Source organism: Varanus komodoensis, unplaced genomic scaffold, assembly GCF_004798865.1.
Source record: "Varanus komodoensis strain SLA01 unplaced genomic scaffold, ASM479886v1 scaffold6_1, whole genome shotgun sequence".
NCBI lineage: Eukaryota > Metazoa > Chordata > Lepidosauria > Squamata > Varanidae > Varanus > Varanus komodoensis.
Window position 1 is genome coordinate 6,008,041 of NW_025336345.1, and position 72,089 is coordinate 6,080,129.

Genomic DNA, 72,089 nt, shown 5'->3' on the forward strand with positions numbered 1-72,089 from the left:
CTCTCTGGGGAGCATATTCCATAGATGGGACTTTAACATCGTTCAGTGAGCATTTTCCATCAAAACGTAAGTGTTGTTAGTACATACCAATGTACTGCCAATCAAACCATACACAGAGTTATCGGGGTATGGGTGTGGAGTGGGAAACAGCAAACACAGTATTTGTAGTTGTATTCATTTGTATTTGCATTTCCCTAGCAGCTGATTTCCCAACAGCTAATACAGGCAAAAGAAAATATTTTGAAGCCAGAGAAGAGAAGTTGCCCATAAGAAGAAGAAATCATTTATTCAAGTATTCAGGAAAATAACCAGCTCAGGCTGGTGTCAAGAAGGAGTTGCAAGTCTCTCAGAGAGGTTTCCAAAGCATCTTCCACATGACAATTGTTGCAGGAGAGTTTTACAGGAACTACATTGCATAGGTAGATTTTTGCAGCCCTTCCCTACATTAGAAGCTGGTGAGCAAAAATAGTACGGCAATCCTCTACAAGGCAGTTGTAATCAGATACAAGATCTTGCCTTTTAGATCAAGTCAAAGGCACCCTAAAGCCCTTATTGCACTTACATCACTTAATTTGGTAATGCATATTTACACATTTGTTAAAAACAAAACAGAAAACTATCCTCAGGCTCCAGCAGAAGCCAGGCAACCAGCACCAGGCCATCTCTACATGGGCCAGAGTTCACTCCATCACAATAACAGAGTATTTGGGGGAAGTAAGCCTTTATGGCATACACAAGAGTTTCCCCACACTTCTTCTGCAGTGAATTCTAGTTTCAGCCAAATGACCCCCAAGTGGTATTAAACAAGGAAGATTTCAGCCCCAGCTATAAAACCTGGAGTCCCCTCTTCCACATATGCCACCCTATAAGCCCTGGCCACCAAAGCCCTTTGGAGAGCTCCCTCCCAAATGCATCCTAACAAGTCATGTCACACGTGTGGATGCTCCCACGGTCCTCTGCTGGTGATACAGGCTGCAGCTGCCTTCCAATCTTATGTTTGTTCAGGCACTGGTGGCATTCGATGAAGACCAAATTCAGAGGTTGCGCTCATAAGCAGTGGTCATTTTTGCTAGTGGAAGGCAAGTGGGTGGTGTAGCAGTGTGTACAAACGCGAACTGGGTTCAGTTGCCTGAAATGGGGCAGAGGCGCCAAGTGTGATGAGCAGCGAGAGCAGAAGATCTGGAGAAAAATAAAATCATGTATCAGGCAGGGTCAAGAGCCACCTGGTATTACAATATTCCCAATTACAATATTGCGTGGGAGAAGCAAAGCCACCATTGGGGTCTGGTCAAGATTCAGGTACAGCTAATCAGGACCTAGTAGAGATCCAACCATGGACACATGCAATAAGATTCAGTGGTGTCTCTTCCTTGCACCAGATATGCTGTCTGGACTCTCTTTTGCTCTGTTCCCTCAACACTTGCTAACTTAATGGTCTGTACTTGCGGCTGCCATTTTCCCACTTTGTCCTACCCGGAGATGCTACCTCTTCAGCTCTCCTTTGGGCACACTCCTTGCTCACGGAGTTTAAAAGGGGGTCCTCCAAGGGGATAATCTACTCCAGGGATTGGGAATCTCAGATCTGGGGGCCACATCTACTCTTCCTGGAATTCCAATTTGGCTCCCCCAGAGAGGCACTCCCTCTTCTCCACAACCACTCATCACTTGGAGCTGTTCTGGTGTGTGTGTGTGTGTGTGTGTGTGTGTGTGTGTGTGTGTCACTTATTCTGATAAGTTGTTATTAAGGCTTACTTATTAGCAGTAAGACATTAAACTAAAATATCCTGGTATTAGGTCCAAAAGGGTCCTGTCCCTTTTGCCTTTGGTCTCACCCACCACTGCAATGCAAGCTCTTCCCCTGCTCAGGAGCTTTTCCTTAACTGGGTTTGGTCTTGGGCCAAAGTAGGTTCTGTATCCCTGATCTTATCCAACCGTTGCTCTATGCTCAAAACCTATATAGAGAATGACTGTCCAGTCTCTTTGCTGCTCTTCACCCAGATGAAGGCTCTGGCAGGTCCATGCACTGCTCTATTCTCCTACCTTTCCACAACTCCGGCAATGATGCCGTCGACGAAGAAAAGTGAACGGTGCTTGGCAAGCCATACAGTGGCTGCAAGTGCTGTCTGGCACCCAGTCTGGTGGCATCAACCCATCTGAAAAGGAGCAGAGGGGCACTTGGTGACATGTCTATGCAGCTTTCTTCTGACAACTGAACTATATAATTTTTCCCAGGAAAAAAGTGTCAAAAGAACTTATTTTCAGGATAAATGCAAGAGGCCCTTCTGACCACTGTACATAATATTGGACACAGAAATATATTAAATGGCAAAGCAAGTGTATAGGGAGTGTCTGCAGTTTGCAAGGAACTGCAAACTAAAAGTCATTGCTCATGCACAAATACTTCATCAAAGTCAGGAGGCCCAAAACTTAAGAAAACACATCACCATAAGTGAGAAAAGCCATTGCAAGGCAAGAAGTGGACAATGATCAGGATCTCTGTTTGGCTACAAATCAAAGACCAAATTTTCAGTTTGTCACAAAGCCAAAGTGTCCCCAGCTGTGCATAACAGAATCTAGAGCATGGGATGAACTTTTTCTGAACGCTAGGAGGAGAGAGGCGGGGGGGGGGGGCAGAAAAAGACAGCAGGAAAAAAAGGAGGGGTACACAAGCCACATCCCCCAAGAAAGAAAAAATGCTCCAACAGGAGCACGTAAGTGGCACACTTCATACTGTGGGCTCTCACCTTCTCTCCCAGTGTCTTCCCTACTACTGGAACAGAGAGCACAGTCTGCCTGATGAGGTGCTGTTGGAGCCAAACAGACTTCCACTTCTGAAAAGGAAAAGAAAGAAAGAGATTAATGTCCAGGCTGCTACCACTCAGTGCAAACACATCTGCCCCAAAGTCTTGACCCCTTGTGGACTGGAGTGGCCTTGTAACTTGTATTGCCCTCTAAACTTGCCTGGTGTCCCAGTGAGGGAGTTGTGACATAACAAATTATTATTATTATTATTATTATTATTATTATTATTATTATTATTATTATTAGAACATTTCTATGCCGCCCCTTGCCAAAGCCTCGGGGCGGCTTACAACACAATAAAATACAATACAATACAAAAATAACAATATAAAATTAAAATTAATAATATAAAATAAATAAAAAATATAAACGATATAAAAGAAGTTAGAAAAGTTATAAAAGAAAAGAAAAGAAGTCACCCTGGGTCTTAATGGGCTGCCTGCATAACAGTGGAAGACCCCACCAGTGCAATAGGGATCCAGTGGTTCTTAAAGCAACCCAAAGTGAGTGAAAATACTTATTTCAGGGATAGGATAGGTCAAGTGAAGCTTGTAGAAGACATTTTCAGTGCTGACCTGCCCTAATATAGAAACAAGCCTTTTGCTCATCCCCAGAATTTCTATACAGAGTGCTAACTTCTCATTGCGGCAGGCGTTGTTCCTACTGAGCAACACAGTCAGTGGGAGTGCAACGGCTCCATTCACTCCTGCCCTATGTTTTCTTCCATGCGAGATGGGAAAATGGGGCAGGGGAGAAACAATACTTCCTTTTCCATAACTGCTGCACTTTATTCAGTTCAGGAAGCAGAGGGTACATGCCTGCTTTTTAAGTGAAAATCAAAATATATTTTGCATAAGGCTTCAAATGGGAAAGATGTAAAGCCTCTCGGCAAATGGGAAGCCACCCCAAGGCCAGGGACCAACCACACAGTCCACCTGAGTCTCTCCTCCTCCAAAAAACACTTGCTATGAAGACATACCAAATGCTCTATGTTCATCACTTCAACAGGTGCCCCTTATGCTAAACTGCCAATGGTCAGGAAACTGAACTGAGCGAAGTCACATACCAATGATCAGGGATGTTTTCAGAGCAAGAATGTCGACAACCATCTTGCTCTGAGCACAATAAAGACTTCCAGGTGGAGGACTCTGAGTGCCTCCACCACTCATATTCCATCTTTCTTTGATAGATTTTTTTGGAGCAACTCAAGGGGAAACAGACATATTGGGAACCTTGGGAGAATTACAAAAGGAAGATATGGTTATCTGGTCACACACGTGTGTGTAAAACGAGACAGAGTAATGGCAAAATAAAAGCCCATTGTTGAAGGAGCCTGTGTCCCTGCAACTCTCAGTTCTAGGGACCACTAGGATGTGCTGCCCTAGAGCCTACACAGAAGAGCACCGCACCTTCTGGGGCCACTTCACACACCACGTTCCTGCTGGGCAGAGACGTATTCTCCATGAAATTGCAGGATGGGCAGAATGGAGAATAGTAGGCCAACTCCAGTTCATGGGTTTTCACAGTGTATTCCCGGCATAGTTTAATGTGCTGCATTTGTCCCCAGTCGCCTGCGACTAGCATTGCTCTACAATCAGTTCCTTCAACATGATCAAGAGTTATGCAGAGGCCCCCTCATTAGTTTGTAGGAAGGAGGAACACCTTAATAATGTTCACTTGGAGCACCTTAATAATGGACTAGCCTCCCAAGGCAGGCCTGTCAGGCCCTCCTCACTTTGCCTTGAAATGAACTCTAAAGACTTATTTATCCTGGCAGGCACTTTTTAACTTAGAGCCTCTGATAAAGACTTTGGTTTTAGTCTTTAGTTCCCAAATGATTTTTATGATATGGTTTATCTTACAGTTTCTTAATGTTGCTGTTAGGATTGTTTTTGTATGTGTGCGCTTCATTTTTTGTGAGCTACCTTGAATCTGATTTTATCATTGAAAGGCAGGGTATAAATGTTGCAATAAATAATATGCATTCATGCCTTGCATTTGGATTACTCAGAGAATCTTACACCATTCCAAATGCCACAATCCATTATAAAAAACCAACTTAAAAGCCAAACAATAGAGAAACTGGCTCAGCCGGTACAAAGCCCTGAACAGGGTTCAACCATATAAACCTCTTCTGTCTGGCAAGACAGAAACTTGTCAGAACAGGAACGTTTTCACCAAGCAGCCACACACAGCAAAGCGGGGTGGGTAGGAATGAACCTCTTGGGGCAAGCTATTCTATAACTGGGAACAGCCCCAGAGTGCTGGAAATTGAATATCCAAGCATTACAACATAATGACACCAGATGTGTCACTGACATCACTGCCTGGGAGTTTTGGCAGAACAACACAGGGAGCTGTCTTAGCTGAGTCAGGCCCTTGGGCCATCCAGCCCAGTATTGCCAACACCAGTGGGCCATGCAGGGTTTCAGGGAGGATTTTTTTCCAGTGCTGCCTGGAGATGCCAGGGATTGAAACTTGGACCTGCTGCACACAAAGCAGGTGCTCCAGCACTGCGACGGGGCCCTTTCCCGAGCGCTGCCCGTGTGCACTGCACCTGTCTCTCATGCTGCCTTTCATGGAAATACTAAAGGAAGGGCTACAAAGCCTCGCCCCATAAAGAAGAATCACTTACGGCTGGAGTCGGTCACCTCCACTTCCTCCATCTGGGTTGTCACAATCTTAAACACGCTCTTCAGAATCGCACGCAGGTCACTAGCAAAGTTGGTTTGGAGCTGGTCTGCCACTCCTGCCCACACACAGCACAACAGTTTCAGTATATTCTTTGTACAGTGACAGAAAGGCTAAGACAAGTGGAGGATTTCAATCAACACACAGAAAATCCCTCCTTCCTTAGCTGGAAGCAAGCAAATGGTCTCATCACAAATGCTAATGAAGCACTTCTTTCAGTTAAAATTTGGGACCAACAAGGATGGTCCATACCCAACAGGACAGGGATGCTTAGAATTCATTTCCTGAAGGTATGAATAAGGGCCTTTCTTGTCTGTCTCCTGTAATTTTCATGTTTTCTGAGCTCAGCAACAGTTTCCTAAATTAAATAACTTGAAAATGAAAAAAGCCTCCTCCAAAAAGTTCTGGACTTTGTGCAGGGGAGGGAAGGAAATAGAAATGGCACATGACAAAGGGTTTGTGGTGAGAACAAAGCATGAGTCGCTTCATATAGTGCTTTCATCAGAGGAAAGACTTTACTGACCTCCCTGACTGATACCTGTTTGGAGCCAAGAGAATATTCCAGACGAGTTTAATAAGAGTTTCCGGCTCTATGAGGGCAAGTGCAAAGCCCTTGGTCTTTTGTAGTCATTGTGCATTTGGAGGAGAGAATTTAGAAGCTCTCCTTTTCACTAATCTCTCCCACTTATTTATTTATTCATATCCCACCTTTCTCCCATTGCAGAACTCAAGGTGGCTACATGCAACTCCCCTTCAAGGGAGCCAGCCCCAGGTCTTCAACATGGCCATCCTTACCTGCCTTCAGATCATACTCTGGGACTGAGTATGGTACCTGAACAAACTAGCCATTGAAACTAATAATTAGATCAAATTATCTAATTTTTATTTACCTATATTTATTTACCTTACTTCAGAGAATTTCTACAGCAATTTTCATTTTAAAAATCCAAAGCAATTTACAAGATAAAATAATAAAATATCGGGGCTGAAACACAGTATAAAATGCTTCTGTAAATAATAAATAAATGAAAAACCACTGTGTAAGAAGCCAACAGCTGCCACCTTCAGAGCTACAGGAATTTAATGAGAGTGCAGGACAAAGAACACTATGCTCTAACATGCCACATCTGCTACCTCCATTTTAAACCTGGCTATACTTAACCTATGATTTAAGCCCTTTGCTCTCTGGAAGCAGCACTTCTTGCCAGAATCTCTTCCCTAAAAGTTTACCCAGTTGCTTGGGGGTATTATTATCCGATGTGCCACCCTGCCATTGGAATATATCTGCTCCTGTTCAAAATCTGGAGAAAAGGAGACTTTCCACCTCTTTCATATGCCTGAAATGTGGAGGATCGTATCTTGTTTGAGCCAACTAGCTGAATGTAGGGTGAAGGGAAAGGTGGATTATTTTCCCTGGCAAATGTACAGCACTCACCAGAGATGCAGACAAACAACGTGTGGATCATGTCCTCTGTACTGCTGTAACGGGCTCGTAATTCCAGCCACCGGGCACTCCGTGGGGAGTCTGTAATTGCTGCTACTTTGGTACTGTTAAAATCTTGCCCCAGATGCCTGTTAAGATAGACAATAAACAGAACAGGTGAAAAGTACTCATTCTCTTGCCCCCTACAACCTGCTTTCTCAAAGGGAGGGTTCTGCCAGGCCATTATCAGCCCTAGGTATCTGAACACCATCAAGGAACTGCCAGAGAGAGGCCATTTCTGCCACTGAAGATAAGCACGCCGTGTGTGCCCACATGGGGGCTGCAGCAGGCAGGATGGATGCCTTCCTTTTACTGTTTCCAAGAGACAGGGCCACCAAGTCTGCCAGCACTGATAGAGGTACAATCACTGCGCAAACAGGCCTCAGGGGCAGTATTTTACCACACCCAGCTGCTACTACCCCTCCAACTCTTCAGTGCTTCACACTGCTCAAAAACTACCAGCCTCCTGCTGAAGAACCTCTAGGTTTTGAACCTCTGATCAGAGTCTTCTGGTGCTGCCTTGGAGAACAGCTTTGTTACTGGCAATACCCAGATATTTCGGAGACAAAAGAGTCACATGCCTTGGGTGGGATTCCATTTCCTCTCTGCTCCCAGCATTCAAACTGCCAACTGGGAGGATCAATACTTAAAGAGAAGCAAGTGATCTACTGGAAAGTGGGGGTGGGAAGACAGGTAAGAGGTTCTTGGTCATACCTTGAGACAGACAGGCAGCCACATGGAGTTGCAAAGCCCCCCAAATCAGGAGAGTCTACAGCACCGGAGGGCTGTGAATCCACAGCACTCTGATTCAGCACCCGCTTCTCCAACTTGTACAGTTCGTCCTTGGTCAGCACCCGCAGCAAATCCCTGCAAAGGAAAGAAGGCTCATAAAGGAGGCATCTAGGAAAACAGGACAAGTCATCTCCTAAGCAAGAGAGTGAACAGCACAGCTCACATGACAACCTAGAAGGACAGGCAACTCCTAGCTGCACTTATAACAGAGCCTTAAGTGTGGTGTGAAAGCCAAGCTGGTAAGACATGGCTCCCAGCAGAAATACCACGTGCAAGCATGTGCAGTGGCTTACCCCCATGTGCCAGGCTGGCTGGGTATGATGGAAGTTGTAGTCTCACACATCTGAAGGACACCAGGCTGCTATATACCAGTGAGGCAACACATGGGAGAAGTAGCCCACTACGCCCTCTAGCATGCACAACCTATAACCTGTCAGCTTATTACAATATCCCTTAATATTTCGCCCTCTGTTAAATACATGTCTGCCTGTAGCAGATACACATCTCCACTGTCATTTCTGCAGTGCCTCCCATGCTAAACATTTAACTTACAGCTGATAAATCATCTTCAGCAGAATCATATAATGAAATAATTCTAGGAGTGTAGGATGTCAGGCACTACATTTTTGTAAATTAAATACTCTGCCATATTAAAAATTCCCACATATGTATTTAATCTACAACAGGGAGAAGTACTGGGCCGGAACTTCTCTGTCTGATGCAGGGAATTTTATAATATATGGAGACACTCAGACTGCAATTAGAAGTGATTCAGTCTGGGAGAGGCACTCCCATGTGATTTTGCAAAACATGCCGTTTGGCATTCAGCTCACCCCCTTCTACAAAGGGCCCAATTCTCGATGACTTTTAGGCAGGTTTCTATGCAGCATGCCTGATTTTTGTCACTCACCTGATTTTTCTAAGCAAGACATAGAAGGGGCTGAAAACTCGGGAAATCTCCTCAGGCCTCCGCTCCAAGTTGAGGGGTCCATCAGGATAGATCAGAAGACCACTGTGCAGAGAGCAAATGTTAAAAAGACATGATGAAGCACATTGGAAAAGAACAGGAAAGAGGTTCGATATGGAGCTGCTTTCAACAGCCTAACTGCAGTGGCCCTTTTCTTACTTCCTTTGAGCACTGAATACTGAACGTTACTATGAAGGATCCCTGAACAAGAAAAGCAACAGCACACAATTCATGACCCCTATTCAACCCTTAAAAGTACATTTCATGTACCCTAACCAGACAAAAAAACTTATTTTAATAACTTTCCTGAATCACTTTCATAGCCCTCTGTTGCCCTTATACTGGTTACATATCTGATTAGATGCAACTTTCTCTTTGCGTGCTCTGTATTCTGCCTATCCTTAGCCAAAATCATGATAGCACCCATGTTGTCCAAGAATTAGAAATCACAGGTAGAGCTCTTGGATTGTCACCTGCATCAAAAATGACAGCAGTGGACAAAACCAAATGTAGTATGACCACATTCCTGCAAGGACAGGAGTTTGAAGAACCAACAAGAACAGATTTGGGCAAGGGAAGAAATGATAGGGAAGTGTTATCTGCAAATAACTGGATCCCAGGTTTGGTCTCTCATGCAGCAGCTGGCCCAAACCAGGTCCAGTGGGGAACATGACTGACTTTTGGAAAAAAGTGAAATATGTATCAATCAATCATCCCTTTTTCCTTCTAACCAGGGGCAGGATGAATGGCCATTTGGACAGTACAAAAGTTCTCAGCAATAGACCAACCAGCAATCGCAGCTCACCAGCTGCACCGGCATATAGACTATAGAGTAGGGCCACTGTGGTGCCATGATTAGACAGGGACTGAAGAGATCTGGGTTCTGGTCCCCATGTGGCCATGAAGTTCCCTGGGTGACTTTGGGCCAGCCAGACTCTCAGTCCAACCTACCTCACAAGGCTGTTGTGGGAATAAGACTGAGAGCAGAAGGAGAATGATGTATGCTACTTTGAGTTCTTTGTAAGAAAAAAGGTGGTGGTGGTGGTGGAGGAAGAGGAGGAGTCGGAGTCTAAGAGCGTCTGGATAGCCATGCATATCCCCTATCCCAGTTGCAGAGAAAACCAGAAACATAGGCTCCTGCACACCCAGATCAGAAAGAAATATGTAGGAAGCGTCTAAAGACAGAAGCAAGTGCTACACATGAAAAAGAATACAAAAGCAGCACTTTTAATCAAAAGCTATAAAGAAGAATAACATGGTAAAAAGGTTATCAAAAGGGCAACAAGTCACAAGAGAACTTGGCTTGAAATTAAAAGAGGATACTAGATTCCAGGAAAGGAAGTGTCACAACCCCACAGCATAAACTATGACTTGGAACAGATTCTCAAGAATCTGTATAGGGGATTGTTCTCACAGTCCATCAAGAGAGAAGATGTTTAAGTTACAAAGCAAAGTAATACACTGAGAAGATGGATATTTGGCTTTCCTTTTTTGAAGTTTATGCATAATTGTTTCTATTGATAGCTGTAGTACTACACACATATATACTTAAAATAAACACTGTATATACAACTACTGTATGTTATGAATTTTAATCACTGTAAGAAATGTGTATTTTCCCCATTTAAATAGTGAGATCCATATTAAAAACATTTAAATATATTAAAAAATGAAGACGATCACAGTGGTTTGGTGTACAAGGAGAAGAATTTATCCACATTGTAGTGCACTCTTTGGTGGAGGAACAAACTTCCCTGAGGAACTTCAGCGTGGCAGGGAGCTCCAGATGGCACCCAAAGAAGTCACGAGAACTCTACTTACTCAATGCAAGTTGTCCTATAGTATTCTGCTAAAAGGACATGTCTGTGTTGTCAGCTTTGGCACAGCCACGTCAAATAATTCAGAGGTTTGGGTCTCTGCAGCTCTATGCTATTACATGGTTCTGTACCCAACCACAAGTTGACTGGTAACACCACATACCTAATAATGGCCAGGCGTGGAATGGTGAACATCAGCTGTGGCTCATAACCATCAATCATCTCCTGAGTCAAGTAGCCACATTTCAGAGCTCTAGATGAGTGAGGGAGAGAGGGTCAGAGGATGAGATAAAGGGGCATGAGAAGCTGTCAAACACCCCAGTTCAAGCCATCAATTATCACAGAAGGAAGCTGGGCCGAGTTTCCCACATCAGAAAGCATTTTGACCAGCTTGCGTTTCAAGATGCAGTTTTAGTCTGTCACAGACATTGGTGGCACTGTTCCAAGCCACGGAGGAAACTGCTGAGCAGTTGCTGGCAAAATCCTCACCTGGCTACAGTTTCACAGAAGAGCACAATAATCTCCTGCTGCCTATAGATCTCTTCAGGTGACTTCACTGAGACAAGTGACGACACGTAGCTGAAAAAGAGAGAGGCTTTGAAAAACTAAATCATCACTCCACCCCACTCTGTATTCAAAGTTTGAGACACTGCCCCATCACCTGCTTTCTTATTCTAACTAGATTATGGGAGCTTACATCCCAGCACCCAGCTTGCTCAGAGATTCCTGCTGCCACCCCACAGCCAGTTGGACTGGATCCAGCCAGCATGCTTTTTAGAAACTTTTTGTTTATATCCAAAGAGTAGCAGTAAGACTTATTCACTTCTGTTCCCACTTTCTGCTCTATACTTTAGTTCTGAATATTATCTAAAAGCCAGCCTGCCTACACTGTTGTTCTCACACCTTATGTTGCAACAATAAAACAGATGAACAGATCAAAGGCCTCCCAGGTTCCACAAGTGCCAGCCAGATGACTCTGGGAAGCCCATAGGTGGGGCAATGCTAATCAATACCGAAGGAGATCATCACATACCTCAGCTCAAACTCAGCAAAGAGCACATCAAAACGGATCAATGCCCTATGGACCGGCTCTGAAAAGGGGCCAGGTTGGTTCAGGCTTTGCTCCCGGAGTACCGTCCGCACCAGCTCCAAGCTGCATAGCAGATCCTTTGCCAGAGGTCGTAGCCGTACTCCATCTGCCTCATCCACATCAATATAGGTGCGTGCCATGAGACACTGAAGAGAGAAATTCCGACAGCTCAGAAATACGCCCTGCTCCTTGGCTCCACCTCACTATACCATTGACATCAATAAAGCTATATAGGTAAAGAGCTAGGATAAGCATTCCAGTCAACTACTGAAGCTGAATAGCACAAGATGACCTCCTGGAAAAGAAGCAAGCAACGCTTCCCAAAGGTTCAGCCCTCATCTTCACAGAAAAAGCCAGTGGCAGCATAGCAAAAGGAGAGCAAAAAGAGAAACCAAGCATCAGAAAGACCCCTATTCTAATTCTTCATGTTGGAGTTGAGTTCTATTTAAAATACAAGCAGAACATAGAGGTATCATATTTCACTCCAGCAAAGCATATGCAGTGGACCATGGAAGCCGCTATGTTCTCCCATGGCTCACCTCAGCAGCAAACAGCAGGTGGTTCCGGAGGTTGTCCACAAGCAGGTCTTCGGGGAATTTGATGACATAGTCACGGCCGTGACGTTCCTTGGGGATGCACTCATCCATGATCCGCTCTATGATAGACAGCAGTTCGGCCTGGCAGATGTGGAAGAGGCATTACTACTTTTACACACAAGTATGTTCCAGGCAGAGCCATTAAGCTGGCAGACAGGAGCTCTCTTCTTCCCTGGATGGCACTGAAGGGCAGAGTAGACTGGGAATCTTTGTAGCCAACCATCTCAGCCAGAAGTGGGACTGAGCAACAAGGATATGACAAGTCATAAGAGGAAAGCATGGTTCTGCATCTTGTGTTGACAAGATGGGGAGAAAGGAGAGGAAAGACCCCAAGACTGGTCCACAATTTATTTCTTCCTCTGCCTGAGCTGGGACATTGCACTGACACCATCTCTTCTCTCACCCACAACCATGACCATGTGCCCCCAACAATAACAAGGATGCCAACACACTGTGCATACACCTCCACCTTCTCCCTCCGATTGCTGCCTTCTCTACTCCCCCTGAACACCAAGATGGGGGGACAGCTACTGCCTGCCTTTCTCCTCCTCCCTCCCTTAATGCTGATGGCCACATGCCCTCTTCCTGTTCTCATCTCTATCCCGCCCCCAGCCATTGCAATGGTGGTGGCAGTCCTCACCCCTCCTCTTGCCCCACCATCAAGGATGATGGAGGCAGCTGCTGCCCAGCCACCTGCCTTCCCGGCTGCTGCTCTCTCTCCTCTTCCACCCCAGCTATCGTGGCCTGCCACCCTCCTCCTCCAGTCCTCCAACTTTCCTGGTGCTGGATGTTGGCCTCCTCTTCCTCCTCCTGATGGAAGTGGTGGCAAGCCTTTCTCCTCATCGGCTCTTTGCTTGGCAGGAGGTGGCCCTGAAGATTGCCTGAGCTGTGACAGCACAGGTGATCCCCAGGCCACCTTCCCACCAATGACTCACTTTGAGGAAGGACTCCTTTGGGAACTGCCACCAGAGGTGTGCAACTTACCCCACCTCATGGAAGGGACAGCCCTTACATGTGATTGAAGGTGCAGCCTGGGTGGGATGAAATAGCAAAGCCCATCGCACCGGAAACCTCTTGCTTTTAGCTTGCATTTCTTTCCCAGCACAACAGTTCCTCCAGTCATGGAGCTTCACCAAGAGAAGGTCTCCAGAAAACCTTTGGGCAAAGTGCCTCAGCTCAGCAGCTCCTGCCCATCAACGCTGCATTTTAAAATCTCTCCCCACCTGCTTGCTGGTCTACCACATCATCGAGTTTGTCCTAAAGCAGAATGCCTTACCTGGCTGAGATGTAATTGGTTTAGCAGCACCAGATATTGCTGGGGATCTGTCTCTACATCCAGGCAGTTGATTTCGGTTACCACTCGAGTCACTCGCTCATCAGCATAGAAAAACTGTGATAGTAGTCTGGGATCAGAACGCTGAATAAAGAATGGAAAACAGAGAAACGGAAAAGAGATCATTCTCAGCCGCATTCTGTGAAGGCTTAGTGCTCTTAAAGAACAGATGAGGTAGGAGCCCTGTTTCCGGACTGTGCCAATTCAGGTTGAACGTGTCCAATCCAAAGAATTCCTTCTATACAGAAAACTAGATGTCAGAAAGAAAAGTTCTGGCCCATTCATCTCCTTGATGTACTGCTCTTTAGGCAGGAATATATTTGCATGAAAGAGCTTCCAGTTTTGTGAGTCCCCATGCAGTCTAACTAAAATGGTATGGCCCAGAAATAGTGTTTCATCTGTTTATGGGAACTACATGAATTACAGCATCCAATTATTCCTTGCATAAACTGCTCTGGATATTTTAATAGGGGAAAAAACAATTCTGCAGGTGAAGGGTGCTAGCAACAGAATGTACAGTAGCAGAGCATTGGTCCTCAGGCATATTGCCTCAAGATAGGGAGGTTTCATCTCACTATCATGGTTAGTGCCCACTAAGAGACTTGTCCTCCGCAGGCTCATCTAAACCTGTTTGAAAGCCATCTAAATCTGTGGGCATCTTCACATCTCACGGCAAAAAAAATGGTAAGTAAATGAAGTGTTGTACAGGCACCCATCAGGACTGCCCCAAGACATTTTGCTGCCTTGGGCAAAGGAAGAGTTGCCATCCTCCCCATTCCACGTATGAGACTGGCCCAATGCAGGATGGAGGAAATATGCCCCCTCCAGAACAGATGTTGCTGGATTACAGTGCCCAGACTTAACCAAAATAGTCAACGGTTAGGGTTGATGGGAGCTGCAATCCAAGAGTATCTAGAGGGCCACCTATTCCCCACTCCTTGCCTAAAGAGAAGGCCGACTCTAACAGCTATTTCAAGTTTCCAGATACCACCAGAACTATGTTTTAGGAGAACCACTTCATGTATGTATGTATGTATGTATGTATGTATGTATGTATGTATTTAAAACATTTTTATGCCACCCCCATCTCAACAAAGCCTCGGGGCGGCTCACAACCAAAACAAATACATAAATACACAAATAATAACAATATAACACTAAAAAAATGTAGTCAGACATTATACACATACTTTCACACATGCACTTTTAAGTAACAAACTTTACACAGATTTAACACAGAAGATGTTTCTGCAATTGTCATTAGCACTTAGGTTAATGATAAGCAACACAAAACATTTAAGCCAACCCAGCACACCAAAATATACACTGACACACATTCCTGGCCAATTCTGTGCTATTTGTTTTTGAGAAAGAATAATAAAAATCCAGCAGAACAAAAGTGTTGGTGTGACTCTCGGGGCATAAGTTGTCTATGCCAGCCTGATGGAGCAGGCTTTCCAGAGCATGCACTTCTAAACCAATTTATAGCAAGTAACAGATAAGAAGAATTGGGGAGGGGTGAGAGAAAGGAGGTAAGACTAAAGATTTAAGAGTCTACAGTGGGCTCAAAAGATATTTTGAGACATGAAGACACACAAACATCAAGACTTTAAAATTCCCATGTCAACCAATGGTCACAAAAGCACAAAACCTGAAAAATCTTCACCGTGGAAAGCAGAAGCAAGGCAAGCAGAGAAGGAGAGGCAGTGGAAGGTAGCATCTAATGCCAAAGTTGCCTTTTCACTAAATATCAGTGCTTGGTTTAGGCTGCCAGGCAGCTTTTGGGTTCCCCCCAATATTTGTTTATTATAATGATTTTATGGAGTCGATACCAATATAAAATACAACCAGAAGCAATGAATCAATATGAATTAAGGTATTATATCCAGTTATTATGACAAAAACACAACAGTATGATGGACCAAAGGAATGAGCAGGTTGCTTACCTGTAACATGTTCTTCGAGTGGCCATCTGTGCATTCACACATATGGGTGCTGCACCTGCACAGTGCCTCGGCCGGAAGAATAGAAAGCTAACGGTTTTTGGCGGGAAAATGCTCTGCTCCCCTTCCCCCTGCAGTATAAATAGAGCAGAGCGTCCGCCATTTTACTCAGTCATGAAGACCGACATTCGCCCCCTAACATTCAAAAAACAGCATCACAACAAGGAAAAAATCGGTACCGTAGGAATAACACAGAACCAACAGTAAGAAAAAAACAGTCCACTCACCGACACCATGCGGGGCCAGCGGGTGGGTTGTGTGAATGCACAGATGGCCACTCGAAGAACATCAGTTACAGGTAAGCAACCTGCTCTTCTTCGTCGTGGCCTCTGTGCATCACACATATGGGTGATTAGCAAGCTTATCAGACTTGGAGAAGGGAAGGTGTCGTCAGCGAAGAATGGCAGAGAGCACAGCTCTACCAAAGGAACAATCCCTTCTGGCGCGTACATCAAGCCGATAATGCTTGGCGAACGTACATGGAGCAGCCCAAGTTGCAGCCTTGCAAATATCCTGAATTGGAACCCCTGCTGCAAAGGCTGACGAAGTCGCTACTGCTCGCATAGAATGCCCTCTCGGAAGTGAGGGCAAGTCAAGCTTTGCCAATTGATATGCTAGGACTATGGTCTGCACAATCCATTTGGACAGTCGCTGAGATGAGACTGGAGAGCCCTTGTCATGATCAGCATACTTGACAAAAGGTCTGTTGGAATTCCTGAACGCTTCTGTGCGAGACCTGTAAAAGGCTAGACAGCGCCTAACATCCAGCGTATGGAGAGAGCGCTCAATCGGAGTCAACGGAGATGGAAAAAACGCCAGGAGGACGATGTCTTGGTTCAAATGAAACGGTATAGCCACTTTGGGAAGAAACTCGGAGTCCATTCGGAGGATGACCTTTTCCTTGTGAAAGTTCAAGAACGGTGGATCTATGCGTAGAGCACACAGTTCACTGGCTCTCCTGGCTGAATTAACTGCAAGGAGGAAGGCAGTTTTCCATGAAACTAGGCGTAAATCTATTGTTGCCAAAGATTCAAATGGAGGTTTTGTAAGGGCCTGAAGCACAACAGAAAGACTCCACGTCGGCATAACAGGTCGAACTGACAGGTGCAAATTTTGTAGCGCTTTAAGGAAACGGCGAATCAGGGGTTGAGAAAAAACAGATGACCCCTGGATGCTGCCACGAAAATGCGAAATAGCAGCCATATAGACCTTTATAGATGAAGGCTTGAGTCCCGAGCGATGAAGGTCGAATAAAAATTGTAAAATATTCTCGATCAAAGCCGACTCTGGAGAGAAGGAACGGGTATTGGCAAAGGAAGAGAACCTTCTCCACTTTGCTGAATACGATTTGCATGTGGAAGGTCGTAGTGCAGATTCAAGAATTGCCTGGATATCCAAGGATAATACTATCGGTTCCAAAGCAGACCTTGACAGTTCCGAGGGAGGAGTTGGTTGCGTCGATCAGGGCAGCAACGGAGTCGATGGAAAATTTAGAACTATCGGAAGCACCACGCTGTGAGTTTCAGCGAGAGTAGGTCCGGGTGTCGGACTGTTCCGTTGTGTTGAGTTAACAGATGAGGAACAAGTGGAAGTCGTCGAAAAACTCCTCTGGACTGAGTGAGGAGAGTGGTGAACCAGGGTTGCCTTGGCCACCATGGGGTTATCAGGATTCCTGTGGCGTTGTCGTGCACGATCTTCGACACTACCCGCATGAGGAGTGGAATTGGAGGGAATGCGTAGAAGAACAGGTTGTTCCAGTCGATCATTAGGGCATCTCCCCTCGAGTCCAACCCCAGCTCTGGAGCAGAACGGTCCACACACCCTGTTCAACCGGGTTGCAAACAAGTCTATATCTGGTTGTCCCCATAACTGGAACAGCTGGTTGCAAACCATTCGATCCAACTCCCATTTGTGGGTAGTTGACATCTGTCGGCTCAGTGCGTCGGCTTCTACGTTGTCGGATCCCGCAAGATGAACCACCAGCATCATGATGCCCTGAGGAATGCACCAGTCCCAGATTTGCATTGACAAACGGGCCAGGAGAGGTGACCTTGTCCCGCACTGTTTGTTGACATAGAAAACAGCAGCTGTACTGTCAGACGCAATCTGTACAACTTGGCGGTGTAAGACGGTTTCGAAAGATTTGAGAGCGTTGAAAATCGCTAGAAGCTCAAGGAAGTTGATATGCCTCGCCGCTTCTCATTGGGTCCATGCCCCTTGGACCCAAAGTCCTGCACATGTCGCACCCCACCCGATGAGAAACGCATCGGTGTACACTGTCACTGTCGGTTGGGGTGGGTGGAACGGAACGCCTACAGACATGTTGCATGAAACAGTCCACCATGTCAGGGTGTGAAGGATTGAAGATGGAATCAGCAGAAGCTTGGTTTGTAGATCCCGCTGCGGACGGAACAAGTCATTGAAAAATAACTGGAGCAGGCGGAGCCTGAGCCTTGCGTGTGGCACAATGGCCACTGAGGCTGCCATGTGTCCCAACAATCTTTGTATAGTGATGGCTTGAACTGTCCTTTGTCGTCAAATCCAATGAATGTGTGTACACAGAGTGGCCCTGCGGGACGGAGGAAGGAACGCTCTTTGCAGGGTGGAGTCGATACGTGCTCCGATGAAATCGATGACCTGCGTGGGAACAAGTGACGATTTCTTAAGGTTAATACAGAGTCCGAGGTCATCAAGCAAAGCACAAGTCACACGGACAGTCACTAAAAGGTTGTCTTTAGTCCGTGACACAATTAGCCAATCATCTAAATAGGGGCAGACCTGTATACCCCGGAGCTGCAGGTGGGCACAAACCGGGGCCATGCACTTTGTAAAGACTCTCGGTGCCGTAGCCAGTCCGAATGGTAGAACATTGAATTCGAAAATGTCGGATCCGACAGCAAAACGAAGGAAGCATCTATGGGAAGGATGGATAGAAATATGAAAATATGCATCCTTCAAGTCCAATGAGGCGAACCAATCCCCTTCCCTCAGCAACAGAAGAATATTCTGTAAAGTGGACATCCGGAACTTTCTCGGTTTGATATATCTATTGACTCCTCTTAGATCCAGGATAGGTCGAAGACCATCGTCCCGTTTGGGGACTGTAAAATATCTAGAATAGAATCCGTGTAGCCCATCAGTGCGAGAGAGTTGTCAAATCACTCCCTTATGAAGAAGGTGAAGGACTTCATCGCACAGAACCAAAGATGCTGGTGTAAATCGGATAGGGCTTGACGGTGGAACGATGTTGAATTCTATTCTACATCCGAGCTGAATGATGGACAACACCCACCTATCAGATGTAATGGCCTCCCAAATGGGAAGTCAGCTTTGGAGCCGACTCCCAAAGGGGAGAGGGGAAGGTGGGAGTTGGAGAGATGAATTGGTCCACTGGGACCATCAATGGGGACATTTCTTGGTGTCGAACCGCTTGCAGCCCTGGGAGAAGCGCTGTGGAGGCTGTTGCCTCCTACGTTTCTGGCACTGGTGGAATTGTTGGCGAGGCTGATATTGCTGGCGCCCATAGGGTCTGGACCATGGCCACTTACGTCTCGCTTGTGGGAGTTCCATTCGATGCGCCGTCATACGGGACTCATGGATGGCTTTGAGTTTCCGATCGGTCTTCGCATGGAAGAGGCCGGAGCCATCGAATGGCATTTCTTCTATTCTCCTCTTCATTTCCTCAGGGAAATTGCAGTTCCTGAGCCACGTGTGTCGTCGGAAGGAGATAGTGTTGACCATGGCCTGAGAATCAGTGTCTATGTGATGTCTCGCGGTAGACAACTGTTGAATGGCCACCTGCTTCACTTCATTCAAGAAGACCTTAGCTAGGTCTGCCTCCTGGTCCGGAAGGGAGGAGACTACATTGTCCAGCTTCTGCATAATGAGGTACTGGTAATGTGCCAGTGTAGCCTCATAATTTGAAATACGCAAACCGAGTCCTGCAGCCGCATAGACCCAGCGCGCAATCATGTCGACCTTCCTCCCTTCCTTATCTCAGGGTGTTGTATGTCCCCGAGCCTCCCTGCCCTGGGACGACTCGACCACCACCAAATTAGGCTTCGGGTGGCGCAGCAGGAACGGGATGTCGTCTTCTCGGACTCGTTACATAGATTCATACTGGCAAGACGTCGCTTGCGGCTGAGCCGGTTGGTCTCAGGGCTGAACCATTGCCTGTCGAAGCATGGTAATGAATGGTAAGGCAACGGTGGCAGATTGCTCCCCTCGGACAATGTCGTAAAACCGGTCTGTGCTGGGCCCGGGGCGGTGGTAGGCCTCTATCTCCAGCGACCGGACTAGGTGAGAAACTAGCTCCGAAAAGGAAACATGGGGTTCATCTGGGGATCCCGGGTCTTGGGAAGTGATAGCCACATCCGGAGACGTGGAGTCTACTTCCGACTCATCCAAGTCTTGATGGTAGCGGTAATGCCCACTGGATGAAGAGCTCTCAGGAGACGGAGGAGGCCTGCGTTCCATACAGCCAGAAGTGGACGGTGCCTCTCTTGGGATTGACGGTGAGCAACGGTCCGGAGAAAAAAAGGCATATGGATGGAGTCCATTCCAGGCAGGGTAGCCACCATAGCCGTGCATAGCCCAGTTATCTGCATGGCGCTCTGACGAACGGCTCCTACGCCTAGGAGGAGAGTCTGGTCTCTCAGGTGGCCCAACGGCAGGCATTGGCATCAGGGAGTGTTGCCTCGGCGGGGAATCTCTAATTTCTCCATCAGGGATGGACTCCCTAAGCGGTGGCTCCTGTGGAGAAGACACACTCTCAGGCCGAAGAACAGGCCTGGGGGATCCTGGCGGCGTCACCTGCATAGCGGACTACAGGGCCGGTCCCGAGGGAGTCGGTACCGTGGCGGCCGTCGGTACTGAGAACCCCGACGAACCCGAGCCTCGGTGTTTGGGGTGATCGGGTTTCTTGCCCTTGTGGGCTGCCTTAGCTGCCTTTTCCTTCCTCGCCTTCTTATGGCCGGAGGGCCTTTCCGGCTCTGAATGCTTACGCTTCTCCTTTTATTTGGTTGGAGGAGAAGGTAGCTGTTGCACTTCCGTTGGAGCAGCGCCTTCATCTGAAGGGAGCTACGGCGGCGCAGCCGAAGTTGAGGCGGGAGCGCTGAGGTGGAGCGCTGAGGCGGCGCAGCCGAGGAGAGGGTAGGCCTTGAGACCAGCTGGTCAGCTTGAAACAAGGCCTGGTCCCAGAGCAACTTGCGGAGACGATTCTCCCTATTCTTCCTGGCCTGTTTGGTAAAGGCCAGGCAATGCCCGCACTTATCGGTCCTATGCCCCTCGCCGAGGCAGAGGAGGCATAAGTCGTGCGGGTCCGTGGGAGACATTTTGGAGCTGCACTCACTACACTTGCGGAATGCCGCCTGCTGTGCCATCGTGAAAAGGAAAAAGGAGATGATAGTACAGAGGGTAAGCAATATTTTTGGTTTTTGGGGGTTTTTTTATAGAAAAAGGAATGAACAGAGGAACTACAACAAGGGAAGAAAAAACTGGGATATATAACGAGGAAAAAGGTAAGTTGAGTAAGATAAGCGTAAAGGAGCACGTGGCGAGATCTAAGCGAGAGACGAACAGGCACGAGGCACAGCGAACGGCAGTTGCAGTGACTGAGTAAAATGGCGGACACTCCGCTCTATTTATACTGCAGTGGGGAGGGGAGTGGAGCGTTTTCCCTCCAAAAACTGTTAGCTTTCTAATCTTCCGGCCTAGGCACTGCGCAGGCGCAGCACCCATATGTGTGATGCACAGAGGCCACGACGAAGAAACAAAGTGATCATGTCAGCTAAACAAAATAACTTTATTTTAAAGTTGGAAAAAAGCTTGGAGGCTGCAGAAACACCAGGGGTGAAGGTCGAACTTGAAGGTCGCTGTCCACGGGGGAGGCACACTGACAATGGGCAAGGCCAAATCCAGCAGCAGACAGGTCACGCCTTTTCGCCCTGTCTGCCACTCCTGTCCCCCTGTGCAATACTATTTTCCTTTCAGCATTTTTCTCTTTTCCTCTGCTCAATAACCCCTTCTCCCCAGAAGGCTACTGCCAAAGGTCTGAACTGATCACTTGCAAAGAAATCATGTGAGATCCATATGGATTAGGTCACCGGTCACCCACCCCAAACAACAGCATCCTTGGCATATGGCCTTCCAACCTCTGCTTCCAGTGAAAGACAACCCATCACCTTCCAAGACAGTCTGTTCCACTATACAACAATCCAGGAAGACTGATGGACCAACCTGGGATTCAGGGGTATATATGAAGAGAGAAATAATGATTAATAAAGAATCATGAAGAACTAGCAAATATAAGCCATTCATGGGAAATAAGCATCTAGGGATAAGGTACCAAATGGAGATGTTTCAAGGACACTTCCCTGGCTGAAACCAAATGCAAGGATTTCTTAGTCCACAATGTGGTCCACTGATCCTCTGGAATAGGACTCCCCATATCTCTCATGTCATTTGTTATACCTCAAGCACATAGGAATATAGCGACATAGGTGCTGCCTATTTGGAGTTGCACTGTGGGTCCACCGAGCCCAGTAAAAGCCCACTGCTTTTCTAGGCAGGTGTTTTATCCAGCTGTACCTGGAAATGCTAGGGATCAAAACCTGAGTCCTTCTACATGCAAAACATGTGCTCTACCACTAAGCCATGGTCCCTCAGAGACCCAGAACTTTGATACTAAGAGGACATATATATTTAATGCCAGAAATACCATTTCTCCTGGTATAGCCATGAAACCAATGTTCTTGGAACACTGTAAACTTACATCAAGTTTAAATTCGAGCACCTGTCATAGCTTCTTTTGATGAATGCCAGAAAAAGTCCTTTGGCTGCTGAAACTTCTCAGGGGTCTTTGATTCCCTAAGACAAGGGTGGGTACCTTGTGTCCCTCCAAGACTGGCTTACCATTCCCATCAGTCCTAACTTGCATAACCAATGGTGAGCACTGAAGGGAGTTCTAGGCCAGAAAACCTGGAAGGCCAGAAGTTGCCTACCCTCTGCTCTCACAGAACCACAATTCATAAGATGCTGAGGGAGGAAGACAGTTATATTGGTTCAGTATGTGATGCCCTCCAGAACCCCCTACAGCCCCAGACAGCATGGCCAATGGGCAGCAATTACTGGAGCTGTGATCTAACACATTCGGAGGGCCCAAGTTGAGGGAAGGCTGGTGGCATGCATGTGTGTTCTTAATGCAGACATGCAAATAGATGCTTGGTTGCTAGTGACAGGTAGCAAGTCAAGTTCAGGCAGGCAGGCTTTACAAAGGCTCCCCCCTTATTTTCATTCAGCAGGTTGTTCATGTTGTCGTTAGTCCCAAGTTGTGTCTGACCCATCGTGACCCCATGGACGGCATTCCTCCAGGCCTTCCTGTCCTCCACCATCTCCTGGAGTCCACCTAAGCTCACACCAACTGCTTCAGTGACTCCATCCAGCCACCTCATCCTCTGCCGTCCCCTTCTTCTTTTGCCATCTATTGTTCCCAGCATTAGGCTCTTCTCCAGGGAGTCCTTCCTTCTCATTAGGTGGCCAAACTATTTGAGTTTCATCTTCAGAATCAGGCCTTCTAAAGAGCAGTCAGGGTTGATCTCCTCTAGGACTGACCGGTTTGATCACCTTGTGGTCCAAGGGACTCGCAGGAGTCTCCTCCAGCACCACAGTTCAAGGCCTCAATTCTTTGGCCCTCAGCCTTCCTTATGGTCCAGTTTTCACAGCCATACATTCCAACTGGGAAAACCATAGCCTTGACCATACGCACTTTTGTTGGCAGGGTGATGTCTCTGCTTTTTAGTATGCTGTCTAGGTTTGCCATAGCTTTCCTCCTCAGGAGCAAGCATCTTTTAATTTCTTGGCTGCAGTCCCCATCTGCGGTGATCTTGGAGCCCAGGAAAATAAAATCTGTCACTACCTCCATTTCTTCCCCATCTATTTGCCTGGAAGTGATAGGTCCATCAGCCTCTTCAGCATCAGTGGTTGAGGCATAGACTTGGACTACTGTGATGCTGAATGGTTTGCCTTGGATTCGAAATGAGATCATTCTGTCATTTTGGAGACTGTATCCCAGTACAGCTTTTTCCTACTCTTTTATTGACTATGAAGGCTACTCCATTACTTCTGAGGGATTCTTGCCCGCAGTAGTATACCTGATGGTCATCTGAATTAAATTCACCCATTCCTATCTATTTTAGTTCACTGATTCCTAAGATGTCGATGTTCAGTCTTGTCATCTCTTGTTTGACCACATCCAGCTTGCCTTGATTCATAGGTCTTACATTCCAGGTTCCTATGGGGTATAGATCTTTACAGCATCGGACTCCCCTTTCACCACCAGATACATCCGTAACTGAGTGTCCTTTCGGCTTTGACCCAGTCACTTCATTCTTTCTGGCACTACTAGTACTAGCCCTCTGCTCTTCCCTAGTAGCACACTGGACACCTTCCAACCTGAGGGGCTCATCTTCCGGCGTCATATCTTTTTGCTGTTTGGTACTGTCCATGGGGTTGGCTTGAAACTCAACATTAAGAAAACTAAGATCATGGCATCTGGTCCTCTCACTTCCTGGCAAATAGATGGGGAAGAAATGGAGGTAGTGACAGATTTTATTTTCCTGAGCTCCAAGATCACCGCAGATGGGGACTGCAGCCAAGAAATTAAAAGACGCTTGCTTCTGGGGAGGAAAGCTATAGCAAATCTAGACAGCATACTAAAAAAGAATCCTTGGCTTCTAAAGCCACTCAAACTAGCAGGCACATCCCTCCATCCACATCAGGCATGTAACAAAATCAGCTCTTGCCTGAGCACATTAACCCTGCTCCTTCTTTTGAGTTAGCATGATATAAGTGTTCACAAATACTAGCTAATTAAAACCATTAATTGCAGTAGCAACCATTAACTGAACCCACCAAAGGCCTCCCGACAGATCAAAGGGCAGATCATTATTCGGCAGCTTTTAGCAAAGCACAAATCATTATAATGCTGTCATTGCATTTTTTTGCCTGTACAAAAGCAAAACACATATGCAGAGTAGGCTCACTGGTAACCACTGAAAGAGTCCTTTCATGATCTCTGCCTCCAGCAGGAAGAAACAGCAGTGCCACAATCTCGAGCTCAAGGAGGACAAATGGCTGTAAGAGTAATTTATCTTTCAGGTTCCTTCATGAGCTATAGCATTCCCACATGGCACCAGCAGGTCACCATACTCTGGCTACACAGCAAACTAACCAGCCAGCCAACTCTACTCCTGAAAGCAGCTCTGGGCAGCTGGAGACAGGGTCTCATCCAGTCATCATTTTTACAGCCTGCAAGAACCTCAGCAAGCAACAAAATTACTTATTCTCCATTCACTGTACCACCATTTCAGTAGAGATTAATTTCTGAATTTCCTTGTGAGGTATTCACCACTTTAATCCTGTACCTTCTGTGCAAAACCAATAATGAAGTGCCAGGCCTGAACCTTAAAATGTCCTAAGAGTAATATAGCCAGCCCCCTCTGCTACACAGTGCCAAGTCCCACAGATGACACTGGCTTGACACTAGCAAAGACAGTGGACTAAATTTTTAAAGGGGTGTAAAATCATTGTCTGGAAAGGCCTCTAGAGATCACCATACAGGCAGATTAGTACACTTGGCCAACAAGAATATCCTCTCCCGTCTCCAGTCTGATTTGGAGCTAGGACAGGTAATGCTATAAGAAACCAGGAGGCTAGACCATACATTCACACAATCAGGAGTGACATGTGAGATCATTTTCTAAATAGATGACTCTGTGGTAATTTTGTCCAGAGGCAACAGAAGATGAAATCAAACAGATACTTCAGGAAATGCATAGCTTATGGCATGAAGTGATATGTACACCCCTCTCAGGTATCTGGGAGGGCAGGAAGTTGCAGAGTTTCTGCAACTCTCAAAAACAAGGTAATCACAGAAGCATAAACATTGCACTTCCAGCAGTCATACAGCCAGCTGCCTCCACCCACATTCTAGCAGATGATGTGGCTTGAGTTCACATGGCAGTTAGGTCAAGAGTCAAAAAAACAGCATGATCTAAGGCAAGCTCAAACAATCCAGCACCCTCCAGAGCTGTTGGATTACAGCTCCCATTATCTGCAGCATGCAATCTCTCAAGGGTGCCAAGGTTGGGAGGCTGGTCAGAAGGGGTCAACATGACCCCATGGACAGCCCTGAATGGGTGATAAATTAGGAATTTTACGCAGATGTCTTCTCCTGACATTGGTCTATCATTGGTTCACTGGATGCCTCGATTTCTCAGAAACTGAGAACAGCAAATAGTTCTGGTGGTATAACAGTCAGCTTCAGTAAACATGGCATTCTATGGGGGAAAGCAGCATTCACTTAGTCAAATCCTTCATTCAGAGGAGCAAATGATACTGGAAGCTGGAGCAACACCCAAGAGTCATTACATCCTCACAATTCCAATCAGCAGAGCTTTTTCAGGTACGCATGTCCTTCTCCATTTGGGTCAGCAATAAGATATTAAAGTCTCTTGGAGGCCTGCTATAATTTGTTTGCTAAGCATGTTTGATGCTAAGATAGGTACCAACTTCAATGCTATTTTGACTACAGTGCTTGTGAGCATGTCCACTGCAAACTAAGCAAAGTATTATTGGACCTTTCAGTTACTAAAGCCCATGGGACACGGACAACTTACTTGGAAGGCTGTGTCTTACCAGTTGTTTCCTTTGCTCCTCCAGGGACATTACATTAAAGTGCAGTCAGTTGACTGGTTGGGACCAGGAGATAATAATTACACCTTTGTGAGAACAGGTGATCACTCCCAAAAATGGTTCCTCTACTTTGTTTGTTTTTAAGGGTTGCAGAACTGTTTTCCATGGTGATCTGCCCTGCTTTCTCCCAGGTCCAATAGCAGGAAGAGTGTTGTGGTCCCACTTCCTTTCGCTATCACCCTGCTTTTTTCTCTTCATGTTAAGAGTCTCATGGTGTTCTGAAAGATGGTGCTGTACTCTATGGTGGCTTTACTCAGGGTGTCATGGGGTTTTATCTGGTTCCAATTTAAACCACTGAGAAAAGTCACTGCAGGACAGGAAAGAGATATGAAACGCTATTTCTCTGATTAAATTCATGCAAAGCTGCAAAAGTGCTGAACTGGCATTCTGTGATAGGAGGTTTGGATGAGGGCCAATACACTCAAGAGCAATCCAGGCAAGCCAGAAGTTCTTGGGGAAGGGCAGACTGTTTAACCAGGAAGACAAGATACAATGTGTTCTGAATGGAGTTGCATTCCCTTTTGGCATCATATTTGCAAACTATTAAACTCAGCTTTGTTTCTGCAACTTCAAATGACTTCATTCCAACAATGAGCCTTCCTGGTCACGGCCAATCAGCACATTCCAGTCAGATACAGTATGATTACAGTTATCAGTACTGATATCATCTCATTTGATTACTACAATGTGCTATATAGAGAGCTACTTTCTCAAAGCGCTCAAGGACATTAGTTAGCATGAAGGACTGTGGCCAAATTACTGACTGGGGCTAGGTACTTGGACTGTATCTCACAGTTTTTTAAAGGAACTACATCAGCTCCTAATCCATTTCCTGGAATAAGGCACACTACTAGTCTAGTGCTTTAAAGCCGTAAGAACTGCTTGGTCTCATGTGAAACTGCCTGCAGGCTGAGATCCTTTGTAGTGTGTCCCCAATCTTTGGGGACAAGTTAAGATAGGGAGTTTTTGGTCATGGCACCCTGCCCTTGGGATGCTCTCCCCTGGAATGCTCACTGAATGTGGACTGATGTCTATGCAGTGCTTAGTTAAGACCCTTCAGTTTGTCTTGGTATTTTAAATGTCTTCACTGCATTAACAAATGCTTGATTCCTTCTTTTTGGGTAGTCTCCAGAGAGTACCATTGTCTAGTTGGTCAGGTCTGTTTTTCTCTGACCACTCATCTGTCTCATTGGAGCGCATCACAAGCACAAGATCTACACAGTCACGTGTATTTCATCAGGACTGGCCCTGAGATGACCTGTAGAGCCAGTCCATCAACTTAGGCAACACAGCCTCCTACCAACAAACTGCTTCAACATACTGAGCAACACATTCATTCCCATGACTGGCACAACAAGCAAGCTTACGTATTCAATAGCTGGAAGCCTTGGTTATCTGGACAACGTTAATTAGTGCACTCTTACCTCTGAACCACCAGAAGACCAAACCCAAATGCTAGGAAACTGACTGACTGACTGATTTATTTATTTAAAGCTATTATAAACCGTCCCTATACTAGCGTCTTTGGGCAGTTTACAACAAACAAGTAAAATAGAAATTAAAATAGCACAGCATGCAGTATAAAACACATTAAAACCAACTAAACATTAAAATAACAGGAGAATAAAAAGGGTTTTGCCTGGCGCCGAAAAGAAAGGTTGGCACCAGGCGAACCTCTCTGGAGAGCGTATTCATAATCAGGGCAGTGACCTTTTATCACTTCACACATTTGACAGAAATGAAAACAATGGGCTGTTTCCAATGTGGGTCTATTTTAAAGTAGATACATTGAAATGAATGATACTTAAGACAGTCATAGCTAACTTAGTTCCATTTATACAATAAGCCTATTCCCCACTGCTTCAAATCTTAAGAACACTGGAAAACATTGAACGCTGCTGTTTAATACTGGGCTAGAAGGAGCAACATGGCAGATGGCAGCTTTTATGTTTCTAAAAACAAGCAAGTCTCATAGGCAAATGGATAAGGGCGGCATCTTACAGAATCCATTACTGCAAGAAATAAACTGGGTGTTTATAGCATACCAGCATCTAAGGCATACTATATTAGCAAGCAAAAAGCATTTTGCTAGAAAAGTACAGGCCATAGGTTGTCAGGGCAGGTTGTTACTGAGAAATAAACCATCTGGCTAGAAGCAGTCTGGATTCAGATGACACAAAAACCTACTGTAGCTAATTACCTATGACGAGTCGCCATGTCATAATACCCACCCAGACTGATGGCAGACATGTTTGGCAAGTCATGAACGATCTTGCTTCTAGCAAAATTTCACAATGACAACATATTTTGTGCTCCTCATCCTTTACTGGAGATCCATATCTTATAATAATTTTTATTCAAGTACTATATTTGAAGAATATCTACAGATAATTGCCACCAAATGATGAAACCCTGAAGAAAAGCCGAAAGACGTGAAGACATTTATGCCAATGTGAGAAGAGCATGAGGAAAGGGACAAATATTACTATTATATAATTGTTTAGCCCAGTCCAAGGAAAAAGCTATTGAGGTAAGCTAATGATTTAGAGGAACAGAAAGATTAATTCAATATTTTGAAGGGAAGAGATGCTTGTGAAACAAATGTGAACCTTTTGCCAACATCAAAATTTTAATTACACAGGATACCAAAGTAAAGGTCTTACTAGACTTTCAGGAAAATCTTGGCTCCCAACATTTTTGTGGAGTCCAAATGATGACATTTTCTGCCTTTCTGAAAAGGACATGTGGTCCCTACCTAGAAGCAGCATTGAGGGCCTCATTAAAGATGCCCAATAGCACACAGATCCTTCCACTTCAGGGTACTTTGCAGACTGTCAAGAACCCAGAGACTTTTCTGACTGCTGATCTGTCTGAAGCATAACAAAATCACAGGACCTATGTATCCAGATCAAATGCTTTCCTTCAGTTCTCCAACATGTGCAGCAAACTTGAGAGATGGTACTCACATTATGCTCAGCTTTAGAGTCGACAGAAGCCACACAGGTCTCACACACTCAATCTTCTCCAATATTCTACATGCCCCATATTTAGGGTGTACAAATTTATCTTATTTATTTTATTTTAAAAAAAGGTGATTTTTCTCATTTTCATGTGCACTTGTGTCTTTAAAGTCCATATATGCAAACATTTTGTACACTTTTCCCTTTAATGTAATGTATTTGGTAGATTATTTTCATTAGTATGTATAATTAACCACATACTTTGTCCAATTGTACACATTCTTCTGCACATTCTAATTGGAGAATTACATGCAAAATTTGGAAAAATGCATACACCATATAAACTGGCACATAATACAACACTTGTATAAGATGATGTTATTATTTTGGGCTGCTTTTCTGGTGTTTGTCATATGCTGGGTGTATAAGACAACCCCAACTTTTGCTTTTCTATCTTTGATTTCAAGGGTTGTCTTATATGGTGGTATACACAGTGCCTGAATGCTTTCTACTTTAGTACATATATCAGTTTGCAAAGTGCTAATTAATTTCTTTTCTACCCTCCACGTTTTTGGCATGACTTTGAGAAGTACTAAAGAGGATCACAAATTGGTTATGGAAACTGACCAAAGCAATATTTATAAGACATTGGCCACCATACAGATTGGAAAAAGACAGGTAACATCAAAAGATTTGTGGAATCTGTGAAATAAGTACTCATATGGACAATAAAAAATATTCTTTAAAAATTGTTCAGACATTTGCCTTATGAAAGCCAAGGGTGGATACTCTACTTTAAAAAAGAGAGTTCCAGGCTCTGTATAAATGACAGACATTCAATAAGCCTGCATTATAATTCTGTGGGTTTTTTTCTGCTTCTGCTAATCATGGGAAGGATAAGGAGCAAAAAGCCACACAAGGAACAAGAACTATGCTGTGCTCTGAGACACTGGACCTGAAATCAGATCTCCTCTGGTTTGTTTTCCAAGAAAAGAAACGAAAGCACAATGAAATCAGACTTTGAGCGACATAGAAAGTCAACTATCTGACCCAAACAAATCCAAGATCACCACTTTAAAACATTCACCCGTACCCTACTTACCTAATGAAGCACTGTCTTAGGCCACATCTGCAATCTAAAATAACTAGCTATACTTATTTACATTGTACTTTGAGTCAACTGCTCCTTCTGGGACTCCTGCACTAGAGGCGCATCTTGAATTAGCATGCAATGGGTCGCTACAAGTCAACCAGGCTGCCACTAGGGATGCTTCCATGCAGACTACATTTTCAGCAATGGTCCCATAATTGTGTATGTGACCAGCAATCATGGCTTTACCTGTACAAACACCAACACCTGCTCTTATTTTGTCATTTCTCCTCAAATAAACTATTTGAATGGTTAACCTATTGTGCTGCATACAGACCCAGAAAATGCAAACTTTATTCTTTGAACCAACTTCCTCCAACCTTTTACTCTGCAGGTTTGATCCATATGACCCATAATCCTTGGTCAGCTTTGATACCTAGGGATGATGGGAGCTGTAGTTAAAAACATCTGTAGAGCACTTGGTTGGGGAAGGCTGTTTTTCAACCACGGGAATTCAAAATGGGCATAAGTGGCCATTTTAGGCTCCTAATTTATAACCATTACCAATGGCAACTAGGAAAAGGCTATTTTGGGATCCTTCACTGAAAAAAAACAACAAGAACTGGATTTTCAGGAGTTGTAACTACCAGTGATATATGATGGTGGTAGAAGTGTTTTCTGAAGAAAATCTATGAAAATACTACTGGTAGTTAATGGTTGATCATGAAAATACTTTTCCATGGGCCTTGATCCTCCTGTGTCTGGGCAGGGCCACAGTCTTAAGGGGTTCTATGACTCAATGCTCCTCATCACCCTCTCCCCCCACAAAAAGCATATGGTAAAGTTCAGGAAAATGTGTAGTTTTCTATAAATAGATACATATCATAAATGGTAACACAGACACTCTCCTCTCCAAAGTGATGCATCCAAACACAGGTTTGTTTTCTTAATAAGAAGCAGAGTCTGGTCTAGTTTTGGCAGCAAGAATACTGACTGTTATTCTTCTACTTCCAATTATTACATAATCTATTTGATTTGTATACTGGCCATCTGGTACTGGTGATATCCATGTGTGCAGTCATTTGACTGATCACCTGAAATATGCATGTGCAATCAAGAGATTGTTGGCTGCACAGAATTCTGTGGGTCATTCTCCTGCTTTGTTTCTTACCCCTATGCCGAATTTTCCCATAACATTTGATTCTGCTTTTGTGTTCCAAAGAGGATCAGCATGTCTAGTTTTGGTGTGTTATCAATTTCTTCTTGAACACTTGCACTGAAGTTTTTGATGTCTTCTTATTCAGCATCTGTTACTGGAGTGTAGACTTGAATGATGATTATGTTGCCAGATTTTCCTCAAATTCTGGTTGACATTCAGTTGGACTTTGCATTATAGCCCCTACTGGCTGTGCTACATTTTGCCTCAGTATTAAAGCTACGGTTTCTTCTGAGTTTGTCACTTCCAGAGTAAAACACTTACATGTCTGTTTGCCTGACTGAAAATGTCTCACTGCAGTCTTCCTCAGTTTGCTCACACCATTTAACCATTCCATTATTTCTTTTATGGTTTTCAGTTTGCCTTAATTCATACTTCTCACATTCCATGTCCCAGTTGTCATGCAACACTGGACTTAACTTTCACCTTTGTGCCTGTCAGTCACTAAACTTCCTTTTGCCTTTGATCTAATTGCATCAGTAGCAACAGTGCTATCTGTACATTTCCTTTGCTCTTCCCCAGAAGTTACAAAATTGTGTTCTGACCTGGGAATCTCATATTCTGGCACTATATCTTGTTTCATTTTGAACTGTTTCACCATAGGGTTTTCAAAGTAAGAAAATTCAGAAAGGGATTGCCATATTTTTCTTCTGCACAAAGATAGTTTGAGCAGAGCTGCTATTAACTAGAAAAGAGCCTCCTTCAACTACTGCAGCTGCCCAGCAGTTGCCCTTCAGGAATTTCTCTGCCCTCTTCATTGTTCAAGATATCCGTTCGCTTCTGCTGATGTGACCATTCCTTCTGAAAAGGGTGGATAAACTGGTGTCTCAGCTCTCCCCTGGACGACCCTGACTAGAAGTCTGCTCTTAGATTCTCTCAAATCCCTCACCACATTAAGACTGCATCCAAGAGGTGCCTGTGTGTATTAAGCAGTGTCAAAACCAACACACCCAGTATCCAATCTGGAATGATGCCAACTCTGTAAATAATGAATTTGAAATATTGGAGGTACCTTCAAAGTTACCTTCAGTCTATGACAGATAGGACAGAAAGGCTAAAATGCTCCAGATGCTAGGAATCACAAATTATAGCGCATAATCAGAAACTGGGTAGAAAAGAAATACTAGGAACTATATGCCTTTTTAAAGAACAGAAAAGGTTATCATGACAGATGAGGTTGGAACTTTGCCTGCTCATATAGGAAGTATGACACATTTTAACCAAACAGAGCAAACATACCAACCGATAAATACTGATTTTGCAGTCTTCAAATCTAGGCACTATTTTTTAAATATTCCATATTAAGTTTATGCACCAATTAAAATGTTCCATGCAACTCAGCATCTGGCTTTTTATTAATCAAAAGTAAATAATCTATAGCTACATTTTGAGACTACTGAAATAAGCAAGACAACTTACAATTTAATCATTTTTAAAGATAAAAATGTTAGGCAAAGTGAGACAGATGCTTAAAACAGCTAGATTCTTCACCTAGAAAAAAGAAATCTAATGCATCGATACAAGATGGAGAATATATGAGCCAACAATGTGATGCAACTGCAAAAAGGGCAAATGCTATTTTAGGATATACTAATAGAAGTATTACTTCCAAATCATGAAAAGTAGTAGTTCCCCTGTACTTCTCCTATTCAGACCTCATCTAGAATACTGTGTCCAGTTCTGGGCACCAAGATTTAAGAAAGATGCAGAAAAATGAAAAGGGTCAAGAGAACAGCAACAAAAATGAGCCAGGGTTTGGAAACACTGCCCTGTGTGGAGAGACTGAGAAAACTGGGCATCCTCAGACTTGAGAAGAGAAGACTGAGGGGGGATGTGATATCCCTCTATAAGTACCTCAAAGGCTGTCACAAAGAGGAAGGTCAAGAGTGTGGGACATGGCATAATCAAGTCAAGTTCCAACAACCCAGTTTCAGGCTAGATATCAGGAACAGTTTCCTCTGTGTCAGAGCAATAGAACAGTGGAACCATTTGCCTAAAGAGGTCGTGGGCTCTCCCACACGGGTGACATTCAAGACAAAACTGGACAGTCATCTGAGTGGGATGGTGTAAATTGGTGACCTGCAACAGCAGGGAGTCGGCCCCAATGGCCTTCTTGACCCCTTCCAACTCTACTATTCTATGATTCTAAGGTTTTAGATAGAAACTTCCTGGTTAATTTATTACTGTTGATTTTTTTTAATTCTGGGGTGTGGGAGAAAAAGGTACTTCCTGGAATGTCCAGCTCAAATACCAACATCATTTGGTCAGCCTTGTTGCTGTGCACTTTGACTGAAAGGTGGTGGGTGGCACCATTTGCTATTCTGCCTCAAGCAAGAAAATGTCTAGAGCTCAGCCTGGCCTCAGTCCCAACAACAGCAACAACTTAAAAGCAACTGCTTTATTGGATACACGGGAGGGAACTATTAGCTTGTACTACACAGGCATAGTTCTGACTGCTTCTTTGTCCTGGAAGTCTAAGCATTATCTTTCCCAACTCAGAACTTGTTCACACAGCATGGAGATAAACTTTGGAATCCACTGCCAAGGGAAGTGGTGATGGCCACCAATTTGGATGGCTTTAAAAAGGGATTGGACAAATTCATGGAGGACAAGTCTATTCCCTTTACTAAGCACTGATTAGGCTTCAGCTGGAGTACTGTTGTCCAGTTCTGGGTACTGCAGTTTAAGATGCAGACAAGCTGGAAAGGGTTCAGAGGAGGGCAACAAGGATGAAGCAGGGACTGGAAACAAAGCCCTATGAGGAGAGATTGAGGCAATTGGGCATGCTTAGCCTCAAGAATACAAGACTGGCAGTAGATATGATAGCACTCTACAAGTACTTGAAAGGTTATCAGAAAGAGAAAGGACAGGATCTCTTCTCAATCATCCCAGAGTGCAGAATATAGACAAATGGACTCAAGTAACAGAAAGACAGATAGAGAGCAGGAAATTTTTTTGCTAATCATCCCTGTATTGTTCCAATTTTAGTATATGTGCCACTCAGGAAAAATTTATTGACTGTTAAAGCAGTATGACAATGGAATCAATTACCTAGGGAGGTTGTGGGCTCTCCCACACTAGAGGCATTCAAGGTGCAACTGGACAGACATCTGAGAGCCATCTGGTTTAACTCAATGGCCTGCACTAGGCAAAGGGGTTGGACCCAATGGCCTTTTGGCCCCTTCCAGCTATTCTATGATTCTAATGAGAAAACAAGTCCAAGATGGGTGGAAATTTTTTAAAAAAGGAAATTATAAAGAGACAATTACGAACAATTCGAACAAGAAAAAGGGGTAGAAGAAAACAGAAGCAGCCCATGTGGCTTCACGAAAAGCTTAGAGATGCTCTAACAACAAAAAGGGACATGTATAGAAAGTGGAAGGAAGGCCAGACTACAAAGGAAAAATACAGGCAGGAATGTATACAGCACAGAATTGCAGGAATGGTGTCAGGAAGGCTAAAGTTTGAGGCTAGTGAGGCAACAAATACAACAAAAAAGTCTTCTTCATGTATGTCCAAAGTAAAAGACGAAGGGAAGAAATGGGGGTTCAACTACTCAATGTGGATGGCAAAATGATAACAGATGACAAAGAAAAGGCAGCAGTGTTCTATTTCTACTTTGGCTCAGTCTTCTCTCAAAAAAGTATCTAAGACTTTCCTGATGAAGGGGAAGTACAAGCTGAAAGAGCAGGATGGCAGCTCAAGACTGAGAGGCAAATGGTCAAGGATCATCTAACTGGGTTGAATAAGTTTAAATCTCCAGGGTCCAGTGAATTTCATCCCAGAGCCATAAAGGAGCTGGCAGAAGAAATCTTAGAAGCACCCTCTATTAACTTTGAGAAATCATTGAGGACAGAAGTCCTGACTGGGGAAGGGCTAATGTTGCCCTTAATTTCAACAAAGAAAAAGTAGAAGAACCTGGGAACTATAGATGAGTCAGCCTGACATCAATCTCTGGGAAAATTCTGGAGCAGATTAGAAACCCGTCATTCTGCAAACACCTTGAAAACAATGCAGGGGGCTGGACCCAATGACCCTTCCAACTCTACTATTCTATGATTCTAACCCAGCAAAACTGATGGAAGTGCCAATTTCAGATGAGCTTTTGTTCCAGCACGCAATATTGAAATAGGTGCTTTCCTTAGACAAGGGTAGGGCAGAACATAGACTAGGGTCTACTCATATAGATTTCTTAGTGATTTGTGGGGTGGTTGGGTGGAAGCTTTTTAGTTGTACACAGTTGCTGCAAAAATAAACATGTGGGAGGGTACAGGATGCTAGGAAAAATCAAGAACAAAGTAGGTCCCAGAACACTGATTTCTGACCATCCATGCCTAGACTACAGCTAGTAATCCCAAGTGTTTACTAAATACTGTTCTCCCTGAATTACACTTTCAGTATACTTGACTGAATGCAAGGTGAGTCATAAACAAGTCAGCAGGAAGTCAATCATCTGCCAGCCAACAGACAACACAGATCCCCACAACACCAGTAATATTGACTCACACCTACCATTTCAACCTTCCAAAGTAGCCATGGTACAAAACTGACTTACACATGAATGTTAAATGCTCAGCTCCCCCCAGTGGTCCCAGATCTCTTCCTCCTAAACAACAACTGGTATCAAGCCTGGGCCCTTTCTGCTATACAGTTGAGTACACCGGGCTTCTTCCTTCACAGAATGCAGACATTATATTAAAACATTTGCATTCCAACCTAATTATAGTTTGGGTGGCTCCCAAACTTGCTGTTTATTTGCCGGAGTGATTGTTTACTGGACCAGTTTTGCTTTTGTGACTGGATTTCCCTTATGTTGTCATTGGTTGCCTTGAGCATTCTGGAGAAATGGCAGGATACTGAGAATGTATTCCTGAAACTGTGGATCACTGCCTTTTCTTTAGCTGCATTAGGAACACAAGATACATATGCAACTTTGTTTAGTCATGATCCTGAATCAAAACTCAGGAAGGGAGCTAGAAGTAAGCTGTGTGGGGTGGGGGAAAGTCTTGCCACATAGCTACGAGAATAAGTTGATAGGCCTCACAATCTACTTGCCCTGGATCTAAGAAAAAGCTTGTGCCAGTATTGCTTAGTTGGCATATGTAACCAAAACAGAGACCCTGACAATCTGAGATAACAGCCGCTGGAGGGAGCACACACACACACTGGCTGCCTTGAGTGTATCTACAACACCATATCGGCTTAGGACTTAATGGAAGTAAGTTTACCAACACAGCACAGAAATGTACGAGGGGGAGAGGACAAAGTGATGGAAGGCTGAAGAAATAATTGCACAGTCAAGTACACAAAGCCACGCCTCTGTAAAAGCTGTGATACTCCCAAACAGCTATTACACCTCATTTCCAGGTTCGCAAGTTACGAACACCAACAGAAATTTCCAATTCATTCAAAAGCAGGCATTGAAAAAGTAGGGTGGGGTGGAAAATCCCTTTTACCACTCTTTAACTACCCCGCTTACGGACATAAGGAAAACGGTGATTCAAGAACTGAGTAGTTCAGCTGTGAAGCAACCCTGATCTTGTCATCTTCGCGAGATTCATACTTGCGCAGCCCTGCTCCTCCTCCCTCTCCCTGACAGGGTAAAGGTTCAAAACAAGAAACCGCTCCGACGAAGCTAAAGCTGGTACTTTTTCCGCGTCTTGGTTTCGGAGCCGTGACGGAAAACAGGACGGATCATAGACGATGAAGCCGCGACTCAACCTTTACCCTCGGTGAAGACTGCCGACCGGAGAAACTTCCTAAAGCAGACAAGCCGAGAGCAGAACAAGAATTCCGCCGACCCCGCCAGGCCAGGCCCAGAGGGGAGCTGCAGGAGCCAAGAGGCAAGCGGGCAGTCCCTCCTGAAGCCGGCAGGAGCATCCAGCCTCACCTTGGGTCTGTGCAGCCACCTCCGGACAGCAGCGGGCAGCATGGCTCAGGCTGGGCGCGCAGCAGCCAGGGAAAGCGCCCTCACCCTCTTGCGTCCCAGCTAACACACCTGAGCTCTCTGCGCTTTCCGCCCAAGGCTGCGCTTTAGCCCCGCCCCGGGGTGGGGCAGGACGGAGAGGCTAACTCCCGAGACGGGACACTCTGGCACTTGGCTCCGCCCAGGGGCGGGGCTACCGCCCTCTCCCCGGTCAGCATTCGTGGTGCTGGGACGGGCTTCCCCGGGTGGCGCTAGGCAGGATTGGCAGGGCCTTCGCGGGGTCTCATGTGTTTGCTTGCAGCCTCGGAGCGACTGGGTCGGGTCTCCGCCCAGCTGGGCGGCTTGAGGACAGCGGCGGTTCCATGCGAGACGTGCGGCGAGAAACCGGATCGGCCGGGCGAGGCACCATCCGCACACACGTCCGCGACCTTCCGCTGGATGGCTCTGAGTCTGGGAAGCGAGAGGTTGCGCTGTCCGACCCCTTTCTTTAATAAATATTTAATGCATTTATAAATATATAATATCCATGTAATACATATATATTAATATATTTACATATAAATTTTGATATTCAATAACTATTAAAAATCAGGCTCCAAGCCCAAACTTCTCACCTTGCCTTTTCCTGTTTGCAGAAGAGCGCAAGTGCAGCTTGAGCGGGTTAGCTCCTCTGAGTTCTTTGGAGTATCGGTGATCTTGTGACAGGGCCTCAGCTTGGGCGGTATATATTAAGTAGCAATGGAAGGCTTGTATAAGCCCCTTTGACTGTATGAGCAACCATTCCAGATGGGTTGAGACAGGATGATATGTATTTCTCTTTTCGTTTGTACAATTTAAGCTTCCTCAACCTGGCGCCCTCCCCCGGCATACTGGACTACAACACCCATCACCTCAGCCAGTCCTTGCTGGTAGAGGGATGACAGGAGATGTGATCCAACACATCTGACAGGCATCTGGTACCCATGGCAGTGTGCAGAGGGTTTCCCAGATGGCCTCTCATCCAGGGACTGACTGACCAGCTTCAGCCCTACTTAGTTCAATGTGAGGCTTTTCCTGTAAGTGTCTTCTGACCATGCCCTATGACCTGCCTCCAGCATTAAAGTTCATTGTGTACTTTTTAAAAAGCTCATTCCTTATTTCCCATTACAACTACAGTAATATTATTAATGGAGGGTAATTAATAATGTCTTACCATCGGAGATTCATTTCCTACTCTGCTGAGTTTTTGGCACTGGACAAAAACATTCCTTTTCCGATGCACTTAGGGCACCACTTAGATTTTTTTACATCAATTTGCACTGGTTTTAATTTGCTAACTGAAGTTTTATTGTTGTTGATTATTTGTGTCTTTATCTTGTGTATTTCTTTTTATGTAAACCATCTTGAGATTTTATAATAGACTATATATAAGAATTTTAATTAATTAATTAATTATACATTGTATTATTTTATTCATGTTGCCTATTGGTAATTTTGTTGTCATGGCTGCCCATAAAGCATGATGCTAATGGGCACCCTTTAAACAAATTAAACAAATGAACAAATAAATAAAACGATCAACCATGGCTACAGCTTTTAATTCTTTTATTAAAGGAAAGGGATTTGTTCCTTTGGGATGCATACCTACTAGTGCATGGGTTTATTTCATTTAAACTATAGCCTTCTGCATAAATTGCAGGGAGCTGGAACAAGACCAGGGTACTTCCAACTATGTATCTGAAACATGAGAGAAGAGCACTCTGGAAAGTGCACCTGCTGGATTTCTGTCTTGATTATAAAGGAAAGAAAAGCAAGATTAAAGGAGGAATCTACTGGATTGCTGATCCCTTATCTGAAATAAGCTCATGCCCACTCTGTGACCATTCTGCCAGATGATGCTCAGAGAGGGCAGAAGAGAGAGATCGCCTGAGGGAGGAATTTTATCATAATAGTAATATAGGCATAGTTGAGAGTCTACATCAACTGTCTCCAGCCTGATGTTCTCTAGATGTGTAGCACCACATGCTCAACTGGGCTCTTGCTCGCCAGCAGTTCTTGCATTCTGACACGGGCTGTATGGAGATTAGCTGTCGAGACTCCGTCAGATGAAAAGGCTGCCTTTAAAGTGCTCTGAAGCACTATCATATGCTATGGAGTTGACCTTCTGACCTAGCTCAACACATTCACCAGGCACAAGGTTCTTCTACCCATCCCACCAAACAATTACATTTTAAGAGTTAATTCACATGCTGGCACTATTTTGTTCTGCAGCCAATCCTTCAGTTCACGGTGGGGAGTAATATGCAGTACACACGCAAACAAAATGTTGCTTTCTTTAAATGATGACTGCTGGTATGTTTGGTAAGCAACCATACAGTATGTATTCTTTAACAATGCTAGGTAAGGTTACGTGGTTTTGAAATACTTGCTGCTGTGCAAGACCAAACCTGATATCTTTCTATCCTCCCATAGATGGTGCATGAAAACTAAGCCTGTAACATTTCCTCAAATTGTCATGCAATTGTTGTTTTGGGCATTCTGCTGCCAATTTGTTGGCCAACTGCATGTTTTACAGATAGCAATAGGCAAAGAGAAGAGCTGGTGCGGCTGTTACTGTGGTGTTATAAACAGTCACTTCTGCTTCCTGTTTAAACTGTCATGGGCACCTGCTAAGGGGTCAGGTCCTCAGAGAATACAATGCATTGATAATAAAAGTGCAAGTAATAAGGCTGCTGGATATATTAATCTAGCTGTATTTATAGTGTGTATATACTACATTTATGCAAAATATTGAAATAGTTCAGTATTAATATGCTGCTTCTTGTTTTCCAAGGCACTATGTTAGAAAAACCCAGCTCACTGGACACCAGCTGGAGGAAAGGACCCAGGAGATACAGCCAGCTGTAAACATACACCCTTTCTTCATATGTCTTAATTAGAGCTGGCAAAAATGGCTTCCTTCCCTTTGTCAGATACTCTCAGCTTGCTCTTTGAGATTCCTGTAATTGCTTCAACTAGTTTAAAGCAATATGTAAAAAAAAAAAAAAAAACCTCTCAAATTGAGAAACAACAAAAAATTCATTTTAGAATTGTCCTGGCTAGCTCAAACCTTGAAGAATAGTCCGTGGGTTAAAATGCTGGCAATTAAAATAATAATAATAATCTCCCTTTCCCCTAGAGGTTTTTCCTGTCATCTTTTCTTACCTACAAAAGCTTCTGCTTTTGAAGGTAAGACGCTTAAGAGATACCACTAAAATAAATAATGTGATGGGGCTTTCATAACACTATAGGCAAGACTAGAGCTGACTTTCTAACAATACCTTTTGGCTACCCAAATACTGATATAAACAACTAGTTAACTTACTGTAGAAGTATGTGGTGGGTACCTGAAACTCGTAACGTGAGACTGTTATGTCAATAGTCAGGGCATTAAGATGGTTTATGAGAAATGATGTCATAAACCAGCCTCTCCTACCTTGAATCCCTGCAAATGTTTTGGACTCCCAATTCCCATCAGGCCCAAAAAACATAGCCAATAATCAGGATGCTGGAAACTTTAGGCCAAAACTTCTGGCAAGAATCAGGTTAGAAATGGCTGCTATAGGTCCTCAGTTGTTCAAAAATACAACTTAGGCTGCAGCTCTATACATACATACTTGGGAGTAAACTCCACTGGGACTTATTCTGAGAAGGTATGCATTGCACAGCTACAAAGACTTGGGGAAGTGGTCACATGTTCAGGTATTGTTTTTGAAGCAAATTTTCTCCACTAATCTCACACTCAACCAATTAACTTCAGCCATCTAACCATACTGGGAGGATGGACATCAAAATGGCAAATGTGGGTCAGCAGAAGTCAGTGTAAAATGTTGCAGCTAAAAATCCTGATTTATTTATTTATTGCGCTTAGATCCTGCCTTTCTCCTTGCAAAGAGCCCAAGGCAGCTTACAAAGAGCCTCCTCTTCATCCACTCCATTTTATCTGCACAACAACCCTATGAGGTAGGCTGGACTGCGAGTCTGTGACTGACCCAAGTCACTCAATTAACTTCATGGCTGAGTAGGGACAAGAACTCAGATCTCCTGAGTCCCAGTCCAGCACTCTAACCACGAAACACATGGGCTCATATATATGCTGAAGAGATGTGAACTAGCAGTAACTGACCAAGAAAGAGTTGTGGTAGGCAGCTCAATGAAAAGATAGTCCCTGCTTTTATGTGAATATGTAAGGCTATCACATCTGGAATACCAGGTGTGGTTCCGGTCACCACACCTGAGAAAGGATATTGTAGAATTGGAAGATGTGCAAACAAGGGCAACTGATCAAGAGCCTGGAACAACTCTCAGGAAAGGTCACAACATCTGTGATTAAGGCTCTCCTCTTACTCATCTCTCTTCTAAGCTAGAGGAGACATGATAGAGGTGTACAAAGCTGTGCATGACATGGAAGAAGTGAGCAGGGAGACCTTTTCCCTTTCATATTATTAGGATTTGGGGTCATCCCTTGGTGGGAGATTCAGGACAGATAAGGGTGATTGCCGCCATTTTGGATGGTTTTAAAAGGGGATTGGACACATTCCTGGAGTGGGGAGATATCAATGGCTACAAGTCTGACAGCTTTATGTTGCCTCTAGTATTGTATATCAGTTGCTGGAGAACATAGGCATAACGGTGCTGTTGCACTTGTGTCCTGCTTGTAAGTTTCCAGGGACCACTAGTTGGCCACTGTGTGAACAAAATGTCTAAACTTAATTATTAGTCTAATACAACACAGCTCTTCTAACAAGGTCATTCCTTATATAATAGATAGAAAGTGAGTTCCATTATTTTCTACATATTAGCCTTGGCTGCCATGATTTTCAGATAACCACAGATGGACCACCGAAATCAACACAGACTTAAGGACATGATCCTACCATGTTTAGACAGAAAAAAATTCAACAACTTCCAGCTATGCTGGCCGGGGCATACCTTAAGAGCTGTAGTACTTTTTCTGTCTAAACCTCCATAGGATTCCACTTATAGATTAACTTAGCCCAGTCACTGGTGAGTCTCTTGCCAAAATCCTGACTCTGTTTAAAGACAAGGGGATGATCCTGAGTAAGCAACTAGCATATTGTGTTACAATTCAAAAGACTAAAAAAGTAAGAAGACCACCTGAGCTCTAACATCTTGAAATAAATCTTTACTATTTACTTTTTTTACTAAGAAAGTTTTACTAAAACAAAACTTTACTATTACTATGTATCATGTATGTACAGGTGACAGCCTTTAACAATACACATAACTAGCAGTCCTAGAGAGGTGGCCATGTTTGTTTGCAAAAACAAAACGAGTAGAGTTCTGTGGTAACTTAATTCAGGGCACAATTCTATGCATATTTTGTCGTTGCTCTGTGCCATCAAGTCATCTCTGACGTATGGTGTCCTTATGAATGAAAGTCCTCCAGATCCAGAATGTCTTATCCATGACATCCCTGCTTAGCTGTTCTAAATTCAAGGCTCTGACTTATGGAATCTTATTTGCTCTTTTCTTCTTCTGCCTTTGACTTTCATTAGTATGATTGTCTTCTCCAGTGAGGTTTGGCTTCTTATCATGTGCTCAAAGTATGACAGTCTTAGCTTTAACAATTTTTTTTAATCACTTGACTTGATCTTGAACCTACTTGTTCAAAAAGCTCTCCTCAAGCACCATGTTTTGAATGCATCATTTTTCTTCCTGTCAGCTTTCTTCTCTGTTCAGCTTTCATACCCATACACAGTGATAAGGAATACAATGGCATGAATGATCTTGGCCTTGGTCTCCAGTGAAACAGCCTTACATTTGATGATCTCTTCTAGTTCCTTCACTGGTGCCCTTCCAAGTCTCAGTCTTCTTCGATTTTCTTGGCTGCAATCTTCCTTTGAATTGACAACTGAGCCAAGGTATACAAAATCTTTCACAATTTTTATTTCTTTCAAAAATTTCATTGTTGACAGTAATGTTCTGTAATTCTTCTGTAATCAAGATTTGATTTTCCTAATGTTCAGCTACAGTCCTGCTTTTGTACTTTCTTCATTTTCATCAGGAATTGTTTCAAGTCATTGCTGCTTTCTGCCAGTGATATGGTATTATCTGCATATCTTAAGCTGTTGATGAGCCTTCTGTCAATTTTCACTCCTTCCTCTGATCCTAATCCAGTTTTTCTTATAATATGTTCTGTGTATAGATTGCTTAGATAGGAAGGTACTATACAGCTCTCTCTTTGCCTGTAAGAAACCTTTCTGTTTCTTTATATTGTGTCCTATCAGTAGCTTCTTGTCCACCATACAGGTTACGCATCAGGAAAATCCAATGTGGAGGTACCCTCATTTCTTTCTGGACCATGCAAAGCTTCTTGTGATACATGAAGTCAAAGTTTTGGTATAGTCTATAAAGCATAGATTGGTCACCTTCTGAAATCCTTTGTTGTGCTTGAGTAGCCAAGATATATTTGCAGTATGATCTTGTGTGCATCTTCCTTTTCAGAATTCAGGTTGAACATCCAGCATTTCTCACTTCATATAAGGTAATATTCTTTGTTGCAACACTTTCAGCATCACTATCCTTATGTGAGAAATTAGTGCAATGGTCCTATGGTTGCTGCTATGCATATTTAGGCAGAAAAAATGTCCTACAACTACAAGCACTCTGCTTCTGTATTCAGGTTTAGGCTGAGGAGATCTTTAAGGGACACTCCAGAATGAAAGAGTTGATAAAGTCTAGTTTAGCAAGTTTGATTCTGTTCTCAATCAAAGACGATTGTGTTATCAGCAATGACCACTGTTGTGAATGTTAATTCTGCTTATCTTGTATACATTTGAGGTTTACAGAGAAATGTCACAATGTACTTTTCGAACTTCATGGCTTTGAGTCCTATTGTTCTTTTCTCCCAATCTCAGTACCTATGTCTACAGCTGCTAACAGAAGACACTTCCAGGATCTGACAAAGTGCATACTGCAACAGACATGTTAATCTTTACGTGTGAATGTTGAGACAGAAAAAAGTGGTAGCATTCACCAGCCAGCTTGGCTTTTTTCTGTTTCAACATTAAGATTGCGGTCTGAGAGTACCATGAGGCTGTCTAATAAGGCAACACCTTTGGTGGAAACAGCCCTTTAGCAAAAAGTAAACACATATTACAAGTTTTACCGATCTAAGCTAGTGCCTGTCAGTATATGGTTTTGCAATAGGACATTTCTAAGCCACTTTTTTTCATTCATTCAGCAGAAGGAGCCAAGCCTTGAGGCTGCCCAGAAATCACACTCAGTGCCCCAGATACTCTCTTCCTGCTTATCCTAGCCATTTTAGTTCCATGGGGGAGAAAGAAATGCATTCTGGCTATGTTTTCAAGTACATTTCAAGGGATATTGTGAACATAAAATGGAATGCAGGATCATATAATCCACCTTGGGCTCTTTAGAGGAAAAGAGGTATGATTCTGTAATGTAATAAACAAACAAAAGACGTGTCTAACCCTGCTGTAACACATCTCTGCTCATATGACCAAGGCCTAATCGTTATGGGCCAGCTCGAGCTAAATACTGGATGGAAGAAGAAAGAAGTCATTAAGTTGAGAAGAAAGAAGCCATAAAGGTGCAAGTTTCCTGGGAAATAAGCATTACAAGAGAGAGAGAGAGAGAGAGAGAGAGAGAGAGAGAGAGAGAGAGAGAGAGGTGCCAAGACAAGTCACCACATGATGATTTTTGAGACAAAGGCCTCTGAGAACAGGAGAAACTTCCACTGTTTACCATGCTCAGCACAAAAAAGGCATACAGGTTGCTGGGGAAGGATTGAAGAGATCAAAGAGAAATGACATAATTAAGATCATAATCAAGTAGCCTACATAAGAAATAGGTCTGGAAGAGAATAAAAAAACAGTCATATTGTATATAATCAAATAAGCAAGTAGATATGTGCAGATCCAGCAGGGGCTTTTGAAGCTCTTAAGAAATTCACGCCAACTAGCTCAATTCTGGAGAGCCAACCAGCCTCCAAAATGGAAAGAGTAGATCTCTCCTGCTTCAATTTACATTTTGGCTAGCAACCATAAAATAAATGCAGGTTGAAGTTACACTGGTAGGAAAAGTCACATTAATGTTGCCTGGAAAGGAAAGATGGTGCCCTCGGCTATATGCCAAAAAGGAAGCATATCCATGAACTTTTTTGAAGTTCTGTAAATCAGAGGTGAGCAGAAAGTAGATATTTAGATGTTCTGGACTTCAGTTCTCAACATTGCTCAACACTGGCCATGTTGGCAGCTACTTATGAGAGTCAATGTCCCAAACAATGTCCCTCCTGCCCCCTGAGATCGGCAGCAGAGGCTCTCTTCTGGGAACCCTCCGTGAAAGATATTAGGAGGCAAAGAACCTGGAGGGGGGCCTTCTCTGCGGTGGCGCCCCACCTATGGAATGCGCTCCCCAGAGAGGTCTGCCTGGCTCTGTCGTTATTTGTTTTTTGGTGCCAGGTTAAGACCTTTTTATTCTAGCAATATTTTAATATTGTCTTTTCTATGTTTTTAACTGCAGCCAGTGTGGGTCGGGAATTTATTTATGTTATATTTTATGTTGTAAGCTGCCCTGAGGCTTTTTGCGACAGGATGGCATATAAATATTTTAAATAAATAAATAAACATGACCTTCTGCTCACCCCCTGCTATTACTTCTCCATGATGGTAAAAGGTGTCCCATGCCACAGAGGACACTTGTGCTTCTAACAGCAAAGATCTACAAGCTCACACATACAAGTTACAAATCATAATCCCTTCCAGAACAAGCTGAATATCATTAATCCAGATAGACGAACTGCCCACCAGCAGTACTTCCATTTTGTCTGGGCTGAGCTTCAATTAATGGGCCTTCATCAAGTCCATTACCATGGCTAGGCAGTGAGTCAGCACTTCCACTGCTTCACCTGAGTCTGATGAAAACAAGAGATACAATAGCCTGTCATCAGATGGCTATGTACACTGGATGACCTCACTCAGTTGTTTTATTTAGCTGTTAAATAGCATGGAAGATAAGATGAAATCTACAGGACCCCAAAGCATAAATGCCACAGGGACAAAGATAAATCCAGAAGCACTACCTCTAGAAATGGCCATTTATATAGGACTGGAACATCTGTAAAGTCGTATCATCCATACTCAGCCTCTCCAAAAGTAATAATGGTTGATGGAACTGAAAGCTACTGAGCGGCACAGCTCAATCAATGGCTGTGCTGACCCAGTCTTTTTCCCAACAAATGCGATCCCGCATAAGGACATAAGAAAAGCCATGTTGGATCAGACCAAAGGTCCACCTAGTCCAGCTCTCCATACATATAGTGGCAAACCAGTTGCCCACAGGATCCCTCAAGCAGGATGGGTGCAAGACCTCCACCTGCCCAAGCTCCTCAGCACCTGGTATATGCAGGCAATGCCTCCTCTGGTAAGGGAGGTAGCACACAGCCAAGAGAGTAGCCACTGACAGCCTCCCCCTCATGAATCTGTCCAGTCCCTTTTTAAAGCCATCTTTTAAATCCAGATGGGTAGCCATCACCACTTCCCATGGCAGCAAATTCTGCAGTTTAACTATATGCTGTGTGAAGAAGTACATCCTTTTATCTGTCCTAAAACTCCCACCAATCAGCTTCACAAAATGATACCTTTTTGGTGCTAAAATCAGGCCTAAATCCTATTTGAAATATATTTAGAAAATCAAAATCATGCAAAAGGGCCTGGATCTAAATGGGTCACCACCTGATCTGTAACAGTCTTGTACAGAGATTTTTCTGTTGTGAAGCTCAGTGCAATAAAGTTACTTCCTCCTAGTAGCATCCACCTCTAATTTGTGGTCACACTTCAGGCTGTTTTGCATGCTACAGATGTGTTTTGCAATTCTATAAGGCACCATTCGGATGGTTGAAGAAATAATTCAGTTCACATTTGAATATAAGCCTTGTCTATTTTAAGGCTGATTTATTTAATTTCACACCTTCAAAACACAATGTGAACCAAGACTCAAATTATCTTTTGGAATTTGCATTTCTACACATTTGCAACAAAGTTCTTCAATTAAAAAGTGTACAAAAGCACCTATATTTGAAAACATGCTTTTAGAAAATATGCCTATAAAGCAAAAACGCATACAAAATGCATGTATTGAGAGGAATATGCACAAAATGCTATGGGTTCCTTTTGATACAGTTTCACAGTGCAAGAAGAACCACACTTAAAACTGGAGAGATTCTCAGAATTTGAGATGAACTGAAGATGTGCCCATCTCTAAGTCAGAACTGCAGTGTCAATGACCCTCCAGTGTTAGTTCACACAGTCAAACCCTATTAAATGTCAGATGTCAAGGATACCTCACATCCCAGCGGCTGCACACTCACCATCAATGCTGCTTGAGATATTGGAGCTGGGGGGGGGAGGTGTACACAGTTGCTATGCAACAGAATTATGGATTGCATCTGACATTTTTAGTTGCACAAGCTAAAAAGGTAAAGATAGCATGTGTTACAGGTGCTTAGTATGGGGGGTTTTCAACCAGCTACTGCTCCCTAGGCTCTCAATACAGGGCGACTTAAGATGGATATTGCATGGAGTGACACTTTATTAAACTAAAGCCTCTCCTAATGTTGGAGCTTTCACTATAATAGAATAATAAGCTAACACAAAAACCAGTCTACCTCCACAATCCACAACAGTCTAAGACATATTATTACCTGAAGCTGGCCCCGAGCCTAGGTCGCTAACAACAAAGGCCTGCTCTGCCATTCAGGCACCAGCCCATCCTTCATCTATCTTCTTCAGCTCCTACTTCTTATGGTGCTGCCTGAAGCAGGTCGCTTTACCCAAGAGCATAGCAGGGCTGCTCTGGCAGCAGCTGATGATTTTCTTCTGGGTTTGATCCAATTCTCACTCAGGTCTCAATGAATTCAATGGACATTGTGTCCAAGTGGGCATAGGATTACTGCCATTAAGTGCACTAGTAACATCCAGTGTACAAATATCAAATTATTGGCTCAAGATTAGTTGTTGCAGCTATTCTGCAGATAACAGTTCCCCCAAACATTTCGTGTTATTAACATTTGGTAGTTATTAAAAATATCAACATGATATTCAGGTATGTTCATTTCCTGTTTGTTAAGATGCAACCCCCAAACCAACTAAGTTTGTACTAGAATGCACTAGTATATATTATTTCTCTTTCTTTTTCTTTCTTTCTTTCTTTCTCTTTCTTTCTTTCTTAATAAATAAATCTTTAATGGTATCATTGATAACAATAGTATAGTTAGTTTGGCCATATCAAAACTATGCAATAGATTTATAAATTAACACACACACTCCTTTGGGTTGTTTAAATTTCCATCTGGCAACCCGGAATTAATAGGCTAAGAACTAGCGAGGTCCGGGGATTGACGTACCCAGCAAGCAGAGTGTATCTGTGTACACGATGCACTGTAATACTGAAACATACTGTTATTTAGTCCAGACGAGAGGGAAAGCAGCGGAGGCCTACGGTGAAGGGTGAGCAGAAAAGCAAACGCTCAGTCAGACAAGCTCTTTGGAGAGGCTGTGGAAGGTTCAAGCTGTGTTTGCTTGTACCTTTTTTCAAATGAGCAAGGTACTGCTCGCGCAGGCTGGGCGACCCGCAAGTGTACTTTTCAGCAACCTGCGCAGGGTTCCGATATTCCCAGTTACACGGGCTTTGACTGGGGTCCTCCCGGGGCAACCTAGGAAAGGAGCGAGCAGCTCCTCATCCACCTCCGCCGGTTCCGCGCCTCCTCGCCACACGCGCTCGCTGTCAAGGAACGGTCCCAGCAGCGCCTCCTCCAACCGCTGGGGGGCGCGCTGCCCAGGCACTGCCCGCTCCGGCGATGGCGGCGAAGGCTTCCCCCCGCGGGCAGGGGCCGGACGGGCCGCGCCGCCATATTGGCTGTTGTCCTGTCTCAAAGCAGTAGCAGCGGCGGCGTTGGCGGCAGCAGGGGGGAGCGACAGCGGCGTTGGCGGCAGCGAGAGCGCGACAGCGTGGGGCGCGGGACCGGCATGACTCGCAGGCGGAATAAGGCGGTAGGCGCGGCTGGGGCGCGACGGGAGCGCGCGGGGGGAGCAGCCCCCCCCGAACCGCCCGCGCCCCCCGCCGGGCCCGGCCTTCCAGAGATTCCCGAGGCGGCGGCGGCGAGCAGCGCGGAGCAGGGCAGAGCCTCACAGGTACCGGGAGCGCGCGCGCCCCCCTATCACGCATTGCCCCCAGATCCGAGCCTGCATCCACACCCCTTTGCCCGTAGATCGCCTGCCCCGGCGCATCCATCTGCGGCGCGATCCACCCTTCACCCAGATCCCCACTGCACTCATCCTCCTGCGCTCTGATCGCAGCCATCCGAGGTACCCTTTCGTCCTCACTTCCCCCACCTCCCGGAATCGCCCTCCTGAATGCGGTTCCCGCAGCACCTTGCTCGAGCACCCTCCCATCCCACCATGCATGTAGCACGGCACCCACAGGGCTCCTTGCAGTCACTTCAACATCCACCTTGAATCAGGGCTTGTCTAGCTCATGACCCAGCAGAGTATGTGCGTGTGTGTGTCTTCTAGCTTCCCCCACCCCTTCGCTCAAGCCACCTGCTCCCCGTATATCCAGCACACGTCAGGCCCAGATACTTACCCCAATGCCCAGTGCTGTCTTCTTTCACCCAGCCCATTGTTACATACGGCGCTCAAGCGACACACCTCAGACCCTATATGCTGTACTTATAGATAGCATGCCACCTTTTCACAGAACAGGGCATTTTGTAGCTCAGAATGCAGAAGGCTGCTTGTGCTTTTGCTTCTGTGTCTGTTTCTAGCTTCTTCAGGGAAGTGGTATTCCATATGTTGGATACACCTTTTACTGTATTAACCCCAGCACCCAAACCAGGTACCCAGCTTTCTTTGCTAGAGCACCTACACATTCTTTGTATGCTGCATCTTGTCTGTTTCCTTGTTACATCTTTATTAGACCAACTGAGACAGGCCTTCTCCATCAATGCCTGCAAAGGCTCAGCACCTACACCCCAACTTTCCATTTATGTTTTGAGCCCTTATCCCTGTTTCATCTGCTCTTCTGTGGTGCCCTGCCCTGGGACCATGCTGCATCTTGTCCTTCAGATTGTGTCTGGGCCTGTTTTAGATAGATGCATGCATCCCCTCCCAGCCCATAGTGAGACAGTCAGCTGGATCTTGTGCTGTCCAGACTTTTACTAAGCAGCAAAGAGAGCGTTCCATGACAGTGGAGTAGGTACTAGTGCAGTTTGCCAAGGAAAGAGATTTAAAGCTGTTTTGCAGTGATGGTGGGTGGGAGATGTGTGGATAGGCAACTCAGAACTGACAGCAGACAGCATTGACCAGTACTCTGCAGAAGGTCACTCAGTAAGTGATGTCCTGCCCTCCAACCACAACTGAGTTCCCAGCTGGATCTTGACATTAGGGTGAATTTGCACAGTGACACAGGGTTCTTGTGGGTCAATTGAACAGCAGCTGTGCTGCAAGCAGAATGCAGTTTGAGCCGAAGAAAGAGCTAGAACCTGGCATGGGCAAAGGAGGATGTTCAGCAGCCAGTCTGGTGCCCACTGGGCCTGGTTTGGGATTGCTTGCATCACCCCCACTGGCACTAGGCAGACAGTTGCGCTCTCTCTACCGTTAGCCATGTACTCTGAGGTGGCAAATCCCCAGGACAGCTTTGTGTTAACTAAGGATTGTGGAATTAGCCTTCTGGGAAGCCAGGCTGCTGTTGGCAGACAGCAGACCTGCAGGAGCCTCAGCCAGAGTTGTACAGAATATGCGAAAACGAGGGTTTGCCTACATACTGAGCTAGTTGACAAGACGTTCTCAGCCTTTTGAGGGGCCAGGCTTCTGTTCTTGTTTACACACATTCTACAGCATGACTATCAAAGGCTGTTTGATGGGGATTTTAAATGAAATAAGCACAGAACCAGTTTTAACCATGGACAGGATGCCATTCACTCCAAATGATATTTATGTGGCCCAGTGTGCATAAAGAATGTCACACTGCATTGGTTGAAAGTAGTCCCACTGTGCCAGGAGGGCAGCAACCCTTCCCTGCCTGCTTATGCCTCCTAGTCTTCACCTGCTGCAGCAGCTACTGGCTACTGCAGCAGCTACTGGCTATTTATTCATTAGATTTATATCCCTCTTTTTCTCCTCTTACAAGGAAGGTATCTTACATGCTCCTCTCCTCTCCATTTATCCTCACAACAATAATCCCTGGAGGTAAGGTTAGGGAAAGGGTAAGTGACCAGCTAAAGTAAGCTTCAAGGCCAAGCAGGGGGACTACAACCCAGATCTCCCTAGTTCCAGTCTAACACTCTAACCACTACATTACCCTAGCTTTCTATAAATGCCAGTGCATTAGCGCCTGATTCAGTGCTCAAATTGTGGGTGAAAAGGTGGGGACCTTAATGAAATTCAGAAGCCTCCATCTGTGACAACTTGACTGCATTTCCCCTGATTTTATCCATGCTGTGCCCTCCAACCACCTAATTATATTCGGAAGAGTCTGGCATAAAAGATAACAGAGCCAGTCCTTCTTTGGACCCTCTAAATCAAGTATTGATCAGACCCCCTGCAGAATATGCCATCTTTGTAATTCAGAAAATAGAAATGAGTGCACAGATGAGCTCCTTGCTACAATGCATCATGGTAGGGTTGGGAGCACTTAATTGAAGCTTACTGCCAAGTAAGTGTATATAAAATAATCACCTGAAATTTCTCGCCTTGGTGCTTATGTAGTGCCTCAGTCTTCGTGGAAAACTAAATTTCAAAAGACCAGTATGAAAATGTACAACAAAGAGGTCAGTTAAGATGCAGTGTGGCCACTTGGGGATTGGCATTGGTCTGTCTACCTGTAGCAAAGTTAGGTAATATTCAGTCCCTGCCCCTGTTTCTCTTCTGCAAGAAAGCATGAGTTCTTGCTGCTTCTCACATGCATGCAAAAATATGGCACTGTATCCCATGACTCTGGGAGGGAAGACAACTAGGGAGTTACACAGTTTCTTGCTTTCAGTTGGGAAATGGAGAGTTGCCACCTTGAAGTAGGTAGGGATACAAGTTACCCAACCCCACTTTTCACTTTACAGACACTCTTCTCTTCCAACATCTTGTGGAGTGAGCCCTTTGCCAAACTCCTGGAATGATAAGTAGTGCCAGTGCAGGAACTGGGCCTTGAGCAGATTGGGCAGAGTAAACCCACTATCTGTTCAAGGAATTTGCATGACTATCTTCATCTAAGTTGAGTTATATGATTTACCTGTTTGAAGTAATGTCATTACCTCTGCCTTGTGGAGGTTACAACTCAGGTTCAGTCATACCGTTGTGTTAGAATGTTATCAAGAAGATGCAGCTGACTGGCAGAAACACCTGTGGAAAACACACATTAAAGCAGCCTTGTATCCAGTAGGCCTTCAAAGGCCTAAATCCAAATGCTGAGGAATGATGTTAGTCTCCATTATCAAGAAAGATGCTTATGAAATCATCTGGTTCAGGCAAAGGATACTGGAATGTATTGAGATATTCAGTAGAACAACAGTAGAAATTAAAGACAGGAACAGTTAAGCACAAGGTAATTTGCAACTTTCTTAAGATCCATTATTATTACTGTAATCCATTTCATAATGATGCCATTTCTGTATCTCCCATATTTTAAACACATAATACTCATTGGAAAGATTAGCTTGTTGCTGGCTTAAGAGCAATTGACAGAGCTATGGCACTAACAGTTCCCAGTATAGTGAAATGTAGTTTAAAGTTGCAGTGGAAGTTGGAAGCCCAGAATAGGCTTCCAAATCCAGATTGGCCAGAAGTGCTACTTTGGGAACAAATCCTCAAGACTGGAAGTTGCAGCATCTGAAGTGCCCAGGCATTACAAACATATTCGCAGAGCACTGCTGATGAGTAAAATGGAGGGACCATATGTTGGTGAGAGGGTATATGCTCTGCAATTGCAAGATCATAGGGTTGGTCACTGTTATCTCCAGGTAGGACTGGAGTACCCCCTGCCCCACATACACGTGTGCATACACGGCACAGCCCTGACAATCTGTTGTCGACATTGTGATGACAGTACTGGGCTAGATGAACCATTGGTTATGTCAGATTCTTATGTTCCTAGTGAGCAAAAGCAGTGGCATTTGAGCCATAAGAAGGGGTCATTATCTGTTTGGACACAATGTAGGGATGAGGTAGCAGTGGGAAGAATCACTGAATTAAAATTTCACCCTTGTTGCTTTCTGGATGATTCTTGTACATCCAGTCATGAAAATTCAGCCCACTTTTATGGGAAAGTGATTTGTTATTGCTTTGGAAATTCCAGGTGATCAGATGAGTTTTCATGGTTCTCCTTCAGAAGAATTAAAGTTTCAGAAAGGAAAAGCTGAAGACAGAGTGAATTAGTATAGATTTTGCATTTGTTGTCCTTGTCCTGTCTCCATCAGAGCCCTTGTTCTGAGCATAAGATGAGGACACACTAACAGACTCAACTAGATAGTATGCTTGTAAGCATCACCAGGAATAAAATTAACATTTAGCGTTTCTGTAGTGTTCTTAGATGCTCAAAGTGCTTTATATCCAGTTTCATTTATATCAAGCCAAATGTTTCTTCATTTAATCAAGAAATATAATGATTAGTAGCTCAGGGAGTTAGAGGAGATAAACAGAAGACTGCCTGCTACAAGTACTCTGTGAAAGGGACAGTGCAGCTATAGGAACACTTGGCAGGCTATCTAGTGAGATTTAGGGACAGCATTTCTCCTTCCTTTATGCATCGTTGAAGCAAAGCTAAACTTTGATAAATGCATATAGAATCTGGACATATACAGCCCCCATACATATATTATCCCTTCTATTTGAGGGCTTCTGCAGCAAACTGGGAACTGGTACAGAGCAAACTGGAAGTTGATTCTTGCCATTTACAGCATCCAGAGCAGAGCTTCAGTGCCTTTAAAAGCTGTGTAGCAAGGAAAGTCTGCAGATGCATCTTCTCTCACAGCAGCCCTTAGAGAAACAGCATTTACAGATCTTCTCATTTCTAAGTAGATTTTAAAGGCACAGGAACCTGCACTGAAACTGACAACCCTGATTTCATACAGTGAGGCAAGTTTTTCTTGTCTGTTCCTTTCTAACCAATTAATAGTGCAGTGGCAGAGCTGACCTTCACAGCACTTCTTAGTGAGCTGTGTGGAGGGTAACTTACAATAGTCTAATTAAAGTAATTAAGAAGAAAGTTAGTCCTCCATGCAGAAAAAAACAGGGATGCTGCCAGATAGTACATCAGAGTTAATATCGAGCAAGTGCTGGAAAGGAAGCTACCATTGCTAGTACAATAATGATAATAATAATCCCACAGGCTTACAGTAGGATTCTGATTTTCCATATAGTGTAGAATAGAGGAAGTACTTGTCTATATCTCATTGTGTAGCATTGCAAACAGGTTCATTAGCTTTAATATACAGAAGAAATTTAGATCGTTCCTAATTTTTGATAAAACTTCTCAGAGGCATAACTGTCAGCAGCTGAATTTCAGGATGCCCTAAGCAGTAAAAGGTGACTGCTGTCACTGGAATTTGAGCAGTGAGTAAGCTTCCTATCAGAATGCTGCCTTGTTATCACTTCTGGTTCTTGTTTGCAGTTAGTTACCAGTACTCAGACCAATTTCTGCTTAACTGTTGCACCATCTTTGACTGACTCCTGTTCACTTCCCATTGAATTGGACAACAGACAAACCAACAGTTTGAATGAACAGAGCTGCTTAACAAATCCTCTTCTCTCAATTGAAGTACCAGTTATAGTCTTGCTATCCAGGGCCATGATCCAGAGGTGCATTAAGTGGAGTTATTTTTGTATGTTTCTTTTCAGCAGCTGTCACACCAAGTCAGCCTTGCAGTTGGCAACTGCCTCTGGGTGAGCACCCAAATGGCCAACTGCATGCCAGCAACTAAAGCATTGCATGAGAATACTACAGTGCTTGGCTTGGTACAAAGCCACAGTTTGGGGACTGGATCTGCTTTTCTGCTTTTTACCTTAGAGAACTAATGGCTCCAACGCTTCCGCACAATATATGAAACCTCCAGGTTGTGACATTTTCTTTTGCAGAGTCAAGCTGCAAATGCCGCATGTGAGGCTCTCCTCCGCTTACTAGTGTTAGGTGCTCCAGTTTGCTGTGATGGATGCTTGATATTATGATCGTGGAAGGCACTGGCAGTTCAGACAAGATGCAGAAGACCGTGTAGCAAGCACCTATGTACAACCAGCTGCACATCTGGGGCACCGGGGTCTAATCCTCAAACCAGATCCCTCATGTGATGTTTTAGGCAGTGGAACAAACAGTGGATGTTTTGGCCACTGTTCTTCCTGCCACTCCGTAGGAAAAGATTAGCTGGTACTTCAAGCAGCACTTCAGTAGTACTGGCTGTCCTTGACAGAGATAGTCAGGGATCAAATTATCATCCTCCTCCTCTCCTCCTCTATACTACCCCATTGCCAAAGCTCTCTGGGCAGTTTACAGCAAGGTTCAAAACAAAACTATAAGAATACAGTGCAAATAGCAACTATGTTAGAAGACTTTACAGCAAGGTTCAAAACAAAACTATAAGAATACAGTGCAAATAGCAACTATGTTAGAAGACTTAACATTACTTTAAAATAACTGAAAAATACAGTATACATACAATAAAAAGACCCAGCAAGAAGAAATACCAGGATAATCCCTTCAGACCCTTAGATAACCAAGAAATCTTTAAAAGGCCTCCACATGGAGGGCTGTTTTGACCAGACACTGAAAAGATGTCAAATTTGGTGTCAGGCAAGCCACAATAGGGAAATTGTTCCAAAGAAGGGGGGCCAGCACAGAAAAGGCTCTCCCCCTAGTTGCCATCCTCCAAGCCTCTCGTGGGGTTGGCATTCAGGAAGGCCAGAGTTTGATCACAGTGCAGGGTAGATTAGAGTTGGGAGAGGTGTTCCAACAGGTGTTGTGGTCCCAAGCCATGTAGGCCATTATTGGTAAAAACCAGCACCTTGGATTGGGCCTGGATGCCTACAGGCAACCAATGCAGGCAGGCCAGAAGTGGTCTGATATGTTCAGACCTACGAATCTCAGCTATTCTGCACCAGCTGCAGCTTCTGAACTGTCTTCAAGGATAGCCCCACCTCCTTCAGACAAAGGGGCAGACCACTCGGCTGCTACCACTATTTGTCTAGGAGACAAAGAGATGGCACAATGCTGATGTCAGTGTAAACAAGATGTAGTGGCACATATACAAATACTTGCTGCTATTTGGTCCTAATTACTAGAAGTCAGTCTTTTTATTATTTGTTACATATATCCCGCTTTTTAAATGTAAGGCAACTTACCTACGTTTTCTCCTCTCTGTTGTATCCTCGCTCTGTGAGGTGGCTTATGCCGAGAGCTGATGTTTGGCCTAAAGTCACCCAGTAAGCTTTATGGCAGAGTGGGGACTAGAACCAAGGTCTCTTGAATCCCAGTTCAACACTCTCACCTCTATACTCTTGCTCTTTGTGTAGCTTTTTGCTGGAGGACAGCAAGATTGGATTCTTTTATCCTGAACAGACTGTGTAAGGCAATGGAGGGAAGGAGGGCAGAGAACGAGACATCTCATTTTCCTTCACTTCTAGCAGCACAAGTATGTGGATAGCTCTCTCACCCCCAATAGGCCATATATGCTTATAAGCCAAGAAGTGAGAGCTATAGATGCAAGTTGCTTTGCCCTCACCCCCACAGACATATTTTTAATGTTGAGAGATGTGCACATTTTTTCTTCCAGAATTGAGCTGTCATTAACCTTTTACATCTAAGACATTGAGTTGGAAAGAGGCTGAAGCAGAACCAACTTTCTGAACCAGTTTCTAAATTCCCAGTTTCAAAAAGCCAGTCAGATGCCAAATCTCCTGCAGTAGGGATTTGCTCCAGTATGCACATACAGGTATTAGTAACTCTTGTACCAAAATGCTTTTCAAATCCTGGGATGTTATAAAGAAATGCACAGTTCAGGTATTGCGCTTACACCTGCTGAAAGGACATGGAGTCCCCACACACTTCTTGATGAAAAGCCAGATTAGACAGAAAGACACTGCAATAAGGCCTTAAGGATTATTTTATTTCATTTTAAATTTTTATTTCGTGCTTGTGTGTGTGGGTTTTTGTCTGGGAGAACTGGGTGAGTGAAGAGTAGTGCAGGACAGACAAGGAAGGGAAACAAGGTAGGGTCTCTGAGGGGTTCCCAGTGTCAGGCCAGGAGATGGCCTTGGTGGGAATCACAGGTGTTGCTGTCCGCTGCAACAGCTGCGACATGTTCGCCCTTCTCCCTCAGGAGAGGCAGGGATATACTTGCCCGCAATGCAAGCTTGTGACCCTGCTAGAAGAGGAGGTGAGGTGCCTGAGGGCCGAGAGAGCTCTCCAGGCACCCCCCCCCGAGCAGCCCCCCTCTGGACAGAGGGTTGAGGGAGAGGCCATGGGAGGAGCAGCTGCGGAGACATAGAGGTATGTCACCCACAGGAGGAGGAGGCCAGCACGGCCTCCTTCTCCTGGCACCAATCTGGAGCTGGGAAACAGGTTCTCTCTGCTTGGGGAGGCTGGGGCTGATGAGGACTTGGAGGACCAGCAAGAGCCCCAGCCTGGGACCACATGTGGCCAGGTGGCCACTGCAGGAGAGGCGAGGGCCAGGGCATGGCCACCTACCACCACCGGGAAGAGATGGCAGCGGGACTCCCCGCTGAGGGGCACTGAGGCGGCGGTGTGCCTCCCTGACCTTGAGGCAAGGGAGGTCTGTTGTCTGCCGGGCAGACGCATATGGCATGTGAAGGATAGATTGAAGCATCTTGTTCGCTCTGGGGGTCACCAGCCACTTCTGGTGTTCCATGTGGGGACAAATGACATAGCCAGGCGGGGCATGGGTGGGATCACCAGGGACTTTGAGGCCTTGGGGAAGGAACTCAGGGACTGAAAGGCCCAAGTGGCCTCCTCATCTATCTTACCAGTCTGGGGATTTGGGCCAGGCAGGGAAAGGAGGGTCGCTGAGGTGAACAACTGGCTTAGGGTGTGGTGCCAGAGGGAACGTTTTGGGTTCCTTGACCACAGCACCTGGTTTCTTGCCAATGGACTTCTGGCAAAGGATGGGTTGTACCTAACGAGGATGGGGGAAACATCCTTCAGAAATGCTCTAGTGAGCTTTGTCCGGAAGACTTTAAACTGAGCCGGGGTGGAGGTTCAGGCCCCCCAGAAATTTGTTCTCACTGGACAAGTGAGGGTAGAGGATCAGGGCTCTGGAACCAGGGTGTTAGAGGTACTGCAGGGGCTGACAAGACTCCTACGAAGAGGAGGCCAGTATCAGGGAAGATGGGAGGAAGGAGGAGGCTGGGGATTCCAAAGAAAGGAAGCTGTGGGAAGGAGTTGAGGTGCCTGTACACCAATGCTAGGAGCATGGGTAATAAGCAGGAAGAGCTTGAAGCTCTCCTGGGAATAGGAGGGTATGACCTGGTGGGGATCATGGAAGCTTGATGGGATGAAAGGCAAGACTGGAATGTGAACATAGAGGGGTATCATCTTTTTAGAAAGGACAGGAAGGGAAAGAGGGGTGGGGGTGTGGCTTTATATGTCAGGAAAGGGATAGGATGCAGAGAGAGAGAATGCAGCACAGATGGGGATTCGGCAGAGGCAGTCTGGGTGAAACTTAGGGGTTTTGACAGGGAAAAAGACCTGACAGTGGGGGTATGTTATCACCCTCCAGGTCAACTTGAGACCCTGGATGATGTCCTGAAAGATGAGATTCTAAGGATATCTCGGGGGAGGGACAGAGTAATTATGGGAGATTTCAGTCTCCCGGATATTAGTTGGGAGACAATCTCAGAGGTGAAAGCCAGGTCTTGTCGCTTCCTAGATGCTATAGAGGGAGGGTTTTTCACTCAGAGGGTCCGAGAGGTGATGGGCGGGGGGCATCCTTGACTTTCTTTTGACCAACAGGGAGGAGCTGATGGATGAGGTACAGATTAGGAGAGCTCTGGATGCAAGTGATCACTCCATCCTTTGCTTTGAAATCAGGGGAATGGGGATGCGCAGCAGGTCGAGCACTAAAAGCTAGGACTTCAAGACAGCCAGCTTTGGCTAACTGAAGGCCAGACTGGGGAAAGTCTTCTGGGATAGGTTACTGAAAGGCAAGGGAGTTGAAGAGGGCTGGATGGCACTCAAAAGGGAGGTTTTGGAGGCGCAAGCCTTCACGATACCTCTAGTTAGTAAGGTGGGGAGGCGGAGGAGAGTGCCGCCATGTATGCGAAAGGAGGTGGTTAGAGGGATTAGACGAAAGAGGAACCTCCGTAGAAAATGGGTACTGGGGGAAATAGACAAAAGGGTATACCGGGAGGAGGAGCCCCGTTGCAGAAGGATTCTTCGCAAGGCTAAGGCTGATTAATTAATTAATTAATTAATTAAAACATTTCTATGCCGCCCCATTCGCCAAAGCCTCGGGGCGGCTCACAACATAAAGTTAAAATACAAAAAATAACAATATAAAATAAGTAACAATATAAAATAAGTAACAATATAAAATAAGTCGCCCTGGCCAGATAAAATAAGCAAATACTATTAACAATTAAAATGATGCTTAAATAAAATAAATAAATAAATTATGAGCTGAGACTTGCAAAGAATATCAAGAGCAACAAAAAGGGCTTCTTTCAGCATGTAAATATCAAGAGGAAGGGGAGACAAGTGGTGGGACCACTAAATAAGAAGGAAGGGGATCCAGTGACTGATGCGAGGGAACAGGCTCTGATGCTAAATGACTATTTTGCCTCTATGTTCTCCCCAAAGCAGGACAGGGGAGATCCGCATGGGAGTTTAGATGAGGCTGGGGACTTAGGGGCACAGATTAGAGTCACCCCCTCTAGAAGTTGAGGGGCTCCTCAGGGCACTGGACATTACAAAGACGCCAGGCCCTGACGGGTTACACCTGAGAGTACTTAGAGAGTTGGCAGGGGTTCTCTCACGCCCGCTGGCCTCCATTTTTGAGGCCTTGTGGAGAACGGGTGAAGTTTCAGAGGACTGGAGGGTGGCGTCAGTGGTCCCAATTTTCAAAAAGGGTAGTAGAAGGGACATGGGGAATTACAGACCAGTTAGCCTTACATCCATTGTAGGAAAAACAATGGAAAGGCTCATAATAGTGAGAGATCTAGTGATTCTAGATAGGGAAGGGAGGCTGGTGGCCACACAACATGGTTTCTGCAAAAACAGGTCCTGCCAGACAAACCCTGTGGAATTCTATGACAAGGTTTCAAGGTGGCTAGATGGAGGGGATGCAGTGGATGAGGTTTACCTGGATTTCAGCAAGGCCTTTGACAAAGTGTCCCATGATATCCTGGTTGAGAAACTGAGGAGTTTTGGGATAGACCAATGCACTGTCTGATGGATTATGGCATGGTTGACTGACCGAAAGCAGAGAATAACTACTAGTGGGGAATCATCAGGATGGCGGCCAGTGACAAGTGAGGTCCCCCCAGGGTTCTGTCCTGGGACCAATCCTGTTTATTCTTTTCATCAGTGACATGGAAGAAGGGGTGACCAGTCTGCTGATCAAATTTGCAGACAATACTAAAACCGGGGCAGTGGGCACAACTAAGGAGCAGGTACTCCAGATCCAAAAGTATCTGGACAGAGTATGGAAATGGACAGGAGACAACAGGATGGCGTTCAATGTGGATAAGTGCACTTGGGGCATAGGAATGAGTGTAATACGTACAGGTTAGGGGGACAAGTGGCTGGAGAGCAGCACTTGTGAAAGGGATCTTGGGGTACTGGTTGACTGCAGGCTAAACATGAGGCAGCAGTGTGGTGTGGTGGTCAAGAGGGTGAATGCAACCCTTGCTTGCATAGCCAGATGTGTGGCTTCTAGATTGAGAGAGGTATTGTTGCCACTCTATACGACTTTGGCGCACCCGCAACTGGAGTATTGTGTTCAGTTTTGGGCCCCTCGTTACAGGAACGATATAGCAAGGTTAGAGTAAGTGCCGCGTAGGGCCACAAGGTTGGTGGCCAATTTGCAGGGAAAGCCATAAGAGGTGAGACTGAGAGAACTGGGTCTTTTCAGCCTGGAGAAGAGGGGACTCGGGGGGATCTGTTGGCGACATACAGATATGTGAGGAGGTGTCATGTGCTGCAATGGAGCGAAACTTAGGGAACCAAGGTTCAATTTAGATGCCAAGAAGTACTTCCTGACGGTTAGGACCCTGAGGGTATGGAATGGGCTTCTACGGGAGGTGGTGGAGGCCCCATCAGTGAGGATATTCAAGGATAAGCTAGACATGCACATGGTCGGCATGTCTTGAGTGGAGCCGGCTGGAGCTGGGGGTCAGACTAGATGGCCTGGGAGACCCCTTCTGACTTGCTCTCTTTATATGTTTCACTTAAGGTCTCTGTCCTTTGCCTACACTAAGATTCCATTGTTACTACTAGCCATTTTGATCCATTCACAGGTTTGGGTCCTTAAATTGCTCCTTTGTTTCAGATGACCCATCAAGAAAGGAGCACAGAATCACAGGCAATTCTATGACAGGAGAATTATAGCAAATCAGTCTTAAATTGCTAGCATTTTAGATGTGATAGTCAATAACAGAATGGTTGCAAGCCCATCTTCACAAAGGAAACATAAGATAGTTCTTCCTATTCTCCTTCCCCTGGCGCACAAGGCATTGCTTAAAAAGGATGTCAATGTAATAGTTTAGAGATACAACAAATTTAGAGGAGGAAATACAAGGAAAGATAATCAGATTTGCAGATGATACAACACTGGGTAGAATAACAAACGCCCTAAAAGACAGAGCAAAGACCTAGGACAATCTTGATAGACTGAACTGAAAGCAACAGGATGAGATTCAGTAAGGACAAGTGCCAAGTCCTCCACCTAGGAAAAAGAATCCAAATGCATAAATACAAGATGAGGAATACATGGCTCAACAGAACTGAGAGAAAAAGACCTGGGAGTTATTGGGGACAACACACTAAATATGAGCCAACAATGCGATGCAGCTGCAAAAAGGGCAAATGGTATTTTGGATGCAATAATAGAAGTATTACTTCCAAATCATGAAAAGTAGTAGTTCCCCTGTACTCCTCCTACTCAGACCTCATCTGGAATACTGTTTCCAGTTCTGGGCACCAAGATTTAAGAAAGATGCAGAAAAATTAGAAGGCATTCAGAGGAGGGCCATAAAAATGGTCCAGGGTTTGGAAACATTGGAGAGACTGAGAGAACTGGGCATGCTCAGCCTTGAGAAGAAAAGACTGGGGGGGGGGGACATGATATCCCTATGTAAATACCGCAAAGGCTGTCACAAAGAAGAAGGGCAAGATCTCTTCTCACTGATACCAAAGTCCAGGGCACGGAATAATCAAGTCAAGCTGCCACAACCCTAAATCAGGCTAAATTTCTGGAAAAGTTTCCTCCGTGCCAGACTAATACGACAGTGGAACCAGTTGCCTAGAGAGGTTGTGGACTCTCCCACACTGGAGACATTCAAGGTGAAATTGGACAGTCATCTGAGTGGGATGGTGTAAATTGGTGACCTGCAACAGCAGGAGGTTGGCCGTGATGGCCTTCTTGATCCCTTCCAACTCTACTGCTCTGTGATTCTATGAAGAGGGGAGAGGGTTTGAGAGCAAGAAAACACTAAACAGTGCTAATGCATTATGTTTGGACTGCTCATATAGTGTAGAGCACTGCCATTCCCCAACAATTTGTAAAGCTAGAAACAGAGCAAGTCAGAGGGGTCCTCCTGGGCCATCTCTTCTGACCCCTGGCTCCAGCCAGCTCCACTCATGACTTGTCTAAGATGTGCATGCCCAGCCTATCCTTAAACCCCCTCACTGATGGAGCTTCAACCACCTCTCGTGGAAGCCAATTCTATACCCTAGGAGTCCAAACCGTCAGGAAGTACTTTCTGACATCCACCTTGAATCTTGTTTCCCTGAGCTTTGCAGCTGGAATTCTTTCCTCCCCTGTATCCCCTTTGCCATTCAGTTATGCACTGTGCTCAAAGCCAGAAGCTGTGCTCAGATTTAAAAATTTAGATTGTATAGCAGGAAAGAGACATAACTTGACTTCATATACCTGTTGTACCCAGTGTTAGTCTTATTTGCAGTAGACTTGCTGAAATGAATTAGATCTAAGTTAGACTAACACTGTATATGACCATTTGTGTTAACTGCCAAGACACAACTAAATAGATGCCCTTTTTATTCTTTGATATGGAAAAATAGGTCATGGTCCCATTATTATTATTATTATTATTATTATTATTATTATTATTATTATATTTCTATGCCACCCCTTGCCAAAGCGTCGGGGCAGCTTACAACACAATAAAATACATTGAAATACAATAGAACATAATAAATTACCATTAAATACAAAAATACAAAAAATACACTGAGTTTCAAACATAATAATATAAAATGAAAATTAACAGTATAAAATAAGTAAATAAATAATATAGGAGGAGAAAAGAGAAGGAAGAAGAAGTTGTCCTGGCTAGATCATATATTTTAACAATTAAAATGATGTTTAAATAAAAACTGTAGTCATAACAAAGCTTTCAAAGCAACTTATATCAGATCATCATAGTAAGAACCAAGTGTCAAATAAAATAATTCATTGTCTGGACGGATTACTTGCCCTTTTGTTTACTATAGTCATTTTTTGCTTCCTTCACTGTTTGTTCAGATTTGTCAGCTGAAGTAAAGTGAGTCTGTTTATCTGCCTCTTTATAATGAACTTAATAAACTACATGTTACTAGACCACAATAAAGCTGTCTTAGGATCTTGACATACAAAGTACATTACTGTTAAGTTCCTTATTAGAGTACTATGCTATTGCCCTGTTACAGTAATATGCAAGAACTAAAATATTCTAAAAAAAATAGTATATATGCTTTTGTCATAGCCTCACCAACTAACGTTTCCTCCAGGTAAAATCAGCTAGAGGTCTGGCTGATAGCTCTTCAGCTTTAGGAATTGCAGCCCTAAATCAGATGAATATTGCCCTATCTTTACCCTCACAAGCCTCCCTACTTTAAACACCTGTGTGCTTCATTTTCTAAACAGCAAGTGAATCAACCACACCTTGGAGAGCACCATTACACTTGAGATGGTAACAGTTTCCTACAGGTGAGGAGAATCAAAATTAGTCCATTCACAAGAGATGGGAAGATGCTGTCTAGCCTCAGCCTCTCCACTTGACCAACTGGCTCTTCCAACAAGATAGTATCTCACCTCTAGGAAAGCGAGTCCCTTACTAGTCAACAAACAGTCCCAGTGGGGATATGCATCTCAACGTTCATCTTCCAGGACTGCTATGCTATAGAGGGGATTCACTTTTATGCTATGGAGACACAAGCAAGAAAAATAGGCTCATTTTTTGAAGGCTACAGGAAAAGCAGCCTCTCTCAGAGCAGCAGCACTGAAAATCAGAACTAGCTGTGTTATTACATATACCCTCACTCCCTAAGTATCTAAACAGGCTTCTCTAGGGGCTTACTACTTTCCTTTCATGCCTTAATATAGTCTCTAGTGCTAGCAAGAAGAATAGCATAAACTAGCTAGAACCTGTTACACCCAGGATCAGTTTGGAGCTGCATGTATTTGAGCCAATTGGTAGTTAATAAACTCTACAATAGATTCTAAAGAAAAATAGGTTCTTTGGCCTAGCTATATTCCAAGCACACTTTCAGAGACTGGAGAGAGCAAAACAGTATTCACCTTCTCCTGTATAATTCTTCTAAAAGGTGGCTATCCTATGTAAAGTGTTTGAGGATTTGCTGAGTATATTCGGTTGTTCTGTTTGCTGGTTGGGTGCAGGGCCAACTGAAATTATAAATACAACTCTGGTTAGACTTTGGCTTTTATATAGTGTGTTTTGGGAGCTGGGATGGGATGGAAAAAATGCTTTAAAGAGTAATTGTGTGAATGTTACTTTTCTAAATACTTTTTTTTTTTTTTTTTTGCTGGAGTTAGTACTTGTTTTATAAGGTTGGTGGATTTATTTGTTTTCTGACTTGAGGTGGACTAGCATTTTCTGTTTAAGATAAAACTGGTTGAAAGAAGTCCAGAATTGATTCAGTGTACTGAAGGAAGTCTCTTAATAGATTTAACCCAGTCTTACTGTGGTCGTTCTGTCCACTAGCTGCTATGGGTGGTGTTTTGCTAGAGAAATTTGGGATAGACTTCATTTCATTTTCAAGGTGATTCTGGGCATTTTTACTTTGTGAAGGTGAGTTATTGTCTGTGTACCAGATAGTAAAGTTGGAGATATGTCTTAGACTAGAGTACGTGAGTGTACTGCACCATGTGCCTGCAACCTTGATGATATTTGTAGAGAGTTCTGAGTGATACTGGTAGGATTGCATTCCTTTCGAGTAACTTTTTATAAGAAGAGTTGTGAGTCCTGCCATGTGGAGAGGGAAGGCCAAGGATAACATTAAGATAAGAGTAGCATATACAGAAACTTACAAAATTAGTGTTAAAAGATCAAAGCTGCCCTCTTAGGCACATTTATGTGGGAGCAAGCCCCATCAAATGCAAGGGGCCTTCCTTAAAAATTAGCATATACCTGATTGGGCTGCATATGGCATTGGTAGGTCCCAAGCTAGGTGTAAGTGCAAATTACTGAAGAATTAACAGGAAATACTCCTGAATTGTTTTTCTGGGGTTGAAGTTGATTATTACCTTGGGAATCCAAATATATCAGCCTCTCTGATCTCTGGTACCATCTATCATAAGAGGTAGTTGCGTGCTGTGAGAATATCAAATATACATGGGTTGAGAGAAAGGCTTGTAGGACAACTGAGTGAGTAAGGAATATGACTTTCATGTTCTCTGTAGGAACCAATTTAGGCTTATGTTTTATGTGAAAGGGTTTCTCGAAGCCCACAGAATGAGATGGATCCAAAAGCATTTGAATATAATGGCTAAAAATCTGACAACACCCAATGGGAACTGTGCTAGTCTGGAATCAAGTGCCATGCTACTTAGAGAAGTTTTGATTCTGTCAAATGTTACATCTGAGGAGTAATCCCCTGGGAAATGCATGCAGTTTCCTCACACATGGTTACTTAACATACTAAAAAAATGTGGAGAACACAATATAGCACCCAATTTTCTGGCCCTAACAGGCAATTTAAAGTGATTGGGTGCTTGGAAACTGAGGCACCACCCTTAGTGAAATTATGTGTCAGACCTTTTCTTACCAAAAGGGTCTCCAACCCCATGGTATATGTAGGTTTTTTTAGAAATATTTCACTATCCTGTACTATAACTAGGGTTCAGTATAGAGACCCCTGTTATAGGTGGTACAGTACTATGGGAACCACAGCATCTTGACTTTCATGGGATGGTCGGGTTGCTTTTGTAAAAAAGGTATCCATCATATTTTTGTCGAAGTCCTCAAAGCAATGTTGAATGCAGTACATGCAAGACTGCAAGAGAGTATACTTAGTTAGCTTCATGGTTGAGCAGGACTATTTGATTCTGGGGCTGTGAAGATCAAGGCTATGATGGGTCCCAGAACTAGTCATTTATGCTTGGCCCTCCTACTCTCCCTCCAGAACTGAACTTGCACATGACATTTTTATGCACATACAGAGTCAACAATGCAAAACTATCCAGAAACATTTTAGTACATTTTTAGTTGAAATCGATTGGAAAAATGATGAATCTCTTCCATGGCAGAGAACTCAAATATAAGTAAAAGCTTCCCCCACTATAGCATAAACACAGAAAATATAAACACATCAAAAAGTGCTCTCTCTCTCTCTCTCTCTCTTTTGTACACATACCCGCTCAGAAAGAGTGACAGACTCTATCACTAATATACAACAGCCTAACAAGACTGGCAATGAGAAGACACAGTAAATGCTTCATATATCACGTCTCCTCAGCCTAGCCTGCCTTATAAGATTGTTGTGAGACTAAAAATATTTTTAATCTCTGGGGGGAAAGTGGAACATAAATGTAATATATTAAAGTAAATAATTGTATGTCAGAAGAACATAGGGTGGTCTTAAGTAATGTTCATAAGTAGCCAGCTGTGCACTGAATGCTGCCTATATTCATGCATTTACATGCATGTGCACTAGTAATGAGATGCATCCAGTACCCTACTTGGAAACATCTTGCAGAGATCCTGGGGATGGAGCCTGAAGTCTGCTACCAACCCTTCTAACTCATATGGAACATTAACAGTCTGGAAGAATGGCCTCTTCTCATATGATGCCCCACCAATATGTCTGTATCTTCCACACAAGCATCAACTCAGAGAAATGTTATCAACAAAGCGTCCTATGACCCTAAAAACTAACATACTTGAGCTTCTATGGACTAGCCCACTTTATCACATCTTACAGGAAGTTTATTTATTTATTTAGAAAATTTCTATACTGCCCTATTCGCTGAAGCCTCGGGGCGGCTTACAAATAAATCAATTAAAATACTATAAATTAACAATATAAAACAAGTTAACAGTATAAAATAAGTCGCCCTGGCCCACGAATAAAATAAATACCATTAACAATTAAAATGACGTTTGAATAAAAAGGTCTTCGCCTGGCGCCGAAAAACAACGACGGCGCCAGGTGGACCTCTTTGGGGAGCGCATTCCATAGATTGTGCTTACTGTGTACACTGACGTATAAGGCAACTCATGTATAAGATGAGATTGGTATTTTGGACTGTTTTTCTGTTGTATGTCATATGTTAGGCATATACAACAACCCCCAAGTTTTGCTTTGCTATTTCTAGTTTCAAGGGTCCTCTTATATGCTGGTATATATGGTTATATCTCTACCAAAAAAGCACAAACATCTCTAGAAAAAATGCAAATATCTCTAGAGTCTTTGTGCCCACTGAGAGAGAAAACGTGAGAGTGAGCCTGGGTAAGTGCTGAGACAACAAGCATGGCATCCCCAAATAGAGTCCCTAGAGAATTTCACTAAAGATATTCATGGGTTTTCCACTTCATGGGGGTTCTGCACCCCTAACCTTTGTGAATGTGGAGGGCTAACTGTACAGTATATCGTGTTCTCTACTAGCTGCAGTTTCAGGCATCTGCTGGAGGCTTTGAACCTGTCCCTCGTGGATACAGGGGTCCTACTGAATGATGCACATTTTTCACCTGGCATATTTGATGACCCCCCCCACACACACACACACACATTTTTCCTTGCTATTTCCAGTTTCAAGGGTTGTCTTCTATGCTGTAATATACGGTATATACAGTGCAGAGATGGGACAAATTCTTAGAGGAGGCTCCTAGCCTTGTCGGCTCTGTGTTACCTCTGTTAAGGGTACAGCAGTTGCTGAAGAGCATGGGAAGGAAGAGGTCTCGTACCCATCCTGTTTGAGCAGTCCCATGGACAGCTGTGAATGGAGCGCTGGATTGGATGGACTATTGATCTGATCCAGCATGGCTTTCCTGTTTTCTTATATGGTGGCATTGGTTGTAGGAGAATTGTAAACAGTGGGGTGCCACAAGATTCCTTGTTCTTGCTTCTTAGGCTAACACAGCTACACTCTAGTGTTTATTAATGGCACAACCTTTTTATCTGTCTACTCGGAAGAAAGTAGCACTGTGTTCAATGGGTTTCACATCAAAGGATGCGTGTATAGAATTGTAGCCTTATTACAAAATCCTAAGTATGTCTCCTTAAAACTCCATTGTGCTCTATGGGACTCTGAGAATGATATGCACGCATAATATTACAGCCAAACCCCCTCTTTTGCACTTCTCTGCCCTGTTCCTTCTTTCAGGTAACTATAAAGTACCGAATGAACACAAGGCATAAAGAAGTTTAAGCTGGATGGCTAACGACGCTTATTTACTGGGGAGTTGGTGTGTTGCTGATTTCCTGCTGCAGCGAGTGGGAGGGACAGGATCTGAAGTGAGGGGTGGATGAGCAAGGGTAAAACTCTGTCATCACCACTGCCAGAGCTGGAAAAAAACTTAGGGAAAAAACCACCATTCACATTACTTGCCTGCACTCAAACACAACTTCCTGGGACTCCAAAAAAGTGGTTTTCTTCAGAATGAACCAGAAAGTCCCTTTTGCCCATACACTTTTCTCTATAAACAAGTGTTGCTCATAGCCATGACTTCATTCATTGGCTAAACACACTGAAAGGTGGTAGCAGGCTCACATCTTATGAGATGATTGGGCAAAATGGTTGTTTCTCACAAAACACTGGCAAGCATGTGAACGTTTTGTTTCCTATCAGGTTCTACAAGGGCTAGAAACTTGCTTTTAAAAATTTGAAATCTAGAAACCTAAGATAGATAGTGGGCCATGGGCTGTAGCCACTTTAACCCTCTGATTAATCTAGCTGTATAGAAGTGTTATGGACTTTGAGTGGTGAACTTGCTTGGACAGAAAGCTCACTGTAAGAGAGGTTCAGGCAAAAATCATGAGTTCAGAGAAGGCAGGGGGTGGGGATCATGGGGCATTATGACTAGCCTTGCTTTTCCCCACTGCTGATGGGCTTTTATCTAGCTTCCTGAGAGACAGTACAGAGGTATATACTAATTTATTACTATTACATGGCATTTATATCTCACCTTTTGTCTTCCTGTGAGGAACCCAAGGCAGCTTTATCTAGTCCTCCTGCATTCCGTTTTATCCTCACAACAGCAACCCTGTGAGGTAAGGCTGAGAGGGAGTGACTGGCCCAGAGTGGGGACTAGAACCTGGGCCTCCCAAGTTCAGCACTCCACCCACCATACCAGCTCTCAGGAAAGAGAAAAGAATTCCTATGCATATGCACAGTGCTCCTCCGTGCAAGGGGGGGGGTGCTCAACTGGCTCAGGATTCCCCCTCCATATGGAGGAACTCTACCATGTTGATTGGGGCCTTTCTCATTTGTGCCCAGTGGAGTGTTGGGTTGGCAACAGGGGTTGTGTCTGCTGGGCATTACTTTCTTTATCACTACTTGGGAGAAGTTCTTATAAACACCCTTAAGGATTGATTTATTATTATTATTATTATTATTATTATTATTATAACATTTCTATGCCGCCCCTTGCCGAAACCTCGGGGCGGCTTACAACACGATAAAATACAATGAAATACAATAGCACATAATAAACTACCATTAATTACAAAATACAAAAAAATACATTGATTTACAAATATAAGATTAAAATTATCAGTATAAATTAAGTAAATAAAAATGTAGGAGGAGAAAGAGAAGGAAGAAGTTGTTGCCCTGGCCAGATCATATGTTTTAACAATTAAAATGATGTTTAAATAAAAAGGTCTTTACCTGGCGCCAAAAAACCAGTAACGACGGTGCCAGGCGGACCTCTTTGGGGAGTGAATTCCATAGGTTGGGTGCCACCGCAGAGAAAGCCCTCCTCCGAGTACTTACTCTCCTAATTTCTTTCATGGAGGGTTCCCGGAGAAGGGACTCTCCCGCAGATCTCAAAGGGCGGTCGGGCATATACGGACGTAAGCGCTCGTTCAGGTAGCCAGGACCCAAGCCGTTTAGGGCTTTATAGGTCATAATCAACACCTTGAATTGGACCCGGGCTTCAATGGGAAGCCAGTGAAGCTGACGGAGGACTGGAGTCATGTGAGCATAACGCCCCGTCCCCGTCAGCAACCTGGCAGCTCTATTTTGCACCAATTGAAGTGTTCGGACTGTCTTCAGGGGAAGCCCCACGTGAAGCGCGTTACAGAAGTCTAGGCGGGAAGTCACCAGCGCGTGTGTCACCGTCGCCAGGCAGTCGTACTCCAGGTAGGGGCGCAGCTGATTAATCAGCCGAAGCTGAAGGAAGGCGTTCCTCGCCACCGCTGTCACCTGAGCTTCCAAAGAAAGCTCTGGGTCGAGGAGTATTCCTAAGCTGCGGACCTTATCCCTAAGAGGGAGTGTTGCACCATTCAGGACCAGGTCAAATCCACCCTCTCCGAAACCTGATCCGCCAACCAACAGGACCTCCGTCTTGTCTGGGTTGAGTTTCAGTTTATTTGCCCTCATCCATTCCCTTACCTCGGCCAAGCACCGGTTCAGCACAGCCACTGCCTCACCTGGATTAGTGGAAAACGAGAGGTAAAGCTGGGTATCATCAGCGTATTGATGATTCCGCAGCCCACACCTCCTGATGACCTCTCCCAGCGGTTTCATATAGATGTTAAATAGCAGAGGGGATCGAATGGAGCCCTGTGGTACTCCATGGCATAGCTGCCATGACGTAGAGACATGGTCCCCCAGCACTACCTTCTGGAATCGACCGTTGAGATAGGAGCGGATTTACCTGCTGGAAGGCTCCAGCTCTGGGGAAAACTACATTTCCTGTTTCTGCAGAATCTGGCCGTGAAGACTGCTCACTGGCTGGTTCCTGTGATATCACTGTCACTTCCTCCACTCACACTTCAGGAGTTTAAATTTTATTTTCTTAATGATCATGCATGTAAAAGTAATAGGGCTATGAATGAACACTCAAGTGACTGAACATTTATGTTGTATTCAAAAAACCTTTTGTTTCAACACA

At 44.4% G+C, this 72,089-nt stretch overlaps 2 protein-coding genes across 6 annotated transcripts in view; one reads left to right on the plus strand and one right to left on the minus strand.

The window, feature by feature from the left end:
- Positions 1-267: 267 nt before the first annotated feature.
- LOC123033950 (lateral signaling target protein 2 homolog) lies at positions 268-37,589 on the minus strand. 2 transcript variants are annotated; one of them, XM_044450917.1, is made up of 13 exons: positions 37,483-37,589; positions 13,515-13,655; positions 12,182-12,319; positions 11,586-11,788; positions 11,042-11,131; positions 10,716-10,805; positions 8,679-8,780; positions 7,691-7,843; positions 6,929-7,065; positions 5,438-5,551; positions 2,745-2,831; positions 2,041-2,153; positions 268-1,179 (listed from the first exon to the last, which is right to left on the minus strand). In XM_044450917.1, exons 1-13 carry the CDS (start codon positions 37,522-37,524, stop codon positions 1,048-1,050), a joined length of 1,542 nt encoding a protein of 513 aa, XP_044306852.1. In that variant the 5' UTR covers positions 37,525-37,589; the 3' UTR covers positions 268-1,047. The 2 variants fall into 2 exon arrangements, with proteins under 2 accessions (XP_044306852.1, XP_044306853.1); XM_044450918.1 differs by lacking the exon at positions 12,182-12,319.
- Positions 37,590-49,480: 11,891 nt separating this feature from the next.
- Positions 49,481-72,089, plus strand: part of FAM193B (family with sequence similarity 193 member B) — a 43,676-nt gene continuing 21,067 nt past the window's right edge. For all 4 annotated transcript variants that reach the window (XM_044450909.1, XM_044450908.1, XM_044450910.1 and 1 more), the window contains exon 1: positions 49,481-49,712. In XM_044450909.1, coding sequence (XP_044306844.1) covers positions 49,548-49,712 — 165 coding nt within the window. In that variant the 5' untranslated portion in view covers positions 49,481-49,547. The remainder of the gene's footprint in view (positions 49,713-72,089) is intronic.

What these genes read in the sequence shown, in the direction of transcription:
- LOC123033950 (XM_044450917.1), bottom strand. Translation starts at nt 37,524, where the DNA reads ATGCTGCCCGCTGCTGTCCGGAGGTGGCTGCACAGACCCAAG. An exon ending in CCACGCCTGGCCATTATTAG is followed by an intron (nt 8,781 to 10,715) that starts GTATGTGGTGTT and finishes CTCTCTGCACAG; the next exon opens with TGGTCTTCTGATCTATCCTG. An exon ending in GTTGTTTGTCTGCATCTCTG is followed by an intron (nt 5,552 to 6,928) that starts GTGAGTGCTGTA and finishes GTGTGTGGGCAG; the next exon opens with GAGTGGCAGACCAGCTCCAA.